This window comes from Quercus robur, chromosome 8 (assembly GCF_932294415.1).
Source record: "Quercus robur chromosome 8, dhQueRobu3.1, whole genome shotgun sequence".
Taxonomy (NCBI): Eukaryota; Viridiplantae; Streptophyta; class Magnoliopsida; order Fagales; family Fagaceae; genus Quercus; species Quercus robur.
In genome coordinates this window covers 32,591,461-32,641,985 of record NC_065541.1, presented here as the reverse complement: position 1 = coordinate 32,641,985, position 50,525 = coordinate 32,591,461, and the positions used below count along the sequence as shown (strand labels likewise).

General features: G+C 35.2%; 2 protein-coding genes across 3 annotated transcripts; both read right to left on the bottom strand.

Moving 5' to 3' along the window:
* Positions 1-4,813: 4,813 nt before the first annotated feature.
* Positions 4,814-6,883, bottom strand: LOC126695229 (fasciclin-like arabinogalactan protein 7). The gene is made up of 2 exons (XM_050391901.1): positions 6,715-6,883; positions 4,814-5,815 (listed from the first exon to the last, which is right to left on the bottom strand). Exon 2 carries the CDS (start codon positions 5,770-5,772, stop codon positions 4,978-4,980), a length of 795 nt encoding a protein of 264 aa, XP_050247858.1. The 5' UTR covers positions 5,773-5,815; positions 6,715-6,883; the 3' UTR covers positions 4,814-4,977.
* A 20,090-nt stretch (positions 6,884-26,973) lies between these two features.
* Positions 26,974-32,755, bottom strand: LOC126695228 (rho GDP-dissociation inhibitor 1). 2 transcript variants are annotated; one of them, XM_050391898.1, is made up of 6 exons: positions 32,612-32,755; positions 31,783-32,156; positions 31,612-31,678; positions 29,608-29,826; positions 29,401-29,525; positions 26,974-27,449 (listed from the first exon to the last, which is right to left on the bottom strand). In XM_050391898.1, the coding sequence occupies exons 2-6, from the start codon at positions 32,032-32,034 to the stop codon at positions 27,372-27,374; spliced, it is 741 nt and encodes a 246-aa protein (XP_050247855.1). In that variant the 5' UTR covers positions 32,035-32,156; positions 32,612-32,755; the 3' UTR covers positions 26,974-27,371. The 2 variants fall into 2 exon arrangements, with proteins under 2 accessions (XP_050247855.1, XP_050247856.1); XM_050391899.1 differs by lacking the exon at positions 32,612-32,755 and having other exon boundaries at positions 29,704-29,826; positions 31,783-32,579.
* Between the last annotated feature and the right edge of the window lie 17,770 nt (positions 32,756-50,525).

The following is a 50,525-nucleotide window of genomic DNA, read 5'->3' as shown; positions in this document are numbered from 1 at the left end:
ATCCACTTGGATACAAGCCCAAAGGAAGGTTTCATATGCCCAAAGCAATGCTGCTGAGGTCCGTTCAAGTATATATGTTCAGTGTCCTATTTTTAAGGCACAGTGTGAACAGCTATTAGGCCTTTTCAACACTGGAGCTAGTCTTGGTGGCAGTCATCATGTTGCATCTGTAAGTGCAAGTGGTGGTGTTTCTGGCTTAATTTCTGGAGCTTCTGGTGTGTTTGTTGCTGCTGGTGTGGTTTCCACTTCTTCCCAAACATTAGCTAATACCAATTTCATTGAAACTATGTCAGGTATCATTCCCAATTTATCTTTCACACCTAGCTTAAAACATTCAATTTTCTCTGCTAAAAATAGTTAATAGAGAAGTTTTTCATGCCACTGATTAGGTCATAGACACAGGAGCCATTGATCATATGATACATTCTATTTCATGTTTCACTTCAATCATTGCTACCTTGAATACTCATGTCAATATGCCCAATGGTGAAGTTGCTTTAGTCATACACATAGGAACTGTCAAAATTTCAGAAAAACCCTTTATAATGTTCTGTGCGTTCCTTCTTTTAGTTTCAACCTCATTTCAGTCAGCCAGTTAGCTAAATCCACTTTATGTTGTCTTATATTCTTTGGATATCTGTGTTTTATCTAGGACCTTGTTCTCTGGAGCACACTTGGTCTGGGTAAGGAATGCAATGGTCTTTACTTGCTGGAAGAGAGCAAATCAACTTCACCTTCCATTTCTGCAAGTCTTTCTATAAATTGAATTCCACCACATGTGTGGCACTTCAAATTGGGACACTTGTCTAATGCCAAATTGGCTTTAATGAAGAATAATGGTGTACCCCTTTTCAATTCTGTTGAAACTTTTAGTTGTGAAATCTTCAGCTGCTCCCAAGGTATGCAAGTTGGTTAAATCTCTCTATGGCTTAAGGCAAGCCTCCAGGCAATGGTATACAAAGCTATCAGCCACAATCATGCAACTTGGGTTTGTTCAGTCTGAAGCAAATCACTCATTGTTTGTTTGTAGTAAAGGATCCTTGTTTACTGCATTAATAGTCTATGTTGATGATATGATAATCACAGGCAATTACCCTGCTTATGTTGCTTCTCTAAAGTCAGTCTTAGATCAGAAGTTTGAAATCAAGGACCTTGGCTCACTCAAGTATTTCTTGGGATTAGAAATTGCAAGGAATAAGATAGGAATTACCTTGAATCAGAGGAAGTATGCTCTTGAGGTTCTTAAGGAGACAAGAATGACAAGCTGTAAGCCTGCCCAAACACCAATGGAACAACAATTGAAGTTGTCTAAAGGAAGTGGAGAGTTGCTTCCAAATCCAGGTCAATATAGGAGACTTATTGGGAAGTTGATGTATTTGAGCTTGAGTAAAACAGATATCACATATGCAGTGCATAGGCTTAGCCAGTTTTTAGCACAATCTAAAGTACCACATATGAAGGCAGCAACTAGGATACTTCAATACATTAAGGGTACACCAGGGCAAGGAGTTTTCTTTCCTGTGAATTCTGATCTGCACTTAAAAGCTTATTGTGATGCGGATTGGGCAGGCTACCCTTATACGAAGAAGTCTCTTAGAGGTTATTGTGTGTTTCTAAGTGATGCTTTGATTTCTTGGAGATCCAAAAAGCAAAGCATAGTGTCTAGGTCCATTGCAAAGGCAAAATATAGGTCTATGGCTACAAAAACTTGTGAATTGACTTGGCTTTTATACTTGCTGAAGGATTTATAAGTTCAACATGACAAGCTTATGTTAATGTATTGTGATAACCAGGTTGCACTCCATATTGCTGCTAATCCAGTGTCCCATGAAAGATCAAACACAAAGAAGCTGATTGTCACATTGTGAGGAATAGAATTTTGGATGGTACAATCAAAACCTTTTATGTGTCAACTAAAAATCAGCAGATGTATTCACTAAGGCCCTTGGGGTAGAAGACTACTTGAGGCTGATTAAGAAGTTAGACATCATTAATATCTTTGCTTATACTGTAAAATATCCCCAGACTACTGTACTAAGTCAAGAAGTAAGAGCTCAGCTCTTAAGGGGGAGTCTTAAAACTATAGATGGCAGTGCTGATCATCATAACAGAGTTGGTGAGCTAAGGTGCATGAGACAAGTAACAGCAAGTGTAGCACCTGATGAGCAAAGGTGCACAAGACAAGCAACAAGGATAGCATCAGAGCCTACCTGGGTTAGCTCAAACTTTCTAGAAGTAATTGAAGAAGTTCATTATCATGAGCTATTCATCCAGAGCTTTGAGGAGTTAGTTCCATGAAATTAGGCAGTTAAAGAGTTTGTTATTTCTGGATGTCACGTGTACAGTTTAGATGGTTCTAGTAACAGTTTTAGCGCCAGATTAGGAAGCTAGTTATTTTGCTTGGTTTGAACTGTATTTAAGTAGGATTAGGCTATGTATTTCAATTCAATTGATTGTAAGACTCTTTTCTTGATCAATAAAATTCTCTCAGTTTTATTTAGATTCCTCTAAGAATTTTACACAAAGTAAACCTCCCATCAACACATAAGAAAATTAAGGAACTATTATATGTTAATGTGCAAAAAAAAAAAAAAAAAGTCTATAGAAAATTTTTAAGCCTAATTTTGATATTCGCTGAATATGAGTTGAGTGTTGAGATAATTATAAGATATATTGTGCTCAACTTAGAACTTGTTTAATTTTTTTTTATTATATATAAATGAAATAAACTTTTATATATATATATATATATATATATATTCATTTATTTAACCAACAAATCAAGCTTAATTCTGAGTGTTTTTGGACTAAGCTTAATCATGAATTTAGATTTAATTATTAAATAAATCAAGTTCAAGTATAAGAATATGTTATTGAACAAAATTGTGAGTATGAACTTGATTTATTAAATGTTTAACAAACAGTTACGGGAAAAAAGAATTTAATATATATATATATATATATATTTAAGGGAACAATAAATCGGTGAGAATATCCTTGAGATAAAAATAGTCTAAATAATAATAATAATAATAATAATAATAGTAAACACCGAAAGGATTTGAGAAGTCTACACTTTTTTTTGGCACCTACTATGTGATAAAGAGATGGTAGTTGTCTGTGGCGGCTAGATATTATTTAAATTTGATGGTGAACATACCCAGTCCGTGATAATATTTGTTGTGCCATAATGGGTGGTCCGTAATCCGGCTTCTGTTGCCTGTGGAGCTTTAATATCAACTGAGTTTGGCCTAATTTATCTGGCAAAAGAGTAGCAGCACTTTAACTTTAAGAAGTTGGATTTTCTATTTTTCCTCCACTCTCGTATATTTTCCACATCCAATTATCTATTTTCTCTCCCCATTCTATTAAAATACTATTTTATTTCCATGCTTCTCTCTTTCTTAACTAAAAACAAAAACATTCACCGCAAATCTGAAACCAAAACTAGAACGATAAGGGGGTGTTTGATTTGTGTTTTCAAACAACTATTTTCAGTTTCTAAACAGCATTACATATATTTCCACACATTTTTTTATCCACACGTATTTCCACAAATGTTTTCAAACAACAATTTTCAGTTTTTAAACACATACCAAACGAGCCTTAAATGAGTCGAACTTTGTTGAGTAGTGAGTGTTCAAGCTTGAATTGAGCTTGAACCAAGCCTATAAATGACATTCGAGCTTGAGTTCATCAAAAAGTCTGAAAGCTGGAGCTCGGTTTGATTCATTAGTCAAGCCAAGCTCAAGTTCAATATCAAGCTTTTGAACTTGAAATCCAACACAAGTACATTATCAAATATAAAGTTCATTTGGCTTGAATGAGTAAATCATAATTCTCAGTTACTTAAAAGTTTAAGCATGATATGAGTTTAATTGTTAAGCTTATATCAAACTTATTTCCAAGCTCATAAAAAGAGTTTAGACTCAACTTGCTTTGTATCAAGCCTTAGTGTTCATGAACCTGTTTGTAAACAATTTTATTTTTTACTTGGAGTTTGACTCATTTATTTAAACAAACCTAAAATTAAGACTTACACTTGGGTTATTTATAAGCAAAGAAACATAAACAAACTTTTTATCGAACCAAGCTCTAACTATTTATGGTCGACTTAGTTCATTTGCGGCAAGAGCCAAAATCATTGCAATTTACAAAAGCCACCATAAAGCCAAAAATCTCATTCTTAAACATTAATAGCTCCGCCCCTACCAAACTTAGCTGTCTCAAATTCTCAATAATGAGAAAATCAACTGCCCCCACTATCGTCAAACTCGTCATGATTATGGTCACGAAACGTCCACTGTAATATTGGATGTTAATTTTTTTTTTTTTTTTTTTTTTTTTTAAGTTTGTAAGCAAAATTTTAATTGGACTAGCCAGATGGAGATGGCTAGTCCAATGCTAATACCCTAAGCACTTAAAAAAAAAGGGAAAAGCGACAACCTTAACCAAACACATTATGAATTATGATACCTTTTTTATTTTTTTTATCATTGAACAGGTCACTTTTTGTGGAAGTTATCCCCTCGACCTCGAGTATTGTTAAAGTAAACGAACTAATTAACAGAAACTTTCAAGAGTCCCTTCGAAGAAAGCCACCATGATGTGGGATTATTTTGTTTTACAACAAAAAGGGACATCTTGCTCATCTTATTATGCAGTACATAAAGTAATATCAATATGCCACTTTCAAATATTCTGTATCAATGAGGGAGATAACACAGGAACCATGTTCCATAGAACATCATAAACTACAATATTCCTTCCCCCCTCAAAAATATAATAATTATAGATCCAACCCCCTTATAAATTATAATAAATCAAACAGAATGCATTTTGAATAATGGTAAATCACATTCTCATACATAAATTCCATAACAAATATGTTCAAAAAATGGTCTCATATCAAAGCAAATGAACCAAATCCGAATATACCCCCCTTAATAAAAATGAATTGATTCAACAAATGCTCCCTCACAAGAACAAGACCAGCACACCTGAAAGTGCCAAAACCAACTGACTCCAAATCCCCCAGCTGATCATTTTATATGAAGAATTGCTTGGTGAAGATGTTGTAGATGCCTTGCCTCCACTGGTTGTCCCAGATGGAGTATCGGCAGCGGGTGCAATGTCTGGAGATGGTGCTGGAGCCGGGGTTGGAGGGATGTCAGTGCCAAAGATTGCCTCAGGGAGGAGGACCTTATCAACTTGGTAAATTGCAACAGGGTCAGTGGAATGCACACTACTGCTCACCTTGGTGTTTGACCATCCTGAACTAATTTTTGCTACCCCAGATACATCGGTGAAGTTCAATGTGTATTGCCCACCGGCAAAGGTGGGTACAGGACTCAATTGGGTAAGGTTCTTGAAGTCAGCTAAGCTGTAGAAATGGGGCAAGCCATGGAAGAGCAAGAGTGACTTGAGCTGGTCTTGAGTTAGATTGGATAGAGAAGGCTTCTTAAGAGATGAGAAGGCACTATTTGTTGGTACAAATATGGTAACACCTTCCTCAGTGTTGTTGGCTTGGTTTTGGAAGGTATCTAGGACTTTGGTGGACTGCAGGTAGGTAAGGAAGGTTTGGAATGGACCAGCCACAGTGAGTAAATCTGTGAGGTTGACATACTCTGGTGCTGGTGCTGGTGCTGGGCTTGGGGTTGGGGTTGGGCTTATTGGGGGAGATTTAGCAGTCTGAGCATAAGCTGTTGAAGTACACAGAAGAAGCAGGGCACTGCAGACAATAAAAATCATTGGAGATTCCATGTTTTTCATAGATCTTATCTTGCTTCCTGATGTGACCGGACTCTCCAAATTCCTGCAGTAATTAAAACCAATGAGTAAATGGATCTTAGCCTATTAGCACAAAACCAGTGGTCCAAATTCATTTAAACCACAATGTGAGTTAAAATTCTTCCAAATCCACTCCAGGATCAAAACCCCATTTCCAAAACCAGATTAAAAAAAAAAAAACCCAACTTTATTAGGAGAAATATACTCCACACAAAAAACCCAACTCATACAGGAACCAGAAAAGCCCAGATGCACAATAAGCATCACTAGTAAGCGAATTCCAGATCTTAATCAGCTCATCAAGAAATTCTAGTACTAACAAGTAACAAGAAGGGGAAAAAAAATGATAGAATGATAATAAAAGCAGCAGAGGAAGCTCATAAAGAGTAAAAAAAGCTCAAATGAAGGCCTAAGAAGGTACATTAAAATTAAATCAGATAGAAAAGGATGCAATGACAGCTAAAATTGGAATGTGGAGACAATGGACACATGAATTGCAATCAAAGATCTATTGATAAGTGAGCCATTTTCTTGTATGGGAACAATCCTACAATATACCAGACTAGCTATTCCCAGAAGATCAAATATCACTTTAAAGAACTTGGATCAAAGTCCCATTTCAGTGTATAAAAATATGCATGTATACACCAGAAGTTTTCTCAGTAAAACAAGTCAACAAATATTTTGAAACAACAAGTGAAGTCCATAGCCACAAAATGTAAGATCTAGATCGGCTCAGAACATCACCCATAAATATAAAAACATACCCATTATAAAATATATATATATATATATATATATATAAGGCAATAAATTAGTAAATCTCAAAATGTTAATTGAGAGACATAAGACATGAAACTGAAAGAACCATAACAAAGAGGTGCAATGAGAGCATAGTGCATAGATGGAGGGAGGGACACCGACCTGACCAAGAGGAATTCAGAGAGAGAGAGAGAGAGGTGGTAGTAGTGATGACAGTGCAATGAAGATTGAATGTGATGAGTCTATATAAAGATGGATTAATTATTAGTAAAGATAAAAGACAATGGGGATGGTGGTGGTACCAGCTGGTGCTGAAAAATTACAAATATAAAGAGTAGGTACAAGTACAGAGTAACATGAGATGAGATGAGATCATTGAGATGAGAGGGCTACTTCTGGAGTAAATACCCCCAAAACAAAACAAAACAAAATATATGAAGCAATGGTTTTGGTTTGTTCCGTTCCTCGAAGATTCTAAAATATTCAGTACACTTTATTGGAAAGACTTTCTCACACGTTAAGTAAAAGAGCCTAGCCTATGTAATATGTATCGTATTTGTAGGGTGGGCTTTCTAAATCACCGCAACCACAGCAACTAATTCCATTTTTTATTCCTCCACACACACCAACCTTTGCTGCACTCTACCCCCATCAATATCATTTTCTCCCTTAAATTTCTCATCAATTTATCATCCCATGATAATTTACGGACATTCGATGTTTGCCATTACATCATATATGCTAGTATGCTACGCGCTTTGGTTTGTATTATGGAATGGTAGTCACTCTTTCGCAAATTTTCCTATATTCCCTTTAAAAATATATATTAAGGTGGCCTCTAGGTATTGCGTTTTACACGTTGCGTTTTTTGTGTGTGTGTTTTTTTTTCTTCTGGATGCGCGTCTGGCACCGTTCATTGTCCATGAACAGTTATTTTAGACTTATAAACAGTGCCAAATGTGTGAACAGTAACTTTTTTTTTATTATTTTTTATTGTTTTCAGTTTTCAGTAAAATAAACAGTATTTAAATGGACCTTAAATTTAGATAGTATATTAGAGAAATAACTATCTAATATTTTAAATGTTTACAACATCATAGATACTTATGATATATGGGTATCACAGGACTAAGATCCGCATGTTTTGAGTGTAATGTTGTATCTTGCATGTATTCAAAACACCAAATATCATCTCTTATTAGAGATCATGTTACTCCCTTTATACACACACACACACACATATATATATATATATATATATATTAGTAGTCGTGAAGCAAATAGAGCAGCCCACTCCTTAATTTGATGGTTTATGCTTAATTCTGTTTTTAGATATTTTGATTTAGAAAATAGCCCTTTTGTTGTTGTAAATGTAATCTTGGGAGAAGCATGTCTGTAAATTTATTGGCAGCCCCTTTGTTGTTTTGTTTTTGCCTATTTGGTTTCAATAAAGTTTTTTTGTTATAAAATAAATAAAATAAAATTAAGCCTCACAATAATATCTGATAAGGATAATCAGGACATGGTAATAATCGTGTAAAGATTTCATCTTAGAATTGAATCCAACCAATTAGATTGGCTCCTTCTAGGAAAGAGTTGCCACCCATATTTTGGCCTAGGCTATCTTCTTCTTCTTCCCCTTTTTTTTCTTTTTTAAAATACAGTAACTTAATATTAGACCAACAGCAAAATAGATTTTATTTAACATACAATGGCTCAAATTGGACTTTCATATATAACTACGTTTGAAAGTACAAATTTAATGGCATTGCATGTACCCTTTAACAAGAAGAATTAAGATTTTAATCCCCTTTCTTGACTCCCCATTGTTGTAGCTATTGAATTATTTTCTTTAAAAAAAAAAAAAAATCTTTGGATAAAAATGTACCCCGAACATTTATGACTTATGAGTAGAGCGAAAGATAAGTCAAATTTTGGCCCTTAAATAGAATCGATGGGTAACATGATGGGCAAATTCTATTATTTTTTTTAGGTTACTAGGTGCACATAAAAGAATAAAAAATAAAATAAAAGAAGACCTATCATTTTGGTCTTTGGACATTGCTAGAATTCAATTTCGCTCATAAACTCTCAATTATGTTGATTTAATCTAGAAGTTTTGAAAATGGTTCAATGTTATCTTTATCTCCACTTGATGTTGAACCTAATTATCAAAATCATAAAAATTATGCATTTTGGAACCTTTAGTGTCATATATAGTAGGGATAAAAATGGAATCATTTGGTTTCAAATTCATAAAAATTATTTGCTCTCGAAAAAGAAAGTAGAGGTAAACAATACCAATGCTTTGAACTCGATTATGTTTTGACCAATACTTATTGTATTAATGCATATTCAGACTTTGAACATTTTGATAACTTTTTCCCTCCAAATCAAATTTAATCAAGTACACTTTAGTTTTTAATTTTCTATTTTAAAATTTTTATTTTCATTTTTCTTTTGAGAATAATTATAGGATGAGTATATGAAAAGATTTCATTATTGTTCATGATTTTCATGTTATAAACCTCTTATATTGGATAATGAGATAACATGAATTATATAGTTCTTACATTTATTTTATGAGAGCTTTCAAAAGAAAAAAAATTATAAGAAAATATTCATATTTTCGAATGTACAAATTATATCCCAACACGATATCACAATACTGAACTTTTTTGTAATAGGAATCAATTCAAATTACCCTCAATGGAATATTTAAAATTGAAAAAATTACACAAAATCATTTCTAAAACTTACAAAATTAATTAACATACTAATAGATAATTTAGAGACAAAAATGAACTTTGACACCTATTTCATTAAAAGTAAAAAAAAAGGACTAAAAATTGATCACAATATCATGGGTTTAAGAAGCTTGGTTTTCTTGAAGGGGCCCACCATGAGATTTGGGCAACCAACATTGGCTGTCGGATCATTGCTCTCACCACTAAGAGTGAGAGAGAAGCCCAATGCCAACTGTGTTCAATGATTTGGCAAAACCGCAATGCAAACATGCGCACCTCAGTAAGACACTTACACCAAGGCCCCCGGATCATGTTAGCAAAGACCGAGGCAAAACGAAACGACACCATTTCCTTATGTTTTACTTTTACACTTTGCCGCGCCGACACTCCCAACCCAAGCCAACCACACCGCCCTTGCCACGCTAGCTTCATGTCACAAAATCACAATTCCAAATTTTGAAATCACATGCCAATAATAAATACTATAAATTTTTATCATTATTAATAGGAACAATTAGAAATTAATAATAATTCTATGATATAATTATGAATCATTGATCTCTCAAAAAAAAAAAATATATGAATCATTGTACGCATTTGGACATGATACACCTTTTTTTTTGAGAAAAAGGTAAGCGAAATATTATTAAAGAAAAAAATGACTACAAAGCAAAAAAACAAAAACCAAACTCAAGGAAGATCCGACTGGAAAACACCATCCACGTCCTCGGGTAATTCTTCTACCCAAACCTCTAAATCTGCAGATAAAACTGCTTTTTTAGCTAAGCTATGAGCTAATCTATTCCCCTCCCGCCTAACATGTTGAAACTCACACCTTCTCAAGACAGATCCCAGGCGCTTAATCTCATCCACAATATGACCAAATAACAGAGGATAGAGGCCACTTCGACGCAAGGCCTGAATGACTGCCAGACAATCACCTTCAACTATGATACAAAATAAGCTCATTTCCCTGGCAAAGACCACAGCCCTTCGCGCCGCCAGAGCTTCAGCCATCTCTACAGACTGCACCTTACCTAAATTCTGCCTAAGAGCTGCGATAACTTGACCAGAACTATCCCGGCAGACCACTCCGATACCAGCTAAACCTGAATCCTCACAAAACGCAGCATCAAAGTTAACTTTGAAACAGTCCTCTGGCGGAGGAGACCAGCGTACCCTGTGTCGAGAACTAGGCGCGCCACTCTCTTGAGAATTGACGCTCCAGGATTCGTCCACCAATCTCTGTGCGTTATCACCAATTTCATGCAACTTCCACGTTGACTGATTCTCCCTTAATCGGTTACGACGCTGCCATATGCACCACGCCACAGTAGCGAACAAAGCTACCTTCTTCGCTGGCCCAGCACTGAAGACTTCCTCCATTAAGTCACAGAACGTCCGACATTTCTTCTGTACCAGTGAGCGAAACTCCAGAAGCGACATCCACACCGACCTCGCCTGATCGCACAACCATAAACAATGAATTATCGACTCCATGTGATCTCCACAGCCATCACATTCCACTCCAACAGGTATGTGCCGAGCCTGTAAATTCTGTTTAGTGGGCAGAGCATCCTTCGCAGCACGCCAAATAAAGTGTCGAATCTTTGGAGGCACCTTCATCTTCCAAATTTTCTTCCAAACCAACCCATTTCTACCCAACACTGATGAACTAGGCTGAAGAGCTGATTCGGCTGCAACAAGCAAACGGTAAGCACTCCGCACACTGTAATCCCCATCAGTCGTCAATGGCCAAACTAAAGTATCCTCTGCCTCATCTTCACACACTTGTATCCTTCGCACCAAATCGGCCTCCCATGGAATCAAACAATTCTCAAGACGACCCGGGTCCCATACTCGAGAATCCGGATAGAATAGATCACACACCCGATGCACTGATAAATCAACTCTTGGAGAGATGATCTTGCTGTGATTAAAGTCAGGCAGCCACCTATGTCGCCACACATCAATCAACTTTCCATCACCAACCCTCCAAATAGCCCCTTTTTCAATGACTTCTCGTGCTTGTAGAATACTTCGCCATGCATAAGAACATTTTGGATGAACAGTCGCCTCAAGAATATTACCTTGCGGAAAATACTTGGCACTAAAGACTTTAAAAAGAAGGGAGTCTCGATTATGGATGAAACGCCACACCTGTTTGGCTAGCAGTGCGTTATTGAATTTTTGAAAGTCCCGAAAACCCATACCACCAATTGATTTCGAAGAACAAAGAGAGCTCCATTTGACCCAATGAATTTTCTTCCCACCACCATTACCCCACCAAAATTTACAAACCATTACTTCAATATCTTTACAAAGACTTATCGGAAGTTTGAACACACTCATTGAATAAACCGGGATAGATTGAACCACAGCCTTAATCATAATCTCTCGACCGGCTTGAAACAGCAGCTTTTCCTTCCACCCCTGCATCCGACCCCAGATTCTTTCTTTGATTTGAGTGAAACACGCCGTCCTATTCCTTCCAACCAGCGAAGGCAAACCCAAATACTTCTCATACTGTCTAATGGCAGGGACATCAAGGGCCACTTTTATAGCTTCTTGAGTTGCTTCATCTGTATTTCTGCTAAAACAAAGAGTGGTCTTCTCCTTATTTATCACCTGCCCTGACGCTGTCTCATAACACGCTAAAAGCTCTTGAATTTTATTGCACTCATCTAGAGTAGACCTGCAAAAAATTAAACAATCATCTGCAAAGAAGATATGCGTTAATTTTGGTCCCGCTCTACACAGTGAGAACCCCTGGATTTCACCATTCATTGCTGCCCCACGTAAGAGAGCATTCAAACCTTCAGCACAAAAGAGAAATAAATAAGGGGACAGAGGATCTCCTTGTCTTAATCCTCGAGATGGGACAATCATACCCTTCGGTTCCCCATTCACTAAGATAGAATAAGAAACAGTGGTAATACACTCCATAATCAAGCCTACCCATGCAGCCGAAAAACCCATCTTAAGAAGAATCTTTTCAAGAAACACCCACTCCACCCTATCATACGCCTTGCTCATATCCAGTTTCATAGCCATAAAGCCTTTCTTCCCTGTACACGTAGTCTTCATATGATGCAAAGATTCAAAGGCAATTAAAATATTATCTGTGATCAATCTTCCAGCAATAAAAGCACTCTGAGTCTCCGATATAATAGAATTAAGAATGGGTTTAAGCCGATTGGCAATCGTCTTACTAATGATCTTATAAATAACATTACACAAACTTATCGGTCGAAAGTCAGAGATTCTTTCTGGATTAGGAACTTTGGGGATCAATGTAATAAAAGTATGGTTAATTGATTTAAGAATGGACTTTGTATTTAAGCAGAATAAAATAGCGTGAGCCACATCCATACCAATATTACTCCAATAAGTCTGGTAAAATAGAGGCGGCATTCCATCCGGACCTGGGGCTTTTAACGGGGCCATTTCCTTAATTGCCACTCCTACCTCCTCACTAGTAAAAGGCCTTTCCAAGTCACCTAGTCACCTAACATTATTTTTTTTATGGGAACAATCAATTTAAAAAAAGTTTTTATAAAAAAAAGCAATTAATGTTTTGATAGTTTTTTTCATTTCCTATAAAAATAGTATCAAAATTTTCCTAAAATGGATTTTTAACCAATGCTCTAAGCGTACTCGTTAGCATGTTTTTTTTATTTATTTTTAATTTATGTCAAATTATAGAATGTGAATCTAAAATTGTTCCTTCCTCTTTCTTCTTTTCTAAAAGGCGTTGGGAGCAACATTAACTTTGTGTTTTCCACTCATGGATCCACTCAAAAACAATGATTAAATTGAATCCTTTAATTTTAATTTGACAAGATTTAGTAAGTTCTAGGTATGGCTTTAAGAAATATTTTAATTTTGCATAAACTATTTGTATTGTGTGGCTCGAGATCAAAACTACTTTTTCATAATGAATTAAGAGGTTTAAATGATGGGGTGAGGCTACATGCACTGGATCCATTAAGATGGTAACATGTGTTCAAAAGTGGACACGTGTTATAATCTCAATGGGTCCAGTGCAATTGGACATTGACCCAAACTTCACCCTAAATGATAGACAAAACTTAGGTAGAGTTTTGTACCTTTTTAGATCCCTTAAAATACAAGTTGTTTAACTTAGTTATTTAGCCAAGTGATTATTTAAATAAATTATTTAGATCTAGATTAACACAATCTAATCATATCATGTAAGTAATGCGGAAATATAAAGAACATTCAATATGATAACTCAGGAAAACCAAACTGGTAAAAAACTTGGGAATGATTTAACCTAACTATCCTTAAGGTAAAATAGATCCACTATAAAAGAATTGAAATTTTTACAATAGAACGTAGACCACTAGCATTCTATTGCTATCTTGTGTAGAAAACTTACTATCACGACCACGTGACAGTTCCGAGTCCAAAGACTACTTCTTTCTTTGATCCACTGTAACCACAAGTACTTACACTTGTGACTTTGAGACTCCACTCAAACCCTAAGCATACTCGTTAGCATAATTCTTTTTTTTTTTTTTTTTTATTTAAGTCAAATTATAGAATGTGAATCTAAAATTGTTTTTTCCTCTTTCTTCTTTTCTAAAAGGTGTTGGGAGCAACATTAACTTTGTGTTTTCCACTCATGGATCCGCTCAAACAATGATTTAATTGAATCAAAAATTAAATCTAACAAGATTTAGTAAGTTCTAGGTATGGCTTTAAGAAATATTTTAATTTTGCATAAACTATTTGTATTATGTGGCTCGAGATCAAAACTACTTGTTCATGATGAATTAAGAGGTTTAAATGATGGGGTGAGGCTTAGATCCAGTGCATGTAGTGCACTAAACCCTTTAAGATGGTGACATGTGTTTAAAAGTGGACATGTATTATAATCTCAATAGATCTAGTGCAATTGGACACAGGACCCAAACCTCACCCTAAATGATAGACAAAACTTAGGTAGAGTTTTGTACGTTTTTAGACCCCTTAAAACACAAGTTATTTAACTTAGTTATTTAACCAAGTGATTATTTAGATAAATTATTCAGATCTAGATTAACATAATCTAATAATATCATGTAAGTAATGCGGAAATATAAAGAACACTTGATATGATAACTCAGGAAAACCAAATCGATAAAAAACTTGGGAATGATTTAACCTAGCTATCCTCAAGGTAAAACAGATCCACTATGAAAGAATTGAAATTTTTACAATAGAACTTAGACCATTAACATCCTATTGCTACCTTATATAGAAAACTTACTACCACGATCACGTGACAGCTCCGAGTCTAAAGACTGCTTCTTTCTTTGATCCACTGCAACCACAAGTACTCACACTTGTGACTTTGAGACTCCACTCAAAGGTTTCAGATCTTCTTTAAATTCTTTATGCAGTAACTGAACCAATCACTAAGTTCTTGACATAAATCTTGATCTTAATAACCCTAAGTGTGTATGAAGGTAAACACCTCTAAATTTCACAAAAGATTCAACACATAGCACATCAAAGACTTTTAAAATGTAGCTAGAATTTTTCTTTTTATACTTGGAGTAAAACATAAAACCCTACATGTCAAACCGGGTTTAGGCTAAGTTGGAAAAATTTGTAGAAAATTAATTTGCATGAGGTTCGATCGATCGAGTCTTGCAAATTTAGCCAATAAATCCTGCAATTCACTCGAATCCAACTTTATGAATAAACACACTTTGAGCAGCCTAACTCTAGACTCTAAGTTTTGATCATGGTTTGCTAACACATTACAAATTGAAGTTCTAATACATTTAGTTCCTAAAGTCTAAGAACCTAACAAGTTTTTTAAGGCCATCTTTGGTTCTTAATTGACTGTAATCATACTTATGCTTTAATTAAATCAATAATAATAATGTTATCATTTTTTATGAATAATTAAATTTAACTAGATGGTTTTTTGGTCAACGCAATCACATTTATTAAATTTAATTAAGAAACATAAGGTACAACACTAAAGAAACTATATCTAAGTTTTAGTCTTAAATAATGAGTTTTGTTAAGTATTCTAAAGACACAAGTTAAGGTGGTTTTTTTTCCTCCGAAATTTAAAGTTAAGGTGTATTTAACGGCCATTTATTTGACTTAAAAAAGTTAAACCAAAAATTCGATGGTAAACAGATTCTCAATGCTAAATTAAACGATGTATTAATGAATTTTTAAAAAGAAATCAAATCAAGTTGTGCACATATATCAACAAAAGCATAACCAATCACAATAAATTTATACTTATAAACCAATGAATTTTTGAAAAATATATTTGACTTTTCGAAAAATGGACATTATAGCTCATATTAATACTTCTATTTACTATTCGTTAATTTGTCTCTTTCGGGTATTCCGTAATGGAAGCTTACAATGCATACTTCGAAGCTCGATAAGAAGATTCCCCCTCGTAGAAGTACTGTAGAGGCATGTGAAAGCTCATTGGAATTTGCGGTCAAATCAAGTTTTAAGTAATTTAATTTAATGATTTAAGTAAATGAAGTTTGACTTAATTAGAGAGGTAGATTTGTGTACCAGTATCCGGGGAAGGTGTGGTGGCACAGGCAATGTCTAATCCTACCGATCAGTGGCGTTGGGATATGTGTTAATGCACATGTTCCTCGTTTGATATGAGTAAAGCAATTCCAATTATAAATAAATAAACGTGATTCCCTACATGGAAAGGCTTTGGTCGAGGGGCTTTTCAATGTGTTAATTATAGGTAAGCTTGTGTTTGTCAAGTTGATCCATGGAAGCAAGTGGCTTCTCAAAGTTGTTAGTAGTTTTTTAAGTGGGTTAATTAGAGGTTTATTATTTTTATTTTTATTTTTATTATTATTATTATTAGAAAATTGTATTTTAAATTTATGACATCGGTTCTATAATAATTAATTTTTATCATCAAGTTAAAATACTAATTTGTTTTGAGTAATGCTATACAATACAAAATTCTAAATAATTATTTATAAGTAAAAATATGATGTGAATTGTAGTTCTAGATTAAAAATAGTAAGAATTTATAACATCAATAGTTTGAAAAATATTATAAAATAATTTAAGCTTATTTTGCACAAATCATATCATTTTCAAGCTCCTTTGCTAAGCAAACAAGAAAAGCAAGGGGAAAAAGAAAGAAAGATTGATACTTAAGAAATAGTCAATAAAATTTAATGACCAGTCACTATACATAAATTTCAATTAAGAATTAGTAAATGAGGGGAGAAGATAAAAGGTAATTTTCAGAAGTGGGGTAGCAGCTGGCATGGCACTATCAAGTATCAAAAGCTGATTCCAGTACCCGTCTAAAATTGGTTGGTCTTGACTCTCAACCTCGTTACGTTAGTGCTCTATCAAATTCAAACAAAATGACATGACAAAGAAGATAGGATAGGAGCCCTTTAAATTTTAATACGTTCATTCTAGAAAACTACGGTTGCTATATTGGAATTTGGAAAGGGGAGCATCTTGCGTTTGAGCCTCTTGTTTTGAAGGGTCACATTTGAAACTTGCAAGTGAGAACCATTTTTATTGTTCTGGTCTACGGTCTACCTAATATTTGTTGCATCATTTAAAAGTTTTCAATCTCGGAGTTCAACCATTTTTATTTTTTATTTTCATAATTTTTAATGCTCAACTCTAAAAATAAGAAGAATTGGCACATCTCTATGCACAAAGTGCTTGAGGGTTTAGGGGAAAAGAGTTCGAGTTGTGGGGTTTGCAGCATGATGTAATTATCTCTCTAAAAAAAAAAAAGAATAATTAAGACTTTTCTATCACTGAATATTCAAACCCCAAAAAAAAAAAAAAAAAATTCTTGCTCAAGTTTTTTTTTTTTTTTTTATAATTTTTTATTATGGGTGATTATCATGTGAGTTTTGCCACCTAGCAATACAATATTGTCTGCACCGACATGGCTGCATTAGTCAGAAAACTTTGATACACATCCTGCTGCAAAGTGTATTTAAAATCGTCTATGGGACACATTTAAATATGTTTGACTTTGCAATAATACTCTATGAATTAAAAAATAATAGTAGTTATAGTTTCATAATCCAACTCAAAATCCCTTCCCCCCCCCCCCCCTCCCCACACACGCGCGCGTGCACACACACACACAAGAAGTTTAATGTTGTTTACACACCTTTTTTCTTCTTTCTTCCTCATTTTTTAAAGAGTTTATAAACACACAAAATTTGAGACCTACTAATGTGACAAATTATATATAAACTAAAACATCTGCAATTAATTTTGCTCTTCTCTCAAGATGCCACATCAGATCCACACATTTCTTTCTTTCTTTCTTTTTTTCCCTTCCTTTTGCAATTAATGTTTTGCTCTTCTTTCAACTTCCAATTTTCTATCACCTCCAAACTCTAGTCAACCAAAAAAAAAAATCCCACACATTTCTTTCCCTTTTTTTCCCTTCCTTTTTCAATTAATGTTTTGCTCTTCTTTCAACTTCGTATTTTCTATCACCATCCGTCCCCGCCCACCCCCCCCCCCCCCCCCAAAAAAAAAAAAAAAACCCATTAACTTCAAACTTTTCCAATTCAATCTCTTCACCCTCAATTAATGTTTTCCATTGTTGATACCCATTTTCGTGACACATTTTCTACAAACCTAATTCAACAAAGCTCGACTTCCTTGTGGGCTCAATTCATGTATTATATTATATTATATTTTTTTAAACATAGCCTAAGCCCATGCGACTTATTGGGGGAAATTGAGAAGTGTGGTTTAGAGGGTATAGGTCGATTCCTTTCGAACCTTTTGCATGAACCCAGACCATGCATGCTACCAAGTGGGTAAGGGTCACTGGTAGCACCTTAGGTTCATGTAGGAGATCTTGTATCCAAAATTTCAATCCCAAAAAAACTTTTATGCTTTGGGTGACTGTGACCCAACTTTTCTGCTCTACCATTTTTTTTTGCCTAAAACACAAAGCTTACCCTAAGTGGTTGGCCTTGTCTACTGCAACAACTCAATGCAATCTCTAAGGACCTACCATATCTAGGAAACATCAGACCATGAATTTAGGCTACTTTATTTCCAAAATTATGCAAAAAGCAAGGCATCCCTCTTACCCAATTAAATCAAATCTCACCATAGCTTCTTTGATTGATACCTTGGGGTTCAAAGCCTCTTATATTGACCAAAAACAGTCACTTAGAGTACCCCCAGTTCAATACAAAAGGCCCCAATAAGATTCAAAAGGGACCAACCACGTTCTACCCACAGACCTGAAATTTCATAGAAAAACCAATTCAGCCAGTCAATAATCTCACAATTTTGAAGCTTGGGGGTGGAAATATGGGTACAGGGGAACTTTCCCTCTCTTCCTCACAACCTCTCTCAGTTTCCTCTTCTCGCTGATTGTGGGTCGAATTTTTAGACTTGTTGAACCACGTTTTCCCCATAGAGCTGAAACTTGAGAGCAAAAACACACTGAGTCAAGAAGCATTCTCACAATTATGAACCTTAAGGGTGGAAATATGGGTACAGGGGAACCTTCCCTCTCTTCCTCACAACCTTTCTCAATTTCCTCTTTTTGGTGACTGTAGGTCGAAGTTTCAGACCTGTTATGTTTTTATACTTTTTCTACACTTTTGTTATTAGCATTTTGATTCTCTCTTGTCAAAAAACCATTAGCTTTTTGTTCATTATACATTTGAAATTTTGGGCTTGATTCTCCACAATAAACACCTCTAAAGAACCCAAGGGGAGATTTAGGCCGTTCTCACATTTTTAGCCCTTCTCGCTTCTTAAAGACTTGATGTATGGTATGTCGTAACCTTAAGGCTTGGTGCATGGAATGTCTAGCTCCTTGCGATGGGCCGTTTAGCTATGGCCTTTAGCTACTTGGTGAAGACTTTATTTAGTAGTGACGCCAAAAATATTTAGCTGCGAAGGGTCGCACACAGTAGCAATTATTGTTGTGGCAAAATGAGTTAATCACCCGCGCCAACCCCCATATGCTCAGTGCTAACTCAGCAACAATACAACTTGATGTATGTTATGTCACTACCTCAAGGCTTGGTGTGTGGAATATCTAGCGCTTTGTGGTGGGCCATTTAGCTATGGTCTTTAGCTATTTGGTGAAGACTTCATTTAGTGGTGACGCCAAAAATATTTAGCTACAAAGGGTCACACATAGCAGCAATTACTGTTGTGGCAAAATGAGTTAATCACCAACGGCAACCCCCATATGCTTGGTGCTAACTCAGCAACAATACAACTCAACAATAAAGGACACATGTGTTGAGGATGAGCTTTTAGCCATTGTCATTGAGGTTCTTGGTTTTGAAATTGATGTTTAGAGCTTTGCATTGTCGATTATTGGTTGGAGCCGTCATTCCCTTCGCAGTTGGACTTGTGGCTCACCATTTTTTGCATTTTTATGCTACCAAAAAAAAAAAAAAACGTTCACAAATATTGTATAAAGCAAGAGATGTAGGATAATTCATCAATAAGAAAGATGGCTAAAAAATAATATAGATGAGTGGAAGAAAATTTTTCCCTTGAATAAGAAAGTTGATTCTCCTTCCATCCTTCACTTCTTGGATGGCTTCTGGAGGTTGGAGCAATTTTATCACACGATTTGGATCATCTCCAGTAGCAAAATAAGCTAAGGATAGAACTTTTTTAAGCTCAACTTCACAATGCTCCTCTTGCGCGGCAAAGCCTCATATGGTTTCTCTTGGAATGACAAGTTGGTGTGAGAAAAACCTTCTTTTTGCTGGTTTCACGTCATTGGATACATGATTTCTCTTGTTTCAGCTGCTTGACTCCCCAATGAAGTCGCCAAAATGTTGGGGAGGTTTTACGACAAGGGTTGAAAAAGCGAGAATGGCCCAAATCTCCCCTTGGGTTCTTTAGAGGTGTTTATTGTGGAGAATCAAGCCCAAAATTCCAAATGTATAATGACCAAAAGGCTAATGATGCTTTGACAAGAGAGAATCAAAATGCTAATAACAAAAGTGTAGAAAAAGTATAAAAACATAATAGGTCTGAAACTTCGACCCACAGTCACCAAGAAGAAGAAATTGAGAGAGGTTGTGAGGAAGAGAGGGAAGGTTCCCCTGTACCCATATTTCCATCCCTAAGGTTCAGAATTGTGAGAATGTTTCCTAGCTCAGTGGGTTTTAGCTCTCAAGTTTTAGCTCTATGGGGAAAAACGTGATTCAACATGTCTGAAACTTCGACCCACAGTCAACAAGAAAAGGAAATTGAGAAAGGTTGTGAGGATGAGAGGAAAAGTTCCTCTATACCCATATTTCCACTACAAAGTTTCGGAATTGTGAGATTGTTGATTGACTGAATGGGCTTTTACTCTGAAGTTTCAGGTCAGTGGGTAAAACATGGTTGGTCCATTTTGAATATGATTAGAGCCTTTTGAATTGAACTTGGGTTGCTTTAAGTGACTGTTTTTGGTCAATAGAAGAGGCTTTGAACCCACAAGGTATCAATCAAAGAAGCCATGGTTAGATTTGATTTAATTGGGTAAGAGGGATGCCTTGCTTTTTGCATAATTTAGGAAATAAAGTAGCCTAAATTCATGGGCTGATGTTTCCTAGACATGGCAAGTCCTTGAAGATTGCATTTGGCTATTGTAGCAGACAAGGCCAGCCACTTAGGGTTAGTTTTGTTTTTTAGGCAAAAAAATGGTAGAGCAAAAAAGTTAGGCCACAGTCACCCAGAGCATAAAAGCTATTTTGGGATAGAAATTTTGGATACAATACCTCCTCCATGAGCTTGAGGTGTTATTAGTGTCCTTTGCCCACTTGGTAACACGCATGGGCTGGGCTCATGCAAAAGGTCCGAAAGGAACTGACCTATACCCTCCAAACCACACTTCCTCAATTTCCCCCAATAGGTCACATAGGCTTGGGCCATACTTAAAAGAATAAAATATAATATAATACATGAATTGAGCTCACAAGGCTTGGTTGAATCAGGCTTGTAAAAAATGTGTCGCGAAAATAGGTATCAACACCCATCTACTTCACCAAACTGTTCCCTTATTTTCGCCTTACAATTAAAACTAATTTAGCCATTTTTCAAATATGTGCCTCTTGATTAGTGGTGATTCTTCCCATTCTTGATTAAGAGGTTTTTCAAAATGTTTAATTGTTGCCTCTTGGAAATAAAACACCCATTGATTTATTTTTTCTATATATATCTGCAATTTCTCTCCCTCCATAGATAAGGAGTCTAATAGCCTAACCTATGGGCCAATGCAAAATCCAATCCTTCCCACTAGGAAGCCCCCACCAAATTATCATATTTGAAGCCATGGATATTTGTCTTGGGTTCTCAGCAACCAAATAGACCAAAAAAAAAAAAAAACCAAAAGCTTTTAGAATCAAAGGATTGAACCTCCAAAACGTTGTCATCGTCAGCTTGAACAATTTGTAAATGACGAGACCATATACAATCCCTACCCACTTCTTGTCATGGATCCTATTTGGTCCTTCAAGACGTTGTCTTTGCTTGGATATATACCATTGATAATTTGATATAACAAATCAAAGCAAATTATGGAGAGAGATCACAATTTTTTTTTCAACTTTTTTTATCTCATGAAAAATGTATATGGGAAAATGTTATGTAGGTATTGCATATATTCACCAATTGTATTAGACTTCCTAAATTTCACAGAATTAATTCTCCAATTTATCCCAATGAAAACTTATGTATTTCTTTTAATAATTAAAGTACTATACAAAGCACAAACAGAGTGCTTGAACATATTGTTCCTATTTAAATTATAAGTGGGCAATATTATCCACACAAAAAAAACATGTCTTATTTATGGCTTTATGGATAAGGAGTGTAATGTTTTAAAAAAGTGTAGTGAGTATGCTCTTACAATTTTGTTTTGGTTTTTAAGTAGCTTTTCTTTTATTTTGGCCATATGAGGAATGCACAATGCTTCGAAGGGTGTGGTTGGATAAACTGTTGCAAAATGGTGTTTTGAGTTTAAAATAAGCATTTGTAAAAAAGTTATGAGAAGTTGTTGTTGCAAAAATAGAGTTTTGAGATTTAAAAACGTTCATTTAGGCCTTGTTTGATAGGAGGGAATGAAATGGAATGGAAAGGAATAAAAAGAATAATTTTAGAATATTCTTCCCTTCTCTTATTTGTGAGTTTTAATGGAGGGAATGGAAAACCCATTTTCTTGTTTGGGAGTTTAAGTGAGAGAAAATGTAATAGGTAGAAGGGAACACTCATTTCCCTCGATTCCCTTAAAATCTCAAATTTTCATTCCCCCCGAAATTGGGAGGAATGGAATTAAATTTAATGATTTTTTACTAAAACTTCCAAAATACCCCTACATATTCAACCCTTTATTTTAAAATAGGGGTCTAATAGTAATATTATCATAAAATGATTTCATTCCATTCTCTCTATATTGCTCCCAAACAAGATTACTTACGTTTCATTCATTTTCATTTCTTTCCATTCCTTTATTTTAAAACATCCAATCAAGGTTACTTAATTCCATTCCATTCATTTCCCTTACTTAAATACATTCCATTCATTTCCTTTACATTCCCTTATGATTATTCTATTCCATTCCATTCTTTTATGAACTCCCAAGCAGAGCCTTAGGCTACCAAATTGCTGAACCAAATAGACTCGAAGTGTGCATTGCCATTCGTTGTTGGACTAATATGTTTTTCACAAAAAGTTTTGTAGTTCTATTTTAAAGATCAATGAACACTAGCCTTTTTAGATATTGAACTCAGACTACCAAAGGTATGTTTGCTATTTTTCTACTTGAAATTTCTAATGTTATGTGAAATTGATACTTAAGGAGATGAATAAATAACCAACCAAGGAAAGACAAAATGCAATCTTGAGAAAGAGAAGATTGTTAAACCATTCAAAAGGAATTTATTAGGATAAATATTTAATACTCACAAATAAGGATAAATACAACACTAATAAATGAATTTATTTCATTCCATATTTGAGCTCCTGAACATTTGGTACGTACATGGTGGTTAATAGCACAAAAACATAAAAAGTTCGCACTAGCAATCTAATATCATATATTTTCAAAATATTACCTTGAAATTTTGTTTCTAAAAAAAAAAAAAAAATTATAGGCATTACATTCATATTCATAAAGAAAACAAAAATTGGCTACAATTCTAAACTTATGTAATATTTAAATTTAAAGTAACATGTAGTATGTGAATGGATTTGGAGATGTACATTTTTTTCCTTTTATATTCTTCAAGATGTTCAAATTAGTCAACTGATTATGCCAAATTTTTTAAAAAAGAAGAAGTTAAAATACAAATTATATACACTCTAAATTTGATTGAAATTTATTACAAATCTTTAACTTTACTTACTTTACTTTGGTTTATTTGAGTCTTTCAAGTTTCAAATTTATTCCATTTAGGTCTTTTGTCCAATTTCGTTAAAAATTATGTAGTTAACTAATGAAAAAAATTTTGAAAAAAAAATTACATAAAAATATATAAAATATTTTAATTAATTTTATAAATCTTTTTCATGTGAGAATGATATATTTTTAATGGAAAATTTTCAATGAAATTGGAGGGAAGACCTAAATTGAATAAAATTGAAACTTAAAGGGCTCAATTGAACGAAAATAAAGTTAAATGACTGAAATGAATTTTAGTCAAAATTAGAGAGTGCAATTTGCATTTTAACATTAAAAAAATACCTCTTTTAATAATATCTTCTCCAAAAATGTAAAACAATATTATGACTATGAAATTCAAATCTTTTTATTAAAGTATGTCTTTCATACATATATCACTATATAATGAAAAATTCATTATATGTTCCATAACATAACACTTATAAAAGTTATATGTTCCATAATATAACACTTATAAAAATAGAAAATACTTAAAAATAAAACACATTAACATATAAAAGTTGATGTTAGTAATAGGCCTAAATAAAAACTAATATAAGCTTGCCCTTGACATATCAACAAGAGCAAAAAAATGTTCAATTTTTGTGTATATAGCATTGCTCTTACTTATTTTTTTGGAGTAGAGGATGGAGGTAGGTCAAACCTACGACATAAAAGATCATGGAGGAAGGTAGGTGCCAACAGGGCTAGAAACCTATTGGCATGCTGCCTACGCATTGGCTTTTTGGCTAGCTTGACTGTTATACCTCCATGGATTTGCATGAATAAACTAACTACCTATTATTGCCCATGGTCTTGGGCCGAATAGCATTTCTACCTCCGTAGAGTTCAAGGATTCAAATCCTGTTACGTATGTGATAAAATTTTGTGTTCAACAACTCTTTTTGGGCGAACTACATATTAGGCCTTAAATGGCTGAAATCTTCAGAGAAGTAAGAGATCTTTTTATACGTATCAACTTGCTAGCCCAATGCGCACAGACAAGATCGCAAGACTTGCCCCACAAACATTAACAATCCTAAAAGGCATAGTGACCCAATTCAACCACGAACAACTAAGGATAAAAAAAACATATGGCCCACTCCCAAATGAGAATGTGAGGCCCGCAAAATCACAAGAAATGTGATCCAACTCATGGGCCAAGCCCGTGATGGCATGTGGCAAGAGGCCATCTCAAAAAGAAAGAAGAGTATTTGAATCCGTGTCCCCTATAATACTAGGGTCAAAAAGAGCAAATAATTTAGTAGGTAATTTGATGCCTCAGGAGTCAGGAGTCAGGATCCAACTTCAAAAGTAATAATACCAATGCTCCTATTGGCCAGATGTTTGATTGGGAGATGCAAAGCTCAATTCAGCAATAATCACACATGTTCTAATCTATCTTCTCCTCAAACAAGCCTTAATTGCTCACGAAGTCAACTTAAGTTCCTTTGGTTCTTCTGTTCTGAAACTAGTCAAGTTCTACAGAACCAAAGAATCCTTCTTTCTTGTATCTAAAAACCATATGCCAATTTCATTCTACTAATTACCAAACCCAGTTATAGAGCTTACACCCAAGGTGAAAGCCCACTGCTCTAGGCCAGGGCAATTTGAAAATTGAAATTATGAATTCTCAATCAGCTGCAAATTGACAAGAAAACAAAGGGAGTCAATCCACCCTTATCCTCCCAACAACCTATTATTATCCATTCCCTACTTCCTCTCTAATCGGAACTCTAATTATTCAGATTTATTTCCTAGACTTTTATAAGTTTAAATTATAATAGCAATGTAAACTTACATTACACAAAATTTGTACATATTTGCAAAAAGTGTACAATATTGTACGCTTTTTACAAATGTGTATAACATTGTACACATTTTGTGTATTTACAATGTAAATTCAGAATATAATTGTTGTCTTTTACATATACACCTTCTCTATATTTAAAGTCAGGTGTTACGTCCACAACATTTTCACAACAAATCCTAGGTAGTTATTTGTTATTGGTTTTAATTTGAATTTATCACTGAAATTACGTTATTGTCTCACCAATAATAACTCGTAACAACTTGCTACATAAGATTTGTTGTGAAAATATTATGAAAATATTGTAAACATAACATTTGTTATATTTGAAGGTTGCACACCTAGACTTTCGGGCTGCCAAGCAAGGAGAAAATACACCCTATTACGGGTGTATGTTTCTCTCCTCTCACAGTTGGTAGGATCCAGTAGCTGTGAGTCCCATTAGCTTGAGAGAGAGAGAGAGAGCATACACCTGTACTAACAGGGGTACTTCCTCCCAAGCAAGAGATGCACTTTCTAGTTGCTGAAAGGGAGATCCCATTCAGAAAAAAAAATAAAAATAAAGAAAAGGGAGATCCATTCAACAAAAATGCCAGGCTCGACTTTTGCACAAAAAATTTGGCTCAAGGCTTATCTAAATTAAACGTGATATGTCTCAACGCTAGGAAAAAGAATCCCCAGAATTACTTATATCAAGAGGAAAAAAAAAATATATATATATATATGTGTGTGTGAGAGAGAGAGAGAGAGAGAGAGAGAGAGAGAGAGAGAAGAAATTTGAGAAAAATAATATTTGAAGAAATTAATATAACATTATTGAACGAGTTAGGCTTTTAGATTAACAAGGTATATTGACTATTGAGGCCTTATTTTGAGTCTCTCAAAAGTATTATCTCCCCCTTGGTAAAATGAAGAAGGGTTTGAGAATTGCATGTTAGCCAAAGTATGAAAATCAGAATTGGCCGCCGTGTCTGATATATTGAACTTCTGCTCAATGGGCAGCTTGTTGCTCTTGATCATTAAGGACAAAAAAGAAAAAAGCCATCTCACTTGGAGTCTCTCAGATTTCATATCTACTGCCAAGTTTATTCTAATCAAAGCACACAAATTTCAATATATATTTTTTAACCCTTTTCTTTTTTGGCTCTAGCATTAAAATCACCAACCTTATTCTGATAGGGGCATTTTGGGTGAGCGCAATTAAGTTATAATTTTGCAAATTTTTTTTCCAATTAATATCGGGAAATAGTTTCACCAAGAAATATCACCAGAAGAACATAAAAGGAATCCACGATCAAGGAATGAAAAATTCAAGAAAAGAAACGATTAATAGAAGAATAGCTAATGAAAAAGATAACATTCCAGCTAACTTTATCACTAGCAGATATAAGAAATTAAAGAAAAGGTAGAGTTCAATTCAAAAACAACCCGCTATCCAATGCTTTACAACTCTCTTTTTATTTATTTAAAAAAAGTTTTGGCTGAAACCAAATGCTTTACAACCCAGTACTAGTAGCAGATAGATGAGACCCAAAGAGCTTATTATAAATCAATTGACCCAAAGAGTACTCCATCCCTTTTTAAGACTTCACATCAATAATGGTAAGAGTACAAGAGGGATATGAAAAAGTCAGTCTAAGCTCTTCTTTTATTAAAAGCAGTCACCAAAGAATCCTTCTCTCTCTAATCTCCATACACTCCAACCGCGTGTAACTTAGCCACAGGCAGGAATCTTCTAGTAATTAAAAGGAAAAAAGAAAAACTAAAGCTAATTGTGAATATAAGAATATCAGCTGAATTATGGCTTATGCTAGCACTCATTGGTAAATTTCTCTGCTCAAGTTGAAGCCCATTCCTTTCGGATATCAAAGCCATAGTTGATCTCCAAGTAGCACTTGTTATCATCATCTAAAAACTGCAAAAGAGAAGATAAATATTAGACTAGATGGTAGTAAATATATTATATATATATATATTAGGAATAAAAAGCTGTTTAAAGAGCAATTATTGCAGCATAGTTTTATAGTCTGACGCATGTGGTACTAAAGTTGTTTTGTACAATTAAAGCCAGAACATGTGAAGTAAGCAATGTCAAGTCCCCATCGATATAAATATACAGTTCAGCATGGGCCGTAACTGTTGCAAAAGATAGCCAAACAACAACACATTCAATTATGAATGTCTTTCCAGATTTTTTACTTTTCTAGCACATATGTTTAACCAAAAACTTTTGAGTACAAGACAAGCTGGAAATGGAAAAATGTGATTGGCAGAGAAAAGTTTAGGAATTTAGTAGTTAAATGGTACAAGTACGTAGGGATACAAATAGTGCTGAAACTTTATGCCAGAATTCTCAATGGAAACACTAGAGCTGTCAAGATATGCAGGACCAGTAAAAAAAAATGTCAGCGATAAGAATTACTTGGAAGCCAGGAATCTAAAGAAGTTTAAAGAAGTCTGAGAATTCAACCACAAATTTGCCCACCAAATTATGTATAAAAACTAGTGAATAGTGACATTATGGTGCATCACAAAGCCCAAACTGTGTCCATGAATAAGACCTTTTGCTCTCCTAATTTTCATATTTTTCTTTCATTTAGTCACTTCAGTTTGTTCCAAACAAATCACATCCCATATGCAGTTAATTGATATGGATCCAGCATGAGATCTTGATTTGCATTTGATTCTGCAAGCAACTCCAGGATGAGATTTCTATATAATGTTCAGAAACTTCACTAAATTGTACAAGTTATTTGGAGATTCAAAGAGCTGCATTTGATAGAAGTCACAGTCTCCCAGCAGTACATATTCAATTTCTACATTTTCCCCAGATGGAAAGACATCTCAAAGGTAGGGTACACTAGTTTTGAACATAAAGTCACCATCATTTCTTTTGAACCTAAAGTCCATTAAATTAATTTATCTTTTAGTTTCTCTAAAGACTACTTAGAACAAAATAATAGCATCATCAATGTACTGATTCAGTACCATTACTGAATAAATGGCACGTGACCACACATCCTAGTCATCTAAACAGAAACTTTCTGTTACTTTTAGTGTTAGCTAATTCCATGACATGTAAGTTTTATTTCAATTCCAAGATTCAGCTCAAGAAAAGGGAAGTCACTTGAATTTCAATTGAGAACAGCCAGTTGATTGTCTCTCGACTGAGGCTAGGTCAGTTGATGATGTGTTAATTGTGACCTACTTGTCAAACTATACAAGGGCTCACTAAAGTTGACTGGAAGAGGTTAGAGAGTATTGCTCTGCATCTAAAAGATCAAACCACTAAACCTCAACATTTCACCAAATACTAGGTTCATAAAAGCGAATTTAAAGAATGGTACTTCTATTGGTGATCAAAGGTTGAAGCTATAGAGCCTTCCACATTCAACTGCGGAGAATAAATCTTCAAGGTGGTTCTTGAAGTCACATACACGATTCATATGGAGAATTTCATACGCAACTTGAAGCAGATTGTGGGGTCATGTTCGTAAGTACTGTTGGGTTGCAATTAGAAATATAGGTATATTTCAATAGTAAGACCTCAATTCTATTAGTGAAAATTTCCTTGGAATTAGGGAATAACTTCCAGAGTGGTTTTTTTTTTTTTTTCCTTAGGATGCATCCATATGTTGGTTTTTTATTTCTTTTTATTTCGTCAATAAATCACCTATGTCATTTACTTTATAATTTATTTCTTTATTATTTGATTTGTTTATGCTATGGGAATTAGCCGGAACTCAATTGAAATCCATAATCAATTCATGTGCAAAGTTGATTTAATTCCGCTAAAATCAATCAACATGGTCTAAATTGTCTTTTCACTTTTATTACTAAAAGAGAGCATAAGTTATTGAACTTACCTTTGATCTAGCCGAATATGATCCTCTGGAAAACATGCCAGAAGGGGTGGTCTCTTCTTGCATTATATGTGTGTAAGGCTCTATCTGAGGGCTGAATGTACCAATCATCTCTTTTGAACTGTCCACTGAAATATGTTCCATTGTGAGGGAAACATCCAAGTGTTTCAAATTGGTACTATGGGAAATATAAGAACACAGATAACTTACCCTTTATACCAGTTTTCCAGACAGTGTTGGTATACTTAAGGCCAGAAACAATGTTATTACTCACTTGGAAAGAGAATTTCAATTTGTATTTACTACCTTCTTTCAATGTAAACCATATACCCTTGGGCTTTCCATCTTCAGGAATAGGAAGAACAATGTCAGATCTACCAGGTGAGATGATTGACAGACAAAATATCTTCACATCTGGTTCAAGAGTTTCTGGAATAGAAGAGGCACACAACAAGAATCTTACTGAATGCAAGGGGAAAAGAAACAGAAACAAAAACAATAACCATTCTATCACTCTAAATAAATAACAAACAAAAAAGGGAGAGAAATTGGATATGGCTTTCTATGGTTGATATAAAAAGTCTCAGGAAGGAGTACAAAAATCAGGTATTTGCAAAAGCAGATTCTAATTTGTACAATACATAACAAACACCAAAATAGGTAGACTGTATGAGCTAACTGATAACGACAAGGTAAGAACATCACCATAGTTGACAATATCCTTTTCATAATGTATAATAATTGATGAAAACAACATTGTAATAGCATTACCAGTTACGAAAATCATGGGATATTGAATAATCATCAAATAATTTACTGTTAGAAAAACTTCATGTAGCACAGTAACACAACTAAAAAATTCAGCCATAAGTTTATCATAAGAATACCAAGAGTCTTGTAATTTAAGGATATTAAGTTATTAACTGGCTTACTGTATGAGGAGAACTATGGTTTAAATCCTCCCCCCAATTACCAACTCTTAGTAACAATTTATCCACAAAAAAAAGAGTATATGAACACCTTGTTTATAGCAATTCTCACTAATTGTTCAAGTCCGTATGAAACTTATTACCAATCCCAGTAAACTAACCTAAGCTTTATTTATTTTTATCAAGCCTTATTGTTCATGAGCTTGTTCATGAACATTTTTTTTTTCTTGGGCTCATTTATTGAACAAGCTTAAAATTAAAGCTTAAACTTAGCTTGTTTATAAATAAACAAACATAAACGAGCTTTTTATCAAGTCAAATCTGAACTGTTTATTAACGACTTGGTTCGTTTATGTTACAGCCCTAAAAAGAGGTGAACCAAATCAACAACAATCCTATGACCAAACACTAATTAGAGAGAATAAAGAGAAGGGAACAAAATGTTAGTAATCTTATTTATGCTAAAATATCACTGGTACAACGAAAATTAAAGGAATCCTAAATTGTTGGCCCATTTGACTTCACAATGGTCAATATCTAAGAAACGAAAATGAGAGAAATACAAGGTACCAATTCCAAACATATGCTCCCAAAGATAAAAATGTAAACCAATATTCTTGACCCTTTTCTCTCTACAAGTTACATAACAATTGACAATGGAAGAATTAAAATTCGAAATAAATGTCAGTGGACTTGCATTCTATTGCTTCATAAAATGAGCATAAAAAAGAAACATCGAGTGCCTCTTCACATTAAAATATTTAAAGAAATCCATTCACAAGTTATTTGAAAGTATTAATTAGAAGAAAGACAAGCCACACAAAAGTTTCTACAATAATATAAATATTCAATAGTTATAAAAATAAGGAGAGAATTTGACTTATGGTTCACCTTATAAAAAAAGTGCAGACAGACAATAACGCTAAATTACAAGGCAATGCTAATATCATCATATTAAAAATGTGAAGAACAAGTTAAGATATGCAATCTTTTACTACCCAAAAAATTGGAGAAGAAGATCAGACTAATCATTTTTCTGTCATTTATACTATTTTATCATTTTTTTTTTTTTGGTTAAAAGGGCATAGATAAAACAAACTAGGAAGCCAAAATGGCTAAGTTCATTGGTAATCACCAAAATGGACACTTTATTATTATTATTATTATTTTTTGGGGTGAGAAGACCAAAATGGACAGTTAGTAAAAGGAAATGACAAAGAATTGAATATTATGAAAACCAAATTTCTTAAAAAACCCACAAAGTTAGTAATAGCCAAACTGATACCTCCGACATTGTTAAGATCAACACTCCCAAGAAGCTGTTCCTTCCACCTCCTCAGACTCTCATCATCCTGGATTCTCAAAAATTCAACCCCAAAAAAAGACATAAAAACACATTTTATAACAGAAGAGAATTGCTCTCTATTTTTAACCTTTAATTTCAGCAGAAACAAACCTTATCCTTCTCAAGCTGTTCTTTGAGAGTGTACTGAGGACCCAACTGTAATTTGCTTCTCTCATCATCTTCCTCCTCCTGATCAGTTGTATATAAAGAAGCTTCACTCATCTGTCTGCTAATCTTCCCTCCCTCATCATCACCCTCTTGCTTTGCTTCCTCTATTTCTCTTGTACTTTTCTCTCCTTCCTCCTTGTTTTCATCAAACCCCATGTTCTTGGAACTTGAAACAGCTCCAACAGCCAAAGACATCAATTCATCAACAGTCACCAGAAGAGAATTATAACTACCACCAACTGCACAATGACAAAAACAATGCAAACCCACCAAGCCAAGCACAAAAACAAAGTCTTTGTTTCTCTGAAGACAGAAAGCTAAGAAAAACCCAGCAAGGAAAGTTAGACTCAAATTAACAAAACAAAAGGAATTTTTTTTTAACCCTTGACAGGGTTTTATTTTTTTGGTGTGAAAACAATCCTAGAAAGGCAATAATTGTATGTGTTTCAGGAAAAACAACCAATAGTAGCCAAAGAAAACCAGAGCCCACCAACGGAAAGGCAAAAAAGACAAAAGAAAAAACAAAAGGTTTGTCTTGTTTCCAAGCTTTCAGTGGTGGCTTGTTGAAAATCTGGGAAGAAAGAGAGAGAGAGAGAGATAACGTGTAGTTTGGTACTTTAAGTTTTTTTTTTTTTTTTTTTTTTTTTTTTTTTTTTCTTCTAATGAGAGAGAGATAGAGAGAGAAAAAGTCCTGTGGTGATCCGAAATATAAGTCAGAGACAGAGAGAGAGATCTGAGAAAAGAAAAACGTGAAGGACACTAATGCACTTACATTCACGCAGTAGTACGCGGATTCAAGAGAAGACTTCGATTCTTTCAGACTTTCATAAATCATTCATATCCTAAAAAGGTTTGGGGAGATGACGTTATTAGCAGTGTGTGTGTTTTTTTGGAATAGTGTCAAATTATTTAGCAGCAGAGTTTGTTCTTTGACTTTTATGAATCTCACATACATACCTTTAATTGCATGGCGAGGGAAATACTACCTTTATAATATTTTTATAATAAATTATAGGTAATTAGTTGTTATTGGTTCAAATTTGAACCTAAGATCATTCGTAGCAGATGTTTCAAAAATTATGTCATTTTACCACATCAAATGCCTATTTTATTATTTTACCACATCGTTTTACAATATCTCATTTATCAGATGTTTTATAATTCAATTCTATACATTAAAATAATATTTACTACACATTAAAATAATATTTACTACTCATCAACACAATAAACAAATAACAAATAATATATCACATATCTTCCGTACCGTGGCAAATTTGCCACGGTACTGTTCAATGTTGCAAAAAAAAAAAAAAAAAAAACAATATACCACATCTACTAAATGGGCTAAAATTGGATTTGGTGTGGGATATGTGTCAAATATTTAGCATTTGGCACATATCCGACATCTAGTGTGGGTGCTCTAATACTAAGATTACTTTTTTGCCTTAACAACAACAACCAGTAATAACCTGTCACTTAGGATTTGTTGTAAAAATATTGTGGGCATATCTTATCTCCTCGAAGAAAGTCGAAAATTAGAATCAAGATCAGTGCCACTGTTGGCTTATAGTATGCTATATAACAAGGATAAGAGGCATTCAATTATGTGGTAATACAAGTGTTTGTAATTTCTTTATTTTTTTTAAATGATTTATTAATAATTTGATAGTTATAATTTCTTTATTTTAAAAAAAATTATTTATTAATAATTTAATAGTTAGGGGGAATTTCAACTCTTAATGTCTCTTTAGGAAATACTAGTCTACCAAGAGATGCTAACTAATTGAGTTACAAGTAGCATACATGCAAGGGTGACTTTATGCATTTGGGGACATAAGGTGAAAACTGAAATTGAAGCATTTTATATATTTAAATATGACTTAACAAAAATTAAATATTACTTAAACTCTATTATCTTATTTTAGATGCAAAATTACTGTTAATTGATATGAAATTATGAACCATGTAGATTTTTTTTTTTTTGAAAGTCTATAAACATAAAAATTTTACAAAATTTTTTACACATGTTAATATTGTTGGATTAAGATAGCTTGACTCTAGTTAATTAATTCAATTACCTAAGTTGATTAATTAGGTCAAATTACGTGCAAATTGTGAAGGCACTAACAAATCACCAAAAAAAACTAAATGCAGTGGAAATTAAATTGACACAGTGATTTGTTGACAAAAGGGGAAAACCTTTCGCAAAGCAAAAACCCCTCCGAGTGAATTTAAGGTCACAACTCCTAAGAATCCACTAATCAATAATGAAAGTGGTTACAAGTATGAGGAATCTTACCACTACCCTAGCCAATCCCAAAATACCTAATTAGACTTGATCTTGTAGTAGCCTTCTTTTATTTGATGCACAAATCTTCAATCTGTGACTAACTCCTTTGCACGGATCCTAGTACGTGACTAACTCCAACAACTTGAATGATTGTTATTGGGTACAAAGTTCTTCACTTCATTAACAATGAAGATTATGAAGTACTTAGTTGCAAAACCTTATAACTTACAAACGCAGTAGTTTATCACAGAGAATGTTAAACTCTTGGTCTCTGTATCCATGTGTGACGACTCTTAAAATAAGCCTTATATATGTCTAGCGCTGTGAGAAAAGAAACCCTAAAAAAATAATACAACATGGACTGAATTTCAAATCTGGAAATTATGAAATCATAATTCTCGATAGATCGAGCTTGTGTCGAACTTATGTCGAGCTTCTCATTTAGTCTTGATAGCAGCTATCTATTGAGCTTTAATGAAACAACTTTTCTTCACTTGTTTCTTAGAGCAATCTCCATGTCTTTAATACTAACACTTTGATATGTTTGAACAACATATTTCTTGATGTATTAAATACAACTTAGATCTACCCAATTACAAATAAAAGTACGTCTTGTTAAACGATTAGCCAATTACATAAAAAAAGACTGTAACAAATATGACAGATTGATAGTGGTAAGTAAAAGAGTGATGTTAGTGGTTGTAAGGTTGAATTTATTCAACTATGTGTTGGCTTTATTCCATACCAAATTTGATCGTAATTCAGCACCTAGAAATCTTGTATTTAGGTGGGAATAATGTAAGGGTTGTGTGTGAGAGAGTGTGAAGGATTGATCAAGTATGTGCATTAAGAGACAACTCACGACTGGATCTCGCGACTGACTTTCGAGTGGTGATTCGCCAGAATGTGACACACGTGTGAAGCATGTAGGAAGTTGAATGGTCAGGATAGCTGGATCACTACAGGACAAAAAGTACAGTTTGGCATTTTTGTTATCTAACGACTGGAACTCGCGACTCATCCTAGTCACGAGTGACTCGCTAGTGCACCGTGTTTTGCTAAAAACTAACTTTTCATATTTCATCTCATACTCTACTATAAATACCCTTATACCCACGAAATATAAAGAGCTTCCAGAGAGAATTTTGAGAGAGAAACCCCAAAGAACAATAAGATTGATTCATCCACAATCTTATACATTTAATTCTCCAAATTCCTCTACTCTCACCCTCTCCATTGTCATATCATTGAGAGGATCTTAAGCCAAATCCTTACCTCACCACATTCAGAATAGTGAGAAGGTTCTTGGTGTTTGGGAAGCAGTTCAAGAGAGAACCAATTCATTTTGGTTTATGCAATAGGCTAATTGCGGGATCCGGTAAGCTAGAAAAGACAAGATTAGGCATAACCTTATTAGAGCAAGAAGTTTGGAGAGTTTAGGTGCATTGGGTAGATTAGGCTTGGAGGGTCTATTGCTATTTATGTATCCCAACTGATTTTTTAGTGGATCATTCACCGCTTGGAGGGCGGCGGAGAGGTTTTTCACTGAGTTTTTCGGTTTCCTCTTTGACAACACGTATCGGTGTTATCTTGTGTTTGCTTCTCTCTATCCCTTACTCTTTGCTTTTAATTACTGCTAAGCTGTAATTGAAATATGGCTTAGAGTAATTTGCATATTTGGATATTGCTTATATTTCATATTTCGCACATACATTATTTGAATATAAGCTTGTATTAGTTAATTTGAATTTGGGGGTCTAAACATTCACTAGTGTTTTACACACTAAGTGAGCTTTCAGTGGTGGACCTAGATGAGAACTAGTAAATGTTTGTCAATTCAACTATTGTGAAAAATGTTGTGAATTTTTTATGTTAAGTTGCTATTGGTTTTAATTTGAATCCACCACTGAAATTATTTTTTTCAATAACAAACTGTAACAACTTGCTACTTAAGATTTATTTTAAAAATGTTGTGGACGTAGCATTTTTCTAGCCTTTATTTTTTTTTTTTTTCATTTGATACTAAAAATATTATTTTATTTATTGGCTAATATTCGGACTTAATTAATACTATTATAATAAAAAAATAATCCTATTAGTTAAAATTTGGGGCTTTTTTTTACTTGGAGCCTTAGTTGACTGCATCAATTGTTTATATAATGGAGTTGGCATTGCATACTTGGTGCATGATAGGCGGTGCTATTTAATTGAGTTACAAGTAAAGGTGTACATGGTGTGGTATCTACGGTTTTGGACTATATTTATCACTACACCACGAGGTACGATTTTCTCAAAACCCTCGCACCTTAATAGATCAGTCACTCGTGCAAAGCGGTGCAATTTTGGATTGTGTGGTGCAATATTGGTTGATTTTACAATGACCCATTTTATTCCGTACATTGCAAAAAGAAACAAAATTTATGCATAATTTTGTGGGTTTATCATGCATTTACATTGGAAATTCAAACGAATCCATAGGCCAAAATTTGCAGATATTTCCACAAAAATATAGTGACCATGGAACAAGGCCGGCCCAATAGATTTGGAGGCCAGGCCTAAGAAAATATATTCAAATGGTACATTTTTGTTACCACTTAAATAAAATTTAACTAGTTTTTAATATCATCATTTTTTATATATATAAAAAATCCATTCTTTTTATTTTTTAATATGCTTTTTTTTGGGGGGGGGGGAATGCTGAAAATATAACAAATTTTACTACAAAAAACTTACAAATAATGTAGCAACAATTGTGATCAGTGACACTTCAAAAAGATTATAAAAAAGTATTTGAATTAATGATACTAAGAATATTATAAATTTTCACAATGTGAGACTTACAGAGATGTATCACCAATCATGAAAAGTAATTCAAAAACGCATTTAATAGGTTTTTGAAGTTCACAAATCATATTAATTGTCACATCAATTTGTAAAGGCTATCAATTAAAATTTATAGTATTTCTAGAACTTTCCATTCTAAGTTACTTTTTTTTTTTTTTTTTTTTGGAGATAATATAGACAAAAGACATAGGGGATGGGGAAGGAGGGAGTAGGAAGACAAGACTTACAACACTAGCATTTACAAAAAGACCTCTATCTAAATTACTTATTGTGATTAGTGACACATATATTTATAAGACCAATGTATTTAAAATTGTTTTCTCTCTAGAATTACTTAATTCTTTGGGACTTATTAAAAGTAGAGGAAAAATGTAAAACTAATTTTTTTTTTCTATATCTCCAAAAAATATTTTTGTTTTAAAAAATAATAAATTTTGCCCTAAATTTAGGGGCCTTTCTCTGGTAGGAGGCCTAGGTGATGACCTAAGTGGCCTAACCCTGGGGCCGGCCTTGCATGGAAAAACAATGGGCTTAAAAATATCAAGTTGTTCAAAAAAGCCTATTTACTAGAACTAGAAACACACAAATGCACACGTGCCTATGCACACAACACACACTTGCTCGCGTACATGCAGAGACCTTTGGGTTGAAAAGCATGGTTTTCAGACCCGGACCGTTCATTGAATCGTAAAGGGAAGATGTTCAAGGTTTTTGAGGTCGAACTGGGGTCGAACCGTGATGACGGCATAATTAATTTAATAATTATTTTAAATATAAATAAATATATTAATTTGGTACAAATAAAAAAAATTTAACTAAAATAGTCCAATTAAAACTATAAATCTATATTGTAGTTAATATCTAATAATTTATCATTGTCAAGCCCATTTACATAGTATTAATAACCAGACTTAATTATGATGTTATCAAGCCCAAAACCTTGAACCTCAATGTCAAGCCCATTTACATAAGTCTTGAGCCTTGAGCCCAACTTTCTAGTCAAGCCCATTTACCTAAGTCTTGAGCCTTGAGCCTAACCTTCTAGTCAAGCCCATTTACATAATATTAATGTCAAGCCCAACTCTTCCTAGTTCCCATGGTCCGAAGAGCTAAAAACTCATTTTAGAAACTTAAAATTGATAGTTGAACACCCCACCAAAAATATTAAAGGTAAGGACTTAGTTATAGCACTAAAAAGCTGAAATGTAAATTCTTAAATTAGAATCCCAAGACACACATACCTAACTATCCACCACAAACCTAAAAGCTAAAAAGCAACCCAAAGAAAGGAAGCAAATGAAACTAAAGGGATAGAGAGAGAAGAAGCCAGAAACGTAAAAGCAGCCCAAAGAAAGAAAAGCAAGTGAAACAAAGGGGCAGAGAAGAAGTAAAAAATGTTTTTAATATAAAAGTAAAAAATGAGAATTGATCTATCAAGGCAAAGCGTTGCCATGATCCACACTGGTAATGTGGCTTTTTTTTTTTCTCGCAATTTCTCCTTTTTTTTTTTTTTCAAATTCTTTCACGGTTGATATTTGTTTTCTGGTCAGTATATATCCTAACACTATGCAGTGTAAGGCTATAAATTTGTTTTAAATTGGAACCGTATGAACCGCAAAAACCGGCTACGGTTCTTAGAACTATATGGTCTAACCGCGGTTCAAGCAGTTTCATGCTTTTTTAGCACAAAGAGGTTCTTATGGTTTAAAGAATTGTAATAGTGAGCGGTTCACGGTTAACCTGGTCGAATCGTAAGGTCCGGTTCAGGTTTAAAAACCATGTTGAAAAGAAGCAATTTCTTGAAGATATTGTAGTAAGGTATTACAAGTTGTTTAGACTACTTGAGTTAATATAAAATAAAACTTATATATTAATAGGTGCAGTGCCAATTTTTTGGAAAATAAAATTGTAAGGCGCACTATACCTGCATGGTGCGGTTTTTGCACCTCCACCACCACAACTAATAGTGTATTGACCCCATTTTGTAGTCGATTGTGGTAGATTTAGACTGTGTTTATTTCGACCGGAAATGATTTTCGAAACATATTTTTCACATTTGTGGGTGTTTGGGGCAACAAAAATTTTTGGTCAATAGAAAATTATTTTCTACTTGACCATAAAATAAAGACATTTCTAGTGGAAAATGTTTTACATTTTCATTTGCAGTCCTTTCACTTTCTGCCTCACCTAAAACTCATCAACTGAACCTCCACCCCCACTATCCCTCACTAATAACTTCCAAGGTCTTTAGTCGCTAACAACCACTGCTAATCGCCAATCAAGTTTTTTTTTTTTTATCTAATGTTTTTTATATAATTATATATGTGCTTGGGAGATGAGAAAATGTGGGAAAGTAGTAGCAAATATGTTTTCCATAACATTTTCAGAAACACAACCAAACATTTGAAAATATTTTCTTTTCTGAAAAATATTTCCATCATAAATATTTTACGGTTGAAAAATATTTTATGTCGAACCAAACATAGCCTTAAGGGGGTCGAAGTGGATTTTTTACCCCCTAGCTACAAGTCTCTTTATATTGTACACTCATGTTTGGGTTATGCTAGAAAAAATAATTAAAAAAAAATATTGGTGTATGATACAATTTAAATTTCTGTCTAATAAATTTATTTTCAATTTCTCAAGGAAGAAAATTTTAATTAGAATTTGAGGGATTCAAATTTCACACGTATAGGCATTTGTTCAAATTTTTTCTACTTGACTACCTCTCTTTCTCTCTCTAATTCCCTTTTTTTTTCTTTATCTATTCTCTACCTCTCACCCCTCCTGCAATCCACACCCACAAGATTTCTTGACCAAATATCTATAAGTTTTCTTTATAAACCTACTTAAAGTAATAAAACCATCTCACTATTTCTATTTTGGGTTTGGTCACTTCCGCAAAGAATTCAATCACACGTGTAATTAGAATTACTTCAATTTTTTAGGGCCTATTTTTCTTAAAAGAACCCGAAACAAAGAACTCTGTACACTTTATTGGCATTATCGATGGGAAAAAATCAAAATGCAATTTGGGTTTCTTGTAATTGGCAATGTTAATGTGTATTAGGGTATGTGGGCTTTAGACCCACCTTTTTTTTTTGAGAAGGGCTTTAGACCCACCTTGTTTACTTGTATAGCACACTTACTTGTACTGTACACTCTGCTTTCTATATAAAGGCACTCATGTATATTATATTACTTGAGAAATACAATACATTTATTCAGTATTTCTAACATGGTATCAAAGCCACTGCTCTGACCTTTTCTTAGCAGTCTTGTCTTTATTGGTGTTACTCCATTCTCAACATTGCTTCTGCCATCATAGCAGCTACCGCAGCCTTTAACCGTTGAACCTCCGACGTCTGCCAGCCATCGTCCTTGGGTTCTGGACCTGCATCCGCCGTCGCAGAGGAGTTTCACACCGCAAAGACCACTGCCCTTTGCATCACCCCTACGAATATTGCTCCGATTAATTTTCTGCAGGTACCACTGAGATCGTCTTGCGTACATCTATAGATTCATGGAAGCCTCGAAGCCATCAGAGACCGCACGCACCCCCACGCGTTGCTCAAAGGTTTTGAGCCGCAACCCACGCGCCACTGCACATCTAGGTTGTATCTCCACGCGCTCCCACGCACCGTGTCTTTAGGTCACACGCCCTCACATGCCTTCACGCGCCTCAACGCTCCTGCTGAAGTCATTGCTGACATCATTCTGCTACGTTAGCCCTAGTTGTGTCATCGCTGACGTCACTTGCTTGCATCAGTCGCTGACATCATCATTTGACTTCCAGAGATTTGACTGTTGACTTTTTTCTAGAGTTCACTTTTTGCAGTCTAGGTGCTCCTTACCCAGTTTTTCATGTAGATTTCATTTTTGCATATTTTTCTTCTAAATGAAGAATAAGGACAAGTCTTCTTCCTTTTGCAACAATCATCGCTAACAATCCAACAAAAGTTTTTGCAATATTTGCAAACGTTTTGGCCATAATATTGAGACTTGCTATCAATGCAACAAATCTGTTGTTTCCATTTCTGCTGCTACAATTGCTAACACCAAGAGTGTCCAACTCATGGCTCCCGTCTCTGCACAGTCTCAGTCTTCTAGATCCACTTTCACCATTTCTAGGGATAACCTTATAAACATCATCGCTAATGTCATTCATATGGTTGGTAATGCATCTTATTCCTCTTTTCTCTTAGCTTTATTTGGTATGTCTCCTACCTCTTGGCTTATGGATTCTGCTTGTTGCAATCACATGACACCCCACTCGTCTTTATTTTTTGACCTTAAACCTGCACCACACCCTCATATTATTCGCACAGCAAATGGTTCCACAATGTCTGGTCATAATATAGGTTCCGTTTTGACCTCTAACCTCTTGGTTCTTGAGGTCTTTAATGTTCCTAACCTTTCTTACGATTTATTTTCTGTGGGACAATGAGCTGAGTTGGTTTGTTGCTTTATATTTGATTATTCTGGGTATATTGTGCAGGATTCGAGGACAGGATAGGACAGGAGCTTGGGACTGGTCCTAGAGTTGGGCGTATGTTTCTCGTGGACAACCTTCGTCTTCCACTTGTTGCTCCTATACCAGTTGCTGCAGTTTTTCTATTCCTTCCCTTGCACTTTGGCATGCTTGACTTGGTCACGCATCTTCCTCTTGGGTACAACAATTGGCTTCTAGAGATTTGTTAGGTTTAGTGTCTACAGAAAATTTTGATTGTGTCTCATGTCAGTTAGGAAAACAACCAGCTTTGCCCTTCAATTCTAGTGAATCAATATCCACTGATATCTTTGACCTTATTCATTCTGATGTTTGGGGGCCTTCCTCTGTCTCTATTATTGATGGATCTCAATATTTTGTTGTCTTTGTTGATGATTACTCTTGCTATAGTTGAATTTTTCATATGAAATATCGTTCTGAATTATTGCAAGTATATTTTAATTTTGCAAAAATGGTTGAAACTCAATTTTCCAAACGTATCAAAACTTTTCGATCTGATAATGCTCTTGAGTACACTCAATATGCTTTCCAAGTTGTTTTGCATTCCTATGGCACTGTTCATCAACTAACTTGTCTAGGTACCTCTCAACAAAATGGTAGAGCTGAATGAAAACTTCGTCATGTTCTTAACACTGTTTGTGCTCTCCTTCTCTCTGCCAAAGTTTCTGCTCCTTTTTGGGGCGAAACTGCTCTTCATGCTATTAATTGCATTCCAAGTCCTGTTATCCAAAATCAAACTCCATATGAGCACTGTTTTAGGTCACCTCCAGACTATCACCACCTTCGCTTCTTCGGTTCTGCTTGTTTCGTTCTTCTTCAGCCACATAAACATAACAAACTTAAGCCTTGGTCAAGGCTTTGTTTTTTTCTTGGCTATGGCGAAACTCAAAAAGGGTATCGGTGTTATGATCCTGTCTCTCATCGACTTCGTGTCTCCTGCAATGTTTTCTTTTGGAAAAATCGCTCCTTTATCGAGCTCTCTCACTTACGTGCCTCCCTATCTTCCTCCTCTGTCTTAGATCTCTTTCCAGATGAGGCATATATCCCTTCTGTAGTTGCTCTTGATCCTCCTATAGTTGCTCCTAATTCTCCTGTAGACTTCTCTATCCAACCACCAGAGATCCTTGATCCCTTTCCTAGTTCAACCTTTAATGAACAGGTGGAAGATGAATAGGTCGAAGACGAGTTACCCAACACTGAGCTTGGGTCCCCTGCTCCTGCTTTGCTTGAAGATCTTGCACAAGACATTCCACCTCATCACTCAACTCGGGTAAGATCCATTCTTGCACATTTACTTGGCTGTCATTGTTACATTGCCCTTGCTACACTGCACGAGCCTCACACCTGTCGTGAGGCTTTCACTAACCCTTAATGACAGATTGCAATGAAAGAGCAACTTGATGCATTATCTAAAAACCATACTTGGGATTTGGTGACTCTTCCCCCTGGGAAATCTGTGGTTGGTTGTAAGTGAATCTACAAGATTAAGACTCACTCTGATGTGTCAATTGAGCGCTACAAAGCTCATCTTGTTGCAAAAGGTTTTACACAGGAGTATGGGATTGATTATGAAGAGACCTTTACTCTGGTTGCTCATCTCTCATCTGTTCGTGTCGTCTTAGCTGTTGCTGCTGACAGTAAGTGGGCACTTTTTTAGATGGATGTTAAAAATGCATTCTTTAATGGGGATTTAAGTGAAGAAGTTTATATGCAACCTCCTCTTGGTCTCTCTGTTGAATCAAACAAGGTTTGTCACCTTCGACGTGCACTTTATAGCCTTAAACAAGTTCCATAAGTTTGGTTTGCCAAATTCAGCTATACCATCTCTCGCTTAGGTTACATGGTCAGTCATTATGATTTTGCCTTATTTCTTCGTCGCACTGACAAAGACACTATTTTACTTCTCCTATATGTGGATGATATGATCATAACTGGTGATGACCTTAGTGGTATTCAAGAACTTAAGGATTTTCTTAATCAGCAGTTTGAGATGAAAGATCTTGGACATCTCAACTACTTCTTAGGTCTTGAAATCACTCATTTTACAGATGGACTTTATATTACTCAAGCCAAGTATGCCTCTAAACTCTTGTCTCGAGCTGGACTCGCTGATAGCAAGACTATTGACACTCCAGCTGAGCTTAATGTGCATCTTACTCCCTCAGGAGGGAAACCATTGTCTAATCCCTCTCTTTACAGACACTTGGTTCGCAGCCTAGTTTATTTCACTTTTACTCATCCAGACATTTCTTATACTATTCACTAAGTGAGCCAGTATCTGCCTGCTTTATGATCGACTCATTATGCTTCTGTTCTGCACATTCTTTGATACCTAAAGAGCACTCTCTTTCATGGTATTTTCTACTTTGCTTAGTCTCCTCTTGTTCTCTGTGTATTTTCTGATGCTGATTGGGCAGGAGATCCCACTGATCACAGGTACACCACTGGTTATTGCTTTCTTCTTGGTTCTTCTTTGATTTCTTAGCGAAATAAGAAACAAACTCATGTGGCCCGCTCCAGTACTGACACAGAATATCGTGCCCTTGCTAATACCACATCTAAGCTCCATTGGCTACGATGGCTTCTCAAAGACTTAGATGTGTCCACATCCTCTGCTACTCCTCTTTATTGTGACAACCAGAGTGTCATTCATATTGCTCACAATGATGTCTTCCATGAACGGACTAAACACATCGAGATCAATTATTATTTTATTTGTTATCATCTTGTCCATGGTGCTCTCAAGCTGATCTTAGTCTCCTCTAATGATCAACTTGAAGATATCTTCACCAAGTCACATCCTAAGGGACGCCTTCATACTTTGGTTGACAACCTCAAGTTGGTCTCACATCCACCTTGAGTTTGAGGGGGGTTGTTAACGTGTATTAGGGTATGTGGGGTTTAGCCCCACTTTGTTTACTTGTATAACACACTTACTTGTACTACACACTCTGCCTCCTATATAGAGGCACTCATGTATATTTTATTACTTAAGAAATATGAAAGTTCAATTAGTGTATAAAACACTATGAACGTTTAGACCCCCAATTTACAAATTACCAATTCAAGCTAAATGTCAAACAATTAATGTGCAGAATATGAACATAAACTTAAAACAGAATTGATAAAAAATCTAAACCAAATAAAATTACATCCACAGCAGAAATTAAATGGAAAAGATTAAGGGAAGAGAGACGGAAACACAAGGACAACACACGATGTGTTATCGAAGAGGAAACCGAAGCCCTCGGCGTAAAACCTCTCCGTCACCCTCCAAACGGTAAACAATCCACTAAAGAATGTAGTTGGGATACATGAACAGTAGAATACCTTCCAAACCTAATCTACCCAATATACCTAAGCCCTCCAAGCTCCTACTCCAACAAGGTTACGCCGAACCTATTTCTTCTTTACCTTGCCCGATTCTGCTACTTGACCATAGCATCTATCAATATGAAATTGGTCCCTTCTTAATTGCTTCCCAAACACCAAATGAACTTCTCACAGATATGGGTATGGTGAGAAAAGGTTTTGGTAATGTACCTCTCAAGGATTTGACAATGGAGAGGAAGAGAGTAGAGGAATTTGAAGAGTCTCTATGTGAAGATTGTGGATGAATCAATCTTGTTTTTCTCTAGGGTTTCTCTCTCAAAATTCTCTCTGGAAGCTCTCTGAATATCGTGGGTATAAGGGTATATATATAGTAGGGTGAAAAGGAATGTGAAAAGTCAATTTTTCCCAAATAGGGTGTTCTGGTGACTTGGCCTCGCGACTGGGTTGAGTCGCGAGTTCAAGCCGCGAGCTAATGGCCTGGCTAGCCTGAGACTTTTGTCCTGTAGTGCAACAGCTGGCATGACTATTCAGCTTCTGGCATGCTTGGCACATGTGCAACTTCTGGCGGCTTGCAAGCCGCAAGCCACCCGCGAGATCCAGTTGCAAGTCCCTGTTTCTTTGCACAATCTTGAGCATTTCTTCACACTCTCTCACACACTACCCTTACATGATTCTCACCTAAATACAGGGTTACTAATTGCTAAAATACAAGAAAATTTGGCACGGAATAAAGCCAACAAGATGGTTGATAAATTTCAACCTTACAATCTCTCATTTTGGCTATTCCATGACAAAACCCTAAAACAAACTCTAGACTTAACATGTGAGTTGGGAACAGTTGAATAAAACTCACTCACACCTAACTCTAGAATTTGATAAGCTCTTGAATCAATTGAACAAGAATCTCCTGAAACATAACAACACGGTATCATCATTGTATACAGAAAAACTTGTAATAGCATATAAGACAAGCACAATGCGATCAAGCAAAATGGAATGAGAAATAAACCATGGCTTGACCAAATAGGTAATCACTATAAAATAGTGACTACAATGCTCATTCACACTTGGAATGAACATCCGGACATACAAATTAATAAGCTCAATGCAAATCACTTGCATGCCTAACACTTAACGAATGCACATTACATAAAGTATATGCATCTAGGAATAAAATCCTACTAGGGCACAAGAGTGAGAATACTTAAAGAAAATGCAAAACATTTAGCTAGAAGTATTAGGCAACAGAACGTAAAGGTTGCATAGCAAGGTCCAAACCATAAAAGCCTACAAACACATGGAAACAAACCCTAAAAGCTTACAAAAGCAACATGGGCACAAACTACCATAAACATAGTTCCATAAAATACTGAAATAGCATAAGCTAATAAGAAGCAAAATGATAAACAGAAATATTGAACATAGGCCTGCTTGCTGAAGTCTCCCCTTGATAGTCTTCTCCCCCTTTCATTGTTCTCCCCTTATGAACATCATCTCCCCCTTTTTGTCATGGAATAGCTAGTCCATATCCTCTTCTAGCTTTCTCTGAATCTGATCCAATTGAGCTTGTAGGGAGGTGAATTGCATATCCCACCGAATGCTGTGATGATGTAAGATAGATGTGAGTCCGGCCATCTTGGTGCTTAACTCGTGGATAGATGTCACAATGTTGTCGAGTTTGGCATTAAAGGAGAATGAGCTGGAGCGCGAACCATTGGGAGATGCGCAAGTTTCTGATTTGACTTTCTTCCGACTATGACCAATGCTAGCATTGAATGTACACATGGTGATTGGACTCGGTTTTGTGCAGGGAGAGTCATCATCTGTTGGCCGAATCCCTTTGAGCTTCAAAATTCTAGAAATGAGATAGCAAAAAGGAACGCATATCCTTGACTCAGTTCGTAGAACTGTTTTGCACAGAATGTGAAAGATATGAGCACATATGTCAATCTTTACATCAGAGATTAGGTCATGAAGAAACAAGACACGTCCAAGGTTCATATACCCTGTGCTAGATAAGGGGTACAGGTTGTGAAACATGATTATTGTAAGCACTCTCAATTTTGAAGGGAGAGAAGAAACATTGACGGAGTTTCCATTGGATGAGAATTCCAAATCTTGTCCAAGACCATCCCGAAGAAGTTCCTCGTTTGGACATAGATCATCATAAACCGGTGAGTTTTTGAGCATCGGGCTGTTGATGTGAAGGATCTCTACCAAATATGCGGGAGAGACTGAGAAGCTTTTTCTTCTAACCCAGCACTTGAGTTCTCCACCTTCCACAATTGCATTGGCATAAAATTCTTTTACCAAATTCTCATAGGTGACATCAAGGTCGGAAAGAAGGTAATTCCAATCCTTATAGGCAAACCATTTTGGGATGTCGGTGTCAAAAAGTGACGATTGATCAACAACCCTATCAAGTAAAGGTGTAGCATCTCTGAAGTAATTCTCATGAGTCTGAAAAGTAGCATAGGATCTGAACTTGGTGGGATCGAACACTCCTGATGATGAACGAGTCCTTTTTGTTCTAGGTGAGAGGTCATCAACATCAATGACAGGCTCCTTCCCTTTGTTACTACCTCGTTTCACAATTGCTCTCTTAAATGGAGACATTTTCACTCTGCATCATATTTCATAAAGAAAGAAACCCTACTATACCACAAACATTATTAGCAATGGGTCAGTTCCAAAAACAAGGATAATGATGAAAACCCTAAAAACTTGAGATATATGTGCTAAACATGACAATGAGTGTGTATGTGTCACTAATGACCTAATATTAACTTAAGATAGAGTAGATCAGAAAATAACCACCAAAAATCACACATTGATTTCACCAGAAGAACAAAAACCCATGTACAATCAAGAGATATACAGATATCAGCAGAAATACACAATCCAAGAGGAATATGTAGTAAATGTGAAAGACAAAGAGTAAGAGACAAAACCCAAACCTGTCCTTGAAGATTGAATGATGAAATGATGCAAGAATGGAGGTTGTTCGAGATAAACACGGTGAATTTGAGAGTGTGTCAGGTAAGGAAGAAGATGAACAGTCAGAGATGTTCGAGGGAAAACTGAAAAGGTTTAAAAAACTGACCAAGTTTGCCCAAAACACGCGATTTTCGCGACTGAATCAAGTCGCGTGCAAGTTGCCAGGACCAGCCGCCAGAACACTTGAAAGAGAAATCTCAAAATATTTCTAAGTGTTTTTCGCGACTGGAAGTTCCACTCACGAGAGAGTCGCAAACTAAGCCGCGAAAATCTCTGTGTACCCCTCGCGACTGGACCTTCCACCTGCGAACAAGTCGTCAACCTGAGCCGCGAAATACCAAATTTTTGAAAAATATTCTAAGTCTTTTTCGCGACTGAAGCATTTACCCGCCAATGAGTCGCTAGTGAGTCGCGAAAAATCTCTGTGATGGACTCGCGATTAGGGCATGCGACCAGTTTTACCCGCGACTGAGTTGCCAGAACAGGGCAACAAGTTTTTTGAAATTTTGACAATTTTTGTAAAAACAAAATATTTTCCAAAAACAACTAAAAACACTCAAAAATCTTTTTGTGATTGATCAACAAAGATTAAGCATATGAAAACACATTTAAACAAATACAATCACACGAATGAATATGGCATTCATTAAACATAGACATGTGTGTTGTGTGTGAATATCAAAAATGAGATAGTCTTTAGTCTAATGTGAAGCTTCAATGATCAATTCAATCAAGGCATACACAACTAGCACTAGGTAATGTGACCCGTCTCAATTATAGAAATATGCATATATGACCTCCTACAAAGGCTTAAGAACAATATCTTTGAAGCTTTTCATTTGGCTCCATGTTTGACATATCATTTGATCTTTTTGAATCAACACATCTCATTGTGAGATCGATGCCTGAAATTTTGAATATTTCACTTTGATGAGTTAGCCTTTGGCTCTTTGGGTATCATACAATTTTAATTTTTGGTCGCTTTCCCTTTTTCCTAGTCAAATACTAGTATGTGCGACAGACTTTTACAGCTCAATATCTCTTTTCATTTGGAGATTTACATTTGGTGAGCTCTTTTAGTAAAAAAACAATAAAATAAAGAGTGGGAAGATATATATACACAAGTCTATGCATGTCTCAAGATCAACAAAACCATTCACTAATCATTCATGTCAAGGTTGAAGATCTATTTACAACAGTCACAAAGATTTCAAAATTTCTCCCACAATGATATAAGTGCATAGGGAACAAGCTATGCTCGTAGATGCACAAAGCCATTTGCACAAAAGTACAAGATAAAACATATTTTGAGACAAACTCAACAATGTTGATCAAACTTTTTGAATTTTCTACTTTTTATGTGGTTTTTGGATTTTTGACACACAAGAAGGAAAAGATTGATAAAAAACAATTAAGTAAAGACAACTAAGGCAGAAAAAGCATTAAACAAAAAAATGCTATACAAATAGCCAACAAAGAAGTGTGTGCCTTACAAACAAATTAACTCAATATAAAGTAGTAAAGCACACAGCACACAAGAGAGTCAAGGGATTGTACCAACACCAATGGTCTTACGGAGGGATTCAAACCGTGGACCATCGAGAGGCTTGGTGAAGATGTCAGCCTTTTGATTGTCTGTGTGTATGAATTCAAGACATACAACTTTTTCTTCCACCAAATCCCGAATGAAATGATAACGTATCTCTATGTGTTTAGAATTTGAATACTGAACTGGGTTCTTAGAGAGATTAATGGCACTGATGTTATCATAGAAAACACACATTGTATCTTGAGGAATCCCATTGTCATGAAGTAGCTTCTTCATCCAAAGGAGTTGTGTGCAGCAACTTCCAGCGGCTATGTACTCTGCTTCAGCTATAGAGAGAGACACGGAATTTTGTTTCTTGCTCATCCAAGAGACGAGATTGTTACCAAGGTAGAAGCATCCTCCTGAAGTACTCTTTCTATCATCCACACTACAAGCCCAGTCTGCATCTGAATAACCGGCAAGGCATGTATTTGAGTCATTTGAATACCGCAACCCATAATTTGGAGTTCCATTGGAATATCGTATAATTCGCTTCACCGCAGTCAAATGTGATTCCTTTGGAGCAGCTTGATATCTAGCACAAATACCAACGCTGAATGCAATATCCGGTCTACTAGCTGTAACATAGAGTAGACTCCCAATGATACTCCTATACAAGGTTGGACTCACTTCCACTCTGGAAGAATCAACATTTAGTTTTGTAGACGAACTCATGGGAGTGGAGGCATGCTTTTTGGAGTCTAGTCCAAACTTCTTGACTATATTTCTAGCATACTTTTCTTGTGACACGACTATGCCTTCCTTCTTTTGTTTGACTTGAAGACCCAAGAAAAATGTAAGTTCCCCCACCATACTTATCTCAAATTCTTTCTTTATCTCCTCAGAAAATTCTATAGCTCGATCATCAATTGTAGCTCCAAATACTATGTCATCTACATATACTTGAGCCGCAAGAAGGTAATTTTCATCATTCTTGACAAACAAAGTCCGGTCGGCATATCCCTTTTTGAATCCTCTTTCCAGAAGGTAATGCGTAAGCCGATCATACCAAGCTCTAGGAGCTTGTTTTAAGCCATAAAAGGCTTTCTTCAATCTCAACACATGATCAGGGAAGTGAGGATCCTCAAAGCCTTTGGGTTGTTCAACAAACACTTCTTCAT

Coding starts and splice junctions, on each gene's coding strand:
- LOC126695229 (XM_050391901.1), bottom strand. CDS start 5,772: ATGAAAAACATGGAATCTCCAATGATTTTTATTGTCTGCAGTGCCCTG.
- LOC126695228 (XM_050391898.1), bottom strand. CDS start 32,034: ATGTCTTTGGCTGTTGGAGCTGTTTCAAGTTCCAAGAACATGGGGTTT. Junction 29,827..31,611: donor TGATCTTAACAATGTCGGAG/GTATCAGTTTGG, acceptor CTTCTATTCCAG/AAACTCTTGAACCAGATGTG. Junction 27,450..29,400: donor CATATTCGGCTAGATCAAAG/GTAAGTTCAATA, acceptor TCTCTTTTGCAG/TTTTTAGATGATGATAACAA.